The 71,068-nt window shown below is 34.6% G+C and overlaps 5 protein-coding genes and 2 long non-coding RNA genes across 18 annotated transcripts; 4 read left to right on the top strand and 3 right to left on the bottom strand.

Moving 5' to 3' along the window:
* The first annotated feature begins 12,875 nt into the window (after positions 1–12,875).
* Positions 12,876–14,462, top strand: LOC148201502 (aspartic proteinase CDR1-like). The gene is made up of 2 exons (XM_088109412.1): positions 12,876–13,473; positions 13,636–14,462. The coding sequence occupies exons 1-2, from the start codon at positions 12,876–12,878 to the stop codon at positions 14,370–14,372; spliced, it is 1,335 nt and encodes a 444-aa protein (XP_087965538.1). The 3' UTR covers positions 14,373–14,462.
* A 4,688-nt stretch (positions 14,463–19,150) lies between these two features.
* On the top strand, positions 19,151–23,439 carry LOC124837099 (ubiquitin carboxyl-terminal hydrolase mug105-like). 3 transcript variants are annotated; one of them, XM_088109394.1, is made up of 7 exons: positions 19,151–19,281; positions 19,367–19,466; positions 19,926–20,653; positions 20,747–20,858; positions 21,677–21,772; positions 21,852–21,984; positions 23,303–23,439. In XM_088109394.1, the coding sequence occupies exons 1-6, from the start codon at positions 19,214–19,216 to the stop codon at positions 21,933–21,935; spliced, it is 1,188 nt and encodes a 395-aa protein (XP_087965520.1). In that variant the 5' UTR covers positions 19,151–19,213; the 3' UTR covers positions 21,936–21,984; positions 23,303–23,439. The 3 variants fall into 3 exon arrangements, with proteins under 3 accessions (XP_087965520.1, XP_087965519.1, XP_087965518.1); XM_088109393.1 differs by lacking the exon at positions 23,303–23,439 and adding an exon at positions 22,955–23,081; XM_088109392.1 differs by lacking the exon at positions 23,303–23,439 and adding an exon at positions 22,084–22,219.
* LOC148201501 (ABC transporter B family member 19-like) lies at positions 22,044–27,973 on the bottom strand. The gene is made up of 5 exons (XM_088109395.1): positions 27,670–27,973; positions 25,297–25,520; positions 24,315–24,658; positions 23,781–24,220; positions 22,044–23,617 (listed from the first exon to the last, which is right to left on the bottom strand). The coding sequence occupies exons 1-5, from the start codon at positions 27,956–27,958 to the stop codon at positions 22,137–22,139; spliced, it is 2,778 nt and encodes a 925-aa protein (XP_087965521.1). The 5' UTR covers positions 27,959–27,973; the 3' UTR covers positions 22,044–22,136.
* A 5,519-nt stretch (positions 27,974–33,492) lies between these two features.
* LOC148201500 (uncharacterized) lies at positions 33,493–34,197 on the bottom strand. The gene is made up of 2 exons (XR_015784956.1): positions 34,059–34,197; positions 33,493–33,717 (listed from the first exon to the last, which is right to left on the bottom strand). It is a non-coding gene; the product is annotated as an uncharacterized LOC148201500 (long non-coding RNA).
* LOC148201499 (uncharacterized) lies at positions 33,909–44,918 on the top strand. 4 transcript variants are annotated; one of them, XM_088109381.1, is made up of 6 exons: positions 33,921–34,361; positions 34,592–34,759; positions 35,039–35,111; positions 35,661–35,805; positions 43,698–43,748; positions 43,885–44,918. In XM_088109381.1, the coding sequence occupies exons 2-6, from the start codon at positions 34,686–34,688 to the stop codon at positions 44,748–44,750; spliced, it is 1,209 nt and encodes a 402-aa protein (XP_087965507.1). In that variant the 5' UTR covers positions 33,921–34,361; positions 34,592–34,685; the 3' UTR covers positions 44,751–44,918. The 4 variants fall into 4 exon arrangements, with proteins under 4 accessions (XP_087965508.1, XP_087965507.1, XP_087965505.1 ...); XM_088109380.1 differs by having other exon boundaries at positions 33,923–34,329; XM_088109382.1 differs by having other exon boundaries at positions 33,909–34,759; positions 43,707–43,748.
* Positions 44,919–52,108: 7,190 nt separating this feature from the next.
* Positions 52,109–64,627, top strand: LOC124821440 (uncharacterized). 7 transcript variants are annotated; one of them, XR_015784904.1, is made up of 10 exons: positions 52,109–52,815; positions 54,060–54,251; positions 54,328–54,462; positions 56,077–56,163; positions 56,252–56,323; positions 56,804–57,008; positions 57,650–57,768; positions 61,662–61,923; positions 62,014–62,268; positions 63,843–63,980. XR_015784904.1 is itself a non-coding variant. In XM_088109076.1 (9 exons), the coding sequence occupies exons 2-9, from the start codon at positions 54,123–54,125 to the stop codon at positions 63,890–63,892; spliced, it is 1,059 nt and encodes a 352-aa protein (XP_087965202.1). In that variant the 5' UTR covers positions 52,113–52,815; positions 54,060–54,122; the 3' UTR covers positions 63,893–64,036. The 7 variants fall into 7 exon arrangements, 6 of the variants coding, with proteins under 6 accessions (XP_087965202.1, XP_087965200.1, XP_087965199.1 ...); XM_088109076.1 differs by lacking the exon at positions 62,014–62,268 and having other exon boundaries at positions 52,113–52,815; positions 63,843–64,036; XM_088109074.1 differs by lacking the exons at positions 61,662–61,923; positions 62,014–62,268 and adding an exon at positions 64,323–64,627 and having other exon boundaries at positions 52,161–52,815; positions 63,843–64,180.
* Positions 64,628–64,727: 100 nt separating this feature from the next.
* LOC148201498 (uncharacterized) lies at positions 64,728–66,480 on the bottom strand. Its single transcript, XR_015784905.1, has 2 exons — positions 65,816–66,480; positions 64,728–65,265 (listed from the first exon to the last, which is right to left on the bottom strand). It is a non-coding gene; the product is annotated as an uncharacterized LOC148201498 (long non-coding RNA).
* Positions 66,481–71,068: the final 4,588 nt, after the last annotated feature.

The raw sequence follows: 71,068 nt of genomic DNA, 5'->3' as shown, positions 1-71,068 counted from the left end.
TCAACATTATTACCACACAAAGAGCACATTAAGCATTAAACTATTGGTTTTTTTAACCTTCAAATCAATAGGTAACCAACCATACAATAACTTTCGAAGAACCAAACTTTTAGTTTGTGATAGCTATCCAACCAAATCAAGTTTTCCCAATCTACACATTCCATACCAGAAGTGTAACATTTTTTTTGCAACTTTTAGACAAAGAACACCATTATCATCCTAAATTCAATTAGGCACATCATCATCTTCATTAACCATTAAAGAAGAAAAATCACATAAAGTGACAAAAAAATAAAATTTCTAGTGAGTACCTGTCTAGGCTGAATGAACAACAAAATATAACTTTACTATGTCAATATAAGAAATTGTAGCCAATTTAGATATGCAAATGTTAGAACATCAATAATCATTCCAAAGATTAGTACAATCACTCTTACTTAATGTCCAAAACGTATTTTCAAGAACAACATCATATGTGTCTTTAATATCATGTCAAACTGATGACGACTTAAAGAACATATATTTCTAATACTTAGACTGAAGAAATCAAATACACATCAGTTTAGTTCAAGTCATTTTTCCTTAACCAAACTCTCAAGCTAAACATAGCAAATATGTTTTATTCTCCTATTGAATATTGGTAACCTACAAATCAACATTGACCTTAGAACCACCCAAGATAAACCATTTAACAGTGAGTGGTTCCCATTTTTTGTGTAAATTCAGTCTAAAAACAAAATTGAATCCATTGTTTCACCTCAAGAATAAACTTAATAGGTCCAACTTGAAAACTGTAAGACAATAAGCCAACAATTACCAAATTTGCTAGTTGAATTATTCATATCCTACTAAGAAACTTTCCTTTCCAAAAAACAAATTTATTACGAATCTTATCAACCAAAAGTTGAAAAAGTTGTATCTTAGGAACTCCTGATAAAAATTGACACATCCAAATACGTAAATAGAAGAAATCCTTAATTTAAAAAAAAAAACTATTGAGATATCTAACAAATGAATGTAAAGCATTAATAAGAGTGACTTTTAATGGTAAATATATAATTTAAGAAAAAAAAATATTTTAAAGATCTTGAATTATTTTTGAAAATATTAAATATTTAAATTATAATTACTAAGTGATTGTTTCTAGAATACAAATGATTTTGTTTTAATAATATAGATGGCTAACTAATGTCAATGTGACAGTACTTCAAAATTCATCAATTATAATTTATCAATTATTTTTCATCATATGAAATAAAATTTGAATTACTTTACGAATAAAATAAAAAAAATTATAAAAACGAAATAAAAATTTACAAATATTATCAGTAATAAAAGTACATTTAATCTTTTAGTTACGATCTTCTTATGTATTTTTTAATTGATAACACTAAATTAATATATATATATATATATATATATATATATATATGTATATATATCATAATTCTATTAAAGTTTTTAAGGCAATATATTGCAGTTTATGATACTTTAAATTTTCATTTCAGTGGGTTTATTTTTGATCAATAACGTATTTATATTTATATTTTTACTATGTTATTTAAAGCGACAACGTCGACGTTGTAATATAATACAAAATTAATAATTATCACTTAAATTTAAAAATATACTACCCAAAATATAACACATACTACATTAAATCTATTGATATTATTGAAGAAATATTTACAAGAATTGATCTCTATATACATTTCAATTAGCCACAGAAAACTTAATTAGAGTGGACTTATATTCAATTTTTAACGCTCACAAAAACTAATTCAGAAACTGATATTTTCAATAGCTATAACAGGTTCTATATAGTCTCTATTGCGAGTAATACCGTTTCTGTTTCCAAATCAATTCTTGTATTGGTTAAAAATATAACTTATTCGGTATTTTAAACACAAATTCGAATTAAAATGACACTATTTTTTAAAAAGAGATAAATTGTCATTTTACATTTAAAATAGATATAGAAATTGGAACTCTTTTCAGTTTTTGTTCTAATAGTCCATGCTTTCTTTTACATAGAAAAAATCATACTACTACCTTATATATTTATAGGACAATTTAAAAAAACGAATTAAATACTCCAAAATAAGTATTAACAACTATTTTTTTTATTGATGTATGAGTATGGAAATATCTTAATAAATTTAAGAAATTCTGAAGAAGTCAAATTTCACATTAAAATAAAAAGTTTCAACTAAGCATGTCCAGAATAAAAAAAAAAGAATTTGTTTAAAACACAAAGATACAAGTTAGAAATAAGAATAAACTGTAAAATGAAATAAAAAAAATTACCAAGAGCATGCCACTTTTGTCAAAGAATCACAAAGGGTAAGTGTAATAAAAGATTTATTATTTGAAAAAGCTTTGTAAGAATCAAAAGAAGATAATACACACTTTTAAAACTCTCAAAGGTCTCTTACAATAAAAATTTATGTGTATTAATGTTGAAAAATGATTTTAGAAGAAGCTTTGACCTTATTTATAGTTTATGTGACATGGTAAAAGAGGAAGAAAGAAGGTTACAAAGTTACTTAATATTAGTGTTAAATTAATGATTATAGTTATGTCTCACTAATTCTAAACATTTAACTTATAATTGAGAAGAAAAAAACAGTTACAAATTTTTCATGTTCTAAAGTAACATATAAGTAATTACGACTTTGAAAATAACATGAAAGTTAAAAACCTATTCATGTGTCTTAAACCATCTAAAACTGATTATTTTTGTCTTCCACCTTCTTTCAGTTTGTCTTTTCTTAATCTCTCTAATAAAAAGTAATGATTTTGTTTTTTTTTTCATACTTTTTATGTTTATTCCATTTTTTATATTTCTTTTCTCTATTTTCAATAGATTTCTAATTCTATTTACATAACTTAGTTTTCACATCTCACAAATAAAGAAACAGTACGACGAATAAAATTCTTTTATTAGATTTTTATAGAAGTGAAATAAGTTTCCCCATGTATAGAAACTAATTTCCTATGTCATGTTACTTGATTACTTTTAATGGTTATAATTTACTTATATTTTCACATAATATTAAGAGTTGTAATTAATTTGGAGTTTACGTTAGTGGTATGTTACATAATAAATGTTATTCCAACGAAAGGTTATGTTTTTTAATAATAAAACCGTGAAAAGGTTTTAGTTTTGAAAGAAAATAATATTATATATATATAGATACACGTGGGTTTATTAACTTACATAACTTCTTAAAATATACTAAAATTTAGTTGACAAAAATACTATGATATTTTAAAAAAAGGCATACTTCAGAGATATTTTAATAGTTTTTATTTTTAATTTAAAATAAAAAATGATATATATATATATATATATATATATATATATATATATTCACTCTAACTATATTACTGGATTTGAGATCAAAATAAAATTATGCAATTTAAAATAAGTAAATATAATTATTAATTAAATATTAACTATCTTGACATTTGTTTTCGCTTAATTAAAGTTCGTGAAAAAAAAAATTATTATCTACAAAAATATTAAATATTTTAAAATTAATTCTTTTAATTCAAAAAATATTGTTCTCTTGCGGCTACTTTTATTTTTATATGAATTTGAGAGATATAACTATATATTATAAATAAGTATTTGAACTATCCACAATAGAATGAAATGCTGAAACGACTTGATTATTAAAAATTAATTAACACAATTTGCTTCAAAATATTAGATAAGTAAAATAAAAATGATAAGTTATATTAATTTGAAAATTTTATCTAGCCTTCATATCTTCTAAACGTTCTTAAAAATATTTATTTGTTTGTGAGAGTGAAAACAATTGATTTGGACTGATTTTGTGAACGTGGATTTGAAGGAGAAGGGTTTAATCTCATCTTTGCATGCTAAGAAAATAAGAGGAAAAAGAGAGCTAAGAATATATATGATTTTATGGAAATGTCTTTCACTTTTATTTAAATTCCTTTAGGATCAATAATAATATTATTAATAATATAAATTATGAAATTAAAACTATAAGATCCCAATTTAGTAATATAAAATTACCAAAATGATCATTACATAGATAATGATATAACAAAAACTACAATTTTACAAAGAATAAAATTCTTCACCTGAAGAACCAAAAACACCACCAACACTGCAAGCTTCACTCCCAATCTTTTGCTGAGACAACTAAAGATTGTATCCCTAAGCTCACACCATTAAGGTGATCATTACAGAAACAACAAACAAACACAAACCACAGAAAAGAAAGGGTAAGCTAGTTTACAATTGAGAAACGATACATATATATACTCATTTAAAACTTGTTATATACAACCAACATATCACTACACAATCATCAAACAATTTATGCAAAACACTTATTATGAATAGACTGTCCGGACTTAGAATGATTGTCGAGCTATGGCGGGTTGTGCACTCGTGGTGGCTTCTACTGCTTTGCAAAGTCATTGCCAATGGGTTTCGCCCTACCACACTCACGAGGTTAGTCTGTTATCACTCACATTGGATCATACTGGAAGCACCCAAGACTGACCTCCTGATACTCCTCACGACATGGATCAATCCTTTATACTTGAGAATGAAAGACCATTGGAGTTTCAGGATAACCCCCAAGACTGAGCTCCTGCATTCATTCTAAACATACTTGAACCTCACCAAGAGCATTCACTTTGGAATATACTTTTACTTTGAAACACAACATAAGGCACCACCATGTAACCTATCCGTGAGGATCATGGAATTACGTCCATCAACCATACTTTAAAACCACATACTTTCATTCACTTTGAATCACCATTCAAACCTTTGAATCACATACTTTTATGTGTAGTTAACATCCATGTTTATCCTCTATTATATAATACAATACACTCTCAAACATACTTCACAAACCAAACAACACCCAACATAGTACAACACAAGATGATAGAAAAAGATAGTAAACTAAACTTAGAACTTTCGCACAGCGCACCCCATTCGCAAAGCGAGACAAGGAGTTCTCACACAGCGACACAACTCGTTGTGCGAATTAACTCACTGAGGTACCAGACTTTAAGCCCCTCGCATATCACACCCAAGTCGCTATGCGAAAGCCCAAACAGAGACCAAAACCCTCACTTATTCGCTATGCGCCCCCTTTCATTATTCGAATTAAACTAACGGTGATTCAAAACCATCATCAGTCGCACAACGCCCAGATTCGCTATGCGAATCATCAAACAGAGAACAACCATCTCCAGTCACTCGCACAAATTCGTTGTGCGAATGACTGAATAGAGAGCACCTCTCTATAAGGACTCGTTGTGCGAAACCATCCGCACAGCGAGTCTGCATAATCTGCAGAACGAAATTCTGCAGAATAATGCAACTCATACACCACTCACCAATTCTAACTATTTTTCCCAACTTCTAGCACCCCTAGATTGTGTTATATACCTAATTAGACTTGTCTAAGTGATTCTAAACCTTCCTACCTTCATTATAAAGTGTTTATGGATAAATTCCTACTTTAGAACATCAAATTCATCAACTTAGGGACCCAAATCACAATCTACCACTTGTGATACAATTATCAGCAACTTAGGAACTCCAGCAAGTCCCAAACAACTCATCTAGACCCTCTAAACTGATGAATTGCACACAGAACACCAAAATCAAGTTTTCACTAATTCACTTCCTCAAAATTGGGTTCTACACCCAAGAAATCTCTACCTCATTATCACAACACACTACTAAATCAATTCTCCAACATTTCCAAGTGTTAAAACAAACTCAACCAATTTATAAACCATCTCAAATACACCAAACCAGATCAACAAACCTTTCTCACCATTTCCCTACCTTAAACTTCCATTTTCTACTACCAACACAATAACAAAGGTTACTCTTTTCTTATAACAGTCCAATTTGTATAATTCAATTCATCAACATAAATTACAACATCACCAACATACATACAACATATTTTTGCACACGAACACCTCCATCAACATACCAAACATACATTTCACCCACTTACTACTAACACGACATCTTATTTTCCATATACCCAAATATCATGAATCTAGCTCAATTAGTTCAGAACTCATACAATACCAAACATACACAATTAATTACTAACTAAAGAAATTATAGCTTCCCTCACCTTAGAGAAATGCAGCACAGCTCACAGAAACCCCAACAGAAGCTTGTGTTGCAAGAAAACTCTACAAAAACCTAAAACTCACCAATTGGTGATAGGAAACCAACCTTATAACCTAAATTGAACTAGAAATTGAAGAGAAAACAACCAGATACATGCAAACAGGAATCGTTGCATGATCACAGTCCAAGAACGTACGGAAAAAGAGGAGGAATAACTTACCTGCTCAAAACAGGAAATTGATCGGTAAGAATTGTAGTCCTCAACACCAGGATCGTCCAGACACTTCCTGATCATTGAACAGACGACTTGAGATCAATAACTCTTAGAGAACAGGTAGAGAACTCTAGAAAAGTGGTTTCTAGACAGATGGTACGTTTTAAAATAATGAAACTCGCTTATAACAAAACTATTTGTAATAAAATCGTTTAGTATTAAAATAATCGAGTCTCACTATTTTTAGACTATCACCATTTCTAAAATACCATTTTCTGGAGTTTCACAAAAACTATTATTAATAATTATTATTATTAATTAATAATAATAACTATCCTTATTATTAAATATTAATAATAATACTAATAATAATATAACAACTATAATAATAATTAAATTTTATTTTATATTAATTTTAATCATAAGAGTAAAATTATAATCTAAAATTTTATCTATTAAAATAGTTTTTTATCTATCATTTTTATAAAATTATTTACATACTTTACTTATAAATCTATTCACTTTGACCTTTCTATCTTTCAAAAGAAAGAACCTGTCTTTCTGCTGAAATTTCTTGATCTCAAATATCTTAAAATAGTTCAGATAAATTTTCAAGAATGTTTTCAATTCAGTTCAGTTTTATTTATTAAAACCTTTTTCATTTATCATATATTAAGCTGAGGTCCAAGATGGTGTGCACTGAGATAAGGCCCAATACTGGGCGGCCCATGCGAAAACTAAAGCCATCAGATTGGATGGCTTCTGCAAACGTGTCCAGCACTTCGACACTGATCAGGAGAGAGAGCAGAGTGCTTCCAGAGAGTTCCGTCTCAGAGGATGAAGGTCCAGCGGAGCTCCGGCAGCCTTAGAGGCTTCAGACGGCAATGGTGCAGGCGGAGAAAATGCTCAGAGCAGAGAGACGCGTAAGTAAAATATATCCTTTTTCTATTCTGATTGGTTTCAAGTGTATCAAAATGATATTGCTTTCATTGATTGTAAAACAATAAACAGAGATCTATATATATGGATCTCTGGTAAACAGAAAACATTAAAGAGCTAAAACAGAAAACATTGAACAAAGCCCTAAACTGGACTACGGTTCAGTTTTTCATTATGAACCCCATAACTGATTCTTAATAGCCTCCCCTCAAACTGGATGGTGTATATTCACTAATCCAAGTTTGGGAACGATAGTTTTGTATTTGACGCGGTGAGGGAATTTAGTGAAGATGTCTGTGAGCTGCTCGTCAGATCGTATGGGAAGGAGAGTGAGTAGGTGTTCCTGGAGCTTTTCATGAACCACATGACAGTCAAGCTCAATATGCTTGGTGCGTTCGTGAAAGCTTTGATTGTGGGCTATATGCCTCGCAGATTTGTTGTCACAGTATAAAGCAGGGGTCCCTGCCTCCTTAACTTGAAAGTCCTGTAATAGATAGCAAAGCCACTGTATTTCACATACAGTGGCTGCCAGTGCTCTGTATTCAGCTTCTGTGGATGATCGAGATACGGTCTTCTGCTTCTTAGACTTCCAGGAGATAAGAGAGGATCCGAGGAAGACACAGAATCCCGTTGTAGATCTTCTAGTATTGGGGCAAGTTGCCCAGTCAGAGTCACTGAAGGCTTTTAGCTGTATAGGGGACTCAGCAGAGAAGAACAACCCTTCAGAGGGTTTAGCTTTAATGTACCTGAGGATGTGCTGAATAGCACGGTAGTGATGGTCAGTGGGTGCTTGCATGAACTGGCTAAGTAGATTAACTGTGAAACATAAATCAGGTCTAGTATTTGTAAGATAGAGTAACTTTCCTATTAGTCTTCTGTATGGTCCAGGGTCATCCAGATAACTGTCTTCTTTGTACAAGGAAGTGGTATCACTGAGAAAGGGAGTAGATGAAGGCTTGCAGCCTAACATCCCTGTCTCCTCCAGTATGTCCAAAGCATACTTCCTTTGGCACAAATGAATGCCTTTCTTTGACCTGGCTACCTCTAAACCGAGGAAATACTTGAGCTCACCAAGGTTCTTTATTCGAAACTTCTTGTGAAGAAGTTCTTTCATGTTGTTGATCTCCATCATAGAGTTCCCTGTCAAAACAATATCATCCACATATACAAGTAGAGCAGTGAAACTGGTGGGGGTTGTTCTAATGAACAAAGAGTGGTCAGACTTAGATTGAACATAATTAACTGATGTCAAGAAAGATGATAATTTTTCAAACCACTGTCGACTGGCCTGCTTTAAGCCATATAGGGATTTTCTCAACCTGCAAACAAGTCCTTTATTGTGGTCCACCAAACCTGGAGGTGGCTCCATGTATACCTCTTCATTTAGGTCCCCATGTAAGAAAGCATTGTCCACATCTAGTTGATGTAGAAACCAATTATTGGAAGCCGCCAGAGCAATAAGTAACCTAACTGTAGTTAGTTTGGCAACAGGGGAAAAGGTATCAAGATAGTCTATTCCCTCTTGTTGTGTGTACCCTTTGGCTACTAAGCGAGCCTTGAATCTCTCAATACTGCCATCAGCTTTGTACTTTGTCTTGTACACCCATTTACATCCTATAGCATTCTTTCCTGGAGGCAGCTGGGTTAGGACCCATGTATCATTATCTTGCAGGGCTTTAATCTCTCTCTGCATAGCCTCTACCCACTCATTCATGTGCCTTGCTTCATTATAGGTTTTGGGCTCCTTGCTTGCCGTGACTGCCATGGTATATTTTAGATGCCTTCCTGTAAGATTGTCACAACACAATTGATTGGTTATCGGATAAGGGGTTTTAAGGCCATTTTTCAGAGATAGGGATTGATTCACCTGATGGACATAATCTTTAAGGTAGTTAGGAGTTTTTCTGGGTCTGTTTGACCTTCTTTGTAGTTGGGTGTCCTGGTTGTCTTCTGCAGTTTCACTGCTGTCTTCACTAACATTGGGCTGTTGTGCTCTTTCCTGGGCAGCATTTTGTATGTCATCATCATTGTGATAGTTATCTCCTGAGAGATTGTCAATTGGTGCAGTGGTGTTCTCTCCAATAGTGTAATCTGTATTGCTGCCCTGCAATGTTTTGTAAGGAAAGGTGTCCTCATGAAAGACAACATTTCGGCTTACAAGTAGCTCTTTGGTGTTTATGTCAAGCACAAGGTATCCCTTGACACCAGATTTGTATCCTAGGAAAACCCCTTTTCTAGCTCTTGGGTCAAGTTTATTCCTGTTATGTTCAAGGGTAGAAGCAAAACACAAGCATCCAAAAACTTTGAGGTTTAAGAAGGAGGGGGGCATGTGATAAAGCAAATCATAAGGGGTTTTGTTGCTGAGAATGGGGGTAGGCAGCCTATTGATGAGGTAGACTGCATGGCTAACAGCATAAGACCAGTAAATATTAGGTATGTTAGCTTGGAAAAGCAGACCACGGGTAACATTCAAAATGTGTTGATGCTTCCTTTCAACAACAAAATTTTGTTCAGGAGTTTCAACACAACTCCTTTGATGATTAATGCCGTGTATCTTATAAAAATCCACACAGTTAAATTCAGGCCTATTGTCAGACCTAATGCTTTTAATTCCTTTGTTGAACTGGTTTTTAATTTTGATCACAAAATTCTGTAATAAGTCTCTGGTCTGCCCTTTATTATTCATTAGAAAAATCCAAGTATGTCTACTATAGTCATCAACTATGGTGAGAAAGTATTTATGGCCATGAATGGAAACAGTGCTAAAAGGGCCCCATATATCACAGTGAATAATATCAAAACAATCAGTAGTAGCAGTAGTACTTTGTAGAAAAGGCAATTTTCGTTGTTTGGCAAAATGGCAAGTATCACAAACAATATTGGTCCCTAGTTTGACATAAGGAAAAACATCACATATTTGTTTCATAACTCTGTCCCCTGGGTGGCCTAGTCTATAATGCCACATATTTACATTAGTCTTTTTAAAGGAAAAAATGGTCTTGGCAGTGTGTCTTTGGTCAGTTTTAGGCAGGTCTTGTAGGTAATAGAGGCCTCTCCAACAACTAGCATATCCAATCATCCTCAAAGTATGGTTCTCCTTTATCTGACAAGTCTTGGAAGAGAAAGTCAGAATACAATTTAGCTCTTTGGTAAGACTTTGAACAGAGATCAAATTGAAACTGAAATCAGGTATATATAGAACATTGAAAATGATAAGGTCCTTAGATAATTGTACTGTCCCAGCATAATCAGCAGTTAAGATAGTATTATTTGGCAATCTCACAGATATAGGTTTAATTCTATAAAAAGTAGTAAAATTCATTCTATCATGTGTCACATGGTCTGTGGCACCAGTATCAATTATCCAGGAAGAAATACCTGGTTTATCTGCACTTTCAGCTCTCCGAACTTGATTGATCTTGTGAGTTGGTTCATCATCTTTGTCTATCATTCTAAGTAGCTTCTGCATCTGTTCTGCAGTGAGAGAGTTAAGGATACTGTTGTTATTGGTAGTCTGTATTTTCTGATTATCATTAGGCTCAGCTGTGTTCTGACAAACATTGGCAGAACTCCATTCACCCCTTTTGTCTTGACTGCCTTCTGCTTTCTTGTACCAAGGTGGGTACCCGTGTTTAGAATAGCACTCATCAACAGTGTGGTTCATTTTGTTGCAAAATGAGCATTGTTTCCCATGGTTGGGGTTTCTACCTCTTCCTCTTCCTTGGCCACGCAATCCAGGTCCCCTTCCTTGGCCTTTCCACTGGCTGTTTTTGTCAGCAGTATTTACCATCACTTTGGCATCAGTAGACCCATGCTTTTCTTGTCTTTCTTGTTGCATGATAAGAGAGAAAACCCGATTGATGTTTGGAAGAGGATCCATTAGGAGAATTTGTGTCCTAACAGTGTTGTAAGAGTCATTCAAGCCCTTTAGAAAACATATTACGTGCTCCATTTCTCTATATTTCAAGAGAACCTTTGAAAGGGCACAACTACATGGTATCTTGCATGTGCAAATGGGTATGGGTCTCAAGAATTCTAATTCTTCCCACAGAATTTTTAGATCCGTAAAATATTGGCTAACTCCTCTTTCCCCTTGTCTAATGGAGTGTATATCTTGAAGGAGATCTGATATCTTGAAATGATCACCTTTGGAAAACCTTTCTTTTAATTCATCCCATAATTCTTTTGCTTCTTCCACGTATATAACACTCTCGGCAATTTGAGGGGAAAGAGTCTTGGTTATCCAAGATAGTATCATCATGTTGCATCTCTCCCAAGCATCATATAGGATATCATCTTTCTGGGGTCTCTTTATAGACCCATCAATGAATTTCACTTTGTTCTTGGAAAGCAAAGCTCTTCTCATGCTTCTGCTCCAAGAAGAGTAGTTATTTTCACTCAGAGTTTGTGTGATGAGGGTGAGTCCAGGATTCTCTCCTGGGTGTAGATAATAAGGGCTGGATGGGTTGTTGAATTCAACCTGTTCCATGAGGCCTAAAGTGGTACAGAACAGCCCAAGAACGTATCAAGAGTATCAGCAGGTGGAGCGGAAGCAGAGCAGGTACTAGACCTGCTCTGATACCATATTAAGCTGAGGCCCAAGATGGTGTGCACTGAGATAAGGCCCAATACTGGGCGGCCCATGCGAAAACTAAAGCCATCAGATTGGATGGCTTCTGCAAACGTGTCCAGCACTTCGACACTGATCAGGAGAGAGAGCAGAGTGCTTCCAGAGAGTTCCGTCTCAGAGGATGAAGGTCCAGCGGAGCTCCGGCAGCCTTAGAGGCTTCAGACGGCAATGGTGCAGGCGGAGAAAATGCTCAGAGCAGAGAGACGCGTAAGTAAAATATATCCTTTTTCTATTCTGATTGGTTTCAAGTGTATCAAAATGATATTGCTTTCATTGATTGTAAAACAATAAACAGAGATCTATATATATGGATCTCTGGTAAACAGAAAACATTAAAGAGCTAAAACAGAAAACATTGAACAAAGCCCTAAACTGGACTACGGTTCAGTTTTTCATTATGAACCCCATAACTGATTCTTAATATCCATCAAATTATTTAAGTATTTTACTTTTAAATATTTTTACTTCAACCTTTAAAACAAATAATTTAAGTTTCTTCTCCAATATCTTAAAACAGTTCAGTTTTAAGTTCAATTTAGTTCAGTTTTTTTCTTCCCAAACTAAATTATGAACTTAAAAGAAGTTGAGACGAAAATGAAGAATACAAAAGGATATCATGTGCATGTTAGTTTTTCAAACTCATTATAACCTAAAAAAGAATTAAATGACTTTCAAGTGAGTGAGCGGAGATGATTAAAGGGTAGTGTAAATTATTTCTCATATTATAAACTGTGATATGCAAATTTAACAATTGGACAAAAAATCTTCAATTATCATTTTGTAGCATCCATGCATTGAATAAAAATTATTGTTTTTATTAAATTATAACAGTTCAATGGAATTCAAAGGGATTTTCTTCTACAATCAATACTCTCCAGAACCTTTATATATACAGTGTTCTTCTGAATCTATCCATATAGTTGCATTCATCAAACAAGATGGCCCTTCATTCATACATTCTCTGCATCTTCTTTCTCTTGTTCAAATTCTCAACCACTTGCTTTTATGCAAGGTCTCTCACTGAACCAATCAAAGGAGGTTTCAGTGTTGAACTGATTCACAGAGACTCTCCAAAATCTCCATTCTACAACCCCACCAAAACCCTTTTTCAGAAACTCAACACCTCTTTCCACCGTTCTTTGGACCGTGTTAATCACTTCTACGCAAAACCAAAAGCTACCAAAAACACACCACAGTCTGTCATAATCTCCAACCAGGGAGAGTACCTTGTGAAGTACTCCATCGGAACACCACCGTTTGAACTGATGGGCATTGCTGACACCGGTAGTGATCTCGTTTGGTCACAGTGCAAGCCTTGTGAACAGTGTTACAACCAAACCAGTCCATTGTTTGACCCTTCCAAATCCAAAACATACGAACCTGTCTCTTGCTACTCCACGGTGTGTCAGACTCTGGGTCAAACTTATTGCTTATCTGATGCTCAACCCAATTGCCAGTATACCATATCCTACGGTGATGGATCTCATTCTCAAGGAAATCTTGCCTTTGACACACTCACTTTGGGTTCTAATACAGGTAATCAAAATGTACAATTTTAGGTCATTGTCTGATGACAAACCTTTTAGTTTGTCATCAGATAATGTTTTGAGAAGTTAAAGTTTGTAAGAGTTCATTTCTTTGTTATTGTTAATGTTTTCAGATAATTGTTGGTCATTTGTTTTTGATGTTTGTTATCAGATTCCTCAGTTGCATTTCCCAGTATTCCCGTTGGTTGTGGTGTGAACAATGCTGGTACATTTGACAGTGAAGGGTCTGGCATAGTTGGTTTAGGAGGTGGTCATGTCTCGCTTGTCTCCCAGATAGGTCCTTCAATTGATTTCAAATTCTCCTATTGCTTGGTGCCATTGTTTCATCCCAAAAGCTCAAGTAAATTAAATTTTGGAGAAAATGCTGTTGTGGGTGGCCCTGGAACAGTTTCTACACCAATCATACCTGGTTCTGTTGATACATTCTATTACCTTAGATTGGAGGGGATGAGTGTGGGGTCCAAAAGGATTGAGTTTGTGGATGATTCATTGTCAGATGATGAAAAGGGTAACATCATAATCGATTCAGGAACCACTCTCACAATTTTGCCAGAAAAATTTTATGCCAAATTGGAGTCAGAAGTTGCTGCTAACATCAACCTAGAACGAGTGAATATCACAGACCAAATTCTAAGCCTTTGTTACAACTCTGGAGGACATAATGCAGTTGAGGCTCCACCTATTGTTGCACATTTTAGTGGTGCGGATGTTGTGTTGGATTCTTTGAACACTTTTGTTAGTGTGTCTGATGATGTTTTGTGTTTTGCTTTTGCCCCAGTGGCAACTGGTTCCATCTTTGGTAACTTAGCACAGATGAACTACTTAGTTGGTTATGATTTGCTGAGGAAAACTGTCTCCTTTAAGCCCACTGATTGCACCAAGATGTAATGCCCTTAATGTCTCACATGTTCACTCCCACAAACTTCTACGTTGAATAAATGACTTTATATTTAATAAGTTAATCATACCCATGTGTGTTCTGATATTTTGCATTGAGTTTACTATTATAATTTGGTCGTATGCATGAGAAATTATATTTTGCTTATGATATGAAAATGTAGTAGTTAGTGGTCGAATAACATTTCCATATATAATTTTCATTTGAGTTCTGTTTATTTATTATTTATATTATTAACAATATCTTAAGTTTATATTTTTACGCTGTTATTTAAAATGATGATGTAAAGTACTAATATAATACAAAATTAATAATTATGACTTTTGAATCACTCTATAATTATATTTCATTTTTTAACGATCCTAAAAACTAATTTAAAAAACTGATATTTTCCATAACTTTTATATATTCTGTATCGCGAGTAACCATTTATGTATTAAATCATTTTTTGCAATTGTTGAAAATAGAACACATTTGGTATTTTAAACACAAATTCGAATTAAAATGATGCTATTTTATGAAACATTTTGAAAGAGATAAATATCCACTTTACATTTTAAAAAAGTTATAGAAAGTGGAACCTTCTTTATTAAATTTTGGTTCTAATAGGCTATGATTTCTTTTACATTGAAAAAGCATTATAAGACAATCTTAAAAAGAATCCAAATGAACACTAAGTCCACTAAAATAATTATTAACAATTATTTTCTTTAGGGATGTAAGTCTTATAGTATGAAGGTATTGAAGAAGTCAAACTCCATGAAAAAAAAGTTTGAATGATGGAAGCTTGTTATGATAAAAAAAAAACCATCTGACACATAAAAATATAAGGTAGAAACAAGAGTAAATTGCAAAAGAAAAAAGAAAAAGAATAGAAGAAGAAAGGATTAAGAGCAAGTCACCTTTGTGAAAGAATACCAAAAGATAAGTAATAAAGAAGATTTATTACTTAAAAAAGTTTTTAAAGAATAAAAAAAATAGAGTAAACACCTTCAAAACTCTCAAAGTTCTATTACAAAGTCTCTCTCTCTCTATATATATATTTAATGTTCAAAAATGATTTTTAAAGAAGCTCTAACCCTTATTTATAATCTATGTACACATGGAGAAAGATAGAAGGTTAGAAGTTAACATCTAATATGAATATCAAATAATTACATTTATGTCTCACTGATGATGAACATTTAAATTTTAATTTTCACAAATAGTTACATAAACATATGGACCGCGATATTCCAACAACGCATATTTAACACTGTTTTGACAACGCCACGTGTCGTTCTTTGATTGGTTTGTTTTAAAAATAAATTTTTTTTAAAACCTACGAAACGGAAGTCCGTAACCCTTATTTTTACTGAAATTCCGAAAATAGCTCTTTCTCTGTTCCATTGGAAACGAAGGTGCGTTCTCTTGGAAGGTCGAAGGTCGCGTTTCGTGGCGCTTCACTTTGTTCTGTGTGCGTTCGTCTTCGAAGCTTCCATCTTCGCTGTCGTTGTCTCGCTCTCTCGCTCTATCATTTTTACTTTGTCTGCAAGGGATTTGTTGACCAAAAAACCATACAAGTGAATTTAAGGGTCATTACTGGTTGGGAGGTTATGTTTGATGACCCCAAGAAGTGGGGAAGAAGTCATTCTTACTGAGGGGACCAAGTTGGACAAGTGCAGAGCTAATCTGCAGAAAAAACATTGTCGTAATCGTTTACAGTGGCCTCGTAAACGATTACACGAGAGAAATAACTGTTTTGTACAGAAAGTTGAACTGAAGTAGTCAGTTGTAGTGTCCTGGGTGATCATTGGCAAAAACTGTTAATTTAAAGCACAAGTCCACTTGTATTTACTTGGTGTTGGTGTTTGACTGGTGGTAGAGGGTGGTAGGTGATGGGAGGTGACCCCAAGAAGTGGGAAAGAAGTCATTCTTACTGAAGGGACCAAGTTGGACAAGTACAGACCCAATCTGCAGAAAAAACACTATGGTAATCGTTTACAGTATCCTTGTAATCGATTACAGTGTCAAAAAAGGTGTAAACTTGATTTCTAAGGCATAATTTGAAAGGTCTTTGAGTATAGATTCCAACAAAACAAGAATCAACTCATTTGGAGTTCGGTGGAGAAAGTTATGAGCAAAAGAACAAGCAAAGGTCAGAGTTGGCAAAAATATATGGAACGCTAACTTGAAAGAATAAACTGTACCAACTCAGATGTCCAAAAAATACAAATTAGTAGTCATTGGAAAGATTTTTGAGTCTAGTTTCTAATAAAAAAAGAATCACATCATTTGGAGGTCGGTGGGAAAAGTTATCAGTAAAATAGCCAGCAAAGGTCAAAGTTGACAGCATGTTATCTCACCCAAGTTGCTCATCTCATAAACATTGTTTTTTTCCTCCATCATGGGGTGCCAAAACATCACTTCCCACCATTGAAACACCAGGACCAGCCTAAGAAAAGTGCAAAAGTGCTTAAAACTCACCTTTTTGGCCAATGGTGACCCCAGTTCACCTGACTGAGTACCTGTGTTGGACTTTCTGTACAAAATCCAGTTTTGTCTCGGGTAATCGTTTACAGTGTCCTTGTAATCGATTACAGTGTCAAAAAAGGTGTAAACTTGATTTCTAAGGCATAATTTGAAAGGTCTTTGAGTATAGATTCCAACAAAACAAGAATCAACTCATTTGGAGTTCGGTGGAGAAAGTTATGAGCAAAAGAACAAGCAAAGGTCAGAGTTGGCAAAAATATATGGAACGCTAACTTGAAAGAATAAACTGTACCAACTCAGATGTCCAAAAAATACAAATTAGTAGTCATTGGAAAGATTTTTGAGTCTAGTTTCTAATAAAAAAAGAATCACATCATTTGGAGGTCGGTGGGAAAAGTTATCAGTAAAATAGCCAGCAAAGGTCAAAGTTGACAGCTTGTTATCTCATCCAAGTTGCTCATCTCATAAACATTGTTTTTTTTCTCCATCATGGGGTGCCAAAACATCACTTCCCACCATTGAAACACCAGGACCAGCCTTAGAAAAGTGCAAAAGTGCTTAAAACTCACCTTTTTGGCCAATGGTGACCCCAGTTCACCTGACTGAGTACCTGTGTTGGACTTTCTGTACAAAATCCAGTTTTGTCTCGGGTAATCGTTTACAGTGTCCTTGTAATCGATTACAGTGTCAAAAAAGGTGTAAACTTGATTTCTAAGGCATAATTTGAAAGGTCTTTGAGTATAGATTCCAACAAAACAAGAATCAACTCATTTGGAGTTAGGTGGAGAAAGTTATGAGCAAAAGAACAAGCAAAGGTCAGAGTTGGCAAAAATATATGAAACGCTGACTTGAAAGAATAAACTGTACCAACTCAGATGTCCAAAAAATACAAATTAGTAGTCATTGGAAAGATTTTTGAGTCTAGTTTCTAATAAAAAAAGAATCACATCATTGGAGGTCGGTGGGAAAAGTTATCAGTAAAATAGCCAGCAAAGGTCAAAGTTGACGGCATGTTATCTCACCCAAGTTGCTCATCTCATAAACATTGTTTTTTTCCTTCATCATGGGGTGCCCAAAACATCACTTCCCACCACTGAAACACCAGGACCAGCATAAGAAAAGTGCAAAAGTGCTTAAAACTCACATTTTTGGCTAATGGTGACCCCAGTTCACCTGACTGAGTACCTGTGTTGGACTTTCTGTATAAAATCCAGTTTTGTCTCGGGTAATCGTTTACAGGGATGCTGTAAACGATTACCAGACCCTTTTTTCAACACCCTCACTCATCCCTTGCAGAGGTTGCTCCTCCAACTGATGAGGGGTCACCCCACATTCCTTGGACACACATCACATCACCAACCACCCTCTCCCACCACTGAAACACCTGGACCAGCCTCAGACAGGTGCAGAACTGCCTAAAACTGAGCTTTTTTTCCAATGGTGACCCCTGTTCACCTGGCTGACTACCTGTGTTGGACTTTATGTACAAAATCCAATTTTCTCTCGGGTAATCGTTTACCAGGATTCTGTAAACGATTACCAGACCATTTTTTCAACACTCTGACTCATCCCTTGCACTACTTCGTCCCCCTACTCATCACGGGTCACTCCACACTTCTTGCGTTTACATCAATGACCAACACCCATCTCCCCACTCAGAATTTGATCAACTCCTTCCCATTAATTACCATTAATTTTACTGAAAATGGTCTCGTACTTTTCAAATTCTTATTATAATGTTGCGTTCATTTTTCAATCACTACTTTTGTCATTATAAGTGAGATTAACACAAAGTAAAAATGATAGAGCGAGAGAGCGAGACAACGACAGCGAAGATGGAAGCTTCGAAGACGAACGACAGAGCGAGAGAGCGAGACACAATATGGAAGGGTTGAACAAACTTCTTTCCCACCCGAAACCGCCCAAACCCAATTCTTTAAATTTTAACGAGAGAGCGAGAGAGCGAGAGAGCGAGAGAGCGACAAGGGTTGAACGAACGTCTTTCCCACCCTAAACCGCGAAACCCAATTCTTCAAATTTTAACCTCGAAATCCCAAAATACCCCTCGCCCCGTAACCCTTTCTCTGTTTTATTTTCAATTTATTTGGCCAATCAAGAGCTGACACGTGGCGTTGTTAAATCTGTGTCAAAATTTCGTTGTCCAAATAACATTTTCCTTTAATTGATTTTGTCGACATGCTTTATTTTATTTTTGTTTGAATACTCCAACAATGATGCAGCATTTTGTGGGAGAGAAATTATTCAAATTCTGACATAACTTGTTGCATAAGAAAAAGTGAAGCGCATTTGAATCTAACGTCAACGTTTGGTCACATCCCGTTTTGTGGTGGCAACGAACATGGATTCGGATCAATTCACCACTTGCCCCTTATGCGATTCATGTCTACCCTTATCTCAACTCACTGGGTATGTCTCTGTTCTGTGTATAATGCACATTCACATTCATTCGTTTCCTTTTGTTCGCCATTTGAATATGATTCTGCAAAAGCAGGCACGTCAATTTTCATTTTTGGGAACTCCAGCATGATTTTGACCTGCCCACAATAATTCAACGCTCTCCCAATGTTGATTCATCCCCTCAATCTCTTCCGGTAACACCTCCTTTGTTGCTGCTTTTAAGAGGTTTTCTTTGTCAGTGATTTTGAATGTAAATGTTTCAGGTGGGCTTAATTTTGATTTGTTGAATATGAGCACTAGCTATTTTCTATGCAACAATCTCCGTTGAGGAAAATATCAATGGTTATATTAAATTATTAGATACGTTATTATTTTTGAACTTAATCTATATTTTTTCTTTTATAATTACCCATTTATATGTATACTGAATAGTCCATGTGTTAATTTATATTTTTTCTATTATAATTACTCATTTATATGTATACTGAATAGTTCATGTGGGGTTGGTGGGAGGAAAATAGAGATAGAAGAAAAAAGAAGAGGTAGACAGAGAAAGTGGTACAAATAAGAGTAAATGAGGTAGAATGAGATCGAAGAGACATGTATAAGCTATTCAATATGTTCTGTACATTATCTTATGTCATGTTTTGCAGAGAGAGCAAGCAAGCACTGTTTCACTGTCTGGAGCAAAGTATTCGCGTGGTGGTGAGACTAGTAGCGAGAACGGGGAGTGCAAAGTGAATGACAGAATCTCTTGCTTGATTGTTTCTCAGACAAGGTGTGAATTTCACAAAGTTGAAGCGGGTTTGATGACATTGTTCAAAAATTGTTTAGAGTCTGAAATTGGAAATTCAATTAGCATTTTGTCGGGTTATGTTGATCATTTCCAGTGCCTTGAATCTGAGGATGCCGGATGGGGTTGTGGGTGGCGTAACATTCAAATGCTTAGTTCTCACTTGCTAGTGCAAAGACCTGAAGCAAGGAAAGCTTTGTTTGGTGGTTCGGGATTTGTTCCTGATATCTTGTCGCTGCAAAGGTGGCTCGAGATTGCTTGGGAGAAGGGTTTTGATCCGCTTGGATCAGCTCAATTCAATCATGCTATTTTTAGTTCTAAAAAATGGATAGGAACTACTGAATGTGCAGCTCTATTGCGTTCCTTTGGTCTTAGGGCAAGAGTAGTGGATTTTGGTCCTAAGGAATCCCAATCCATTCCAGGTTCTAGCGCTGACAATGCCAGGAATGAAACAAGTGTTCATTTGGTAAAAAAGAAAGATAAAGGGGGCAGGGGTTATCAAGTTCTCATGGATTTTGTGTGGAATTACTTTTTGGATGAAAACTCAATCCAATTTGGCCAAAAACATGTTGTGATCAGTGAGAAAACGTGAGTGAGGGCGCATTTTAGATACAATTTTTAAACCACACTAATAATTTTGTTTCGTAAATGTTTTTGATTTTGGAATGCTTTCTTGGATAGGCCTTTATACTTCCAACATGACGGTCACTCAAGAACAATTGTTGGAATTCAAGTCAATCATCAACAAAAAAGACATCTGCAATATAATCTCCTAATTTTGGACCCTGCTCAAGTAATTTATTTTCATTGCTAGCTTCATATCTTGTTATTCATAATTAGAATATAGATTTTTTGGGTTAATTTGCATATCTTATAAATGCCTTTCTGCCTCTATCGTTCTGAAGAAATTAAAGGGAAAAAGTATAGGATGTAATGAAATTTGACCGACAATTCAAAATTCATGCTAGATACACAAGGAAGCCGGAGTTCTTATTTTCATTCTTTTTGTCATGGAAAATAAGTGGATAAGAAAGTAAGAATAACAGAGAAAATCCAAGGCAGAGAAAGTTGTGAAATGCAAATATATTTCTTGAATTCAGTTTATTTTCTTATAGTATGTAAATTCAGTTAGAATAGAAAAATAATGGAAGAACTTGATTCTTCATTCTTTGCTTTATTGGCTTCTTCTCTTAATATGTTTATAATTACTATTACTAAATTGCAGATAAAAAAAGAAAAAAAAAAACTAATCTTTCCTAGAATTTTTCCCTCCCTTTGTATTGTTTCCTTGACAACTATTCCCCAACTTGTTGAAAGAAAATAGTACATTTTTTATTGACACTAAGGCCAAATTACATAGCAAAGTGTATCATCATTCTTAGGACATGCATATGATAATTCTGACACGTATCTATCCTTTCTCTGGTTGTATTATCTCGAACAATATGAGCTGTATAAGACAAGTCATTTATTTTTTAACTAGTTGGAAGTATTTTGTTTTGTTCTCTGATTAACACACGCACACACACATTAAAATGGATGTTTGAAAAATGCATGCTGTTTAATGATCATGCTCGATTTCTGGTTCAAGTTGTGATTTTACCATTATAGAGTACAGCCGCTCTTGAAAGATCCCTCAGGCAGAAAGTTGGGTGGGAGGAACTCATAAAAAGGGGAATGCATACACTAAAGAAGCCACAGTACCAGGTCTTACTTATTTTGACAACAAATTATAATTGCATTGCACCAATTCATGATTAGGATTGATGGTCTTGTTCTATTTCAGTTGTGTTATGTTGACCCTGGAATCGCTAGTGTGGGGGAGGTAGAAAAGCTGAAAACAATTGATAGCATCTTCCTTGAATTTTAAACAAGCCGACAAAGCACTTTCTACATCCAGGTCGTGTCTTCCAGTTCAGGTCATTAGATTATTTTTCTTGGCACTTATTCTGACTATAATTTTATTGCACTGGAGAAGAAATTGAAGAAAACCTTGGTTTTCTGAATTGATACAACAGGCTCTTTTCTTAGTTACAGAGTAAGGATCTGTACAAAAATGTCAAGTATAAACCTACGAAGTTTCTTCGAAGCTCTGTAACCTGAACATCCTTGAATAAAGTCCTGACTCTACTGTTATTAGGGTCGAGTGGGAACCCATCTGTACAACTTTACCTTTGTCCATGACAATTATAGTATCTGAGTTTATCACTGTGGAAAGCCTATGAGCTACTGTTATCTGGGTGGTCCTTGAACGCAATCCACGGTCTTCCTTCAGATGTATTGCGTTTAAGGCATTTACTATAATTCCTTCAGACTCAGCATCAAGAGCACTTGTTGCTTCGTCAAGGAGTAAAATTGCAGGCTTCTTTAGTATTGTTCTGGCAATGGCTATTCTTTGCTTTTGACCTCCGGAAAGCTGGCAACCTTTCTCTCCAACAACAGTGCTATATCCATTTGGTAAATTACTTACAAATTCATGTATGTTTGCTTCTTTAGCAGCCTCCACTATTTCACTTTCCGAAGCCCCATTATTGCCATAGCAAATGTTGTCTCTGATTGAGCAATTAAAAAGCAGTGGTTCTTGTTGTACTAGTCCTATTTGTGTCCTTAACCATCTTAGATTATATTTCCCTATGTCTTTTCCATCAATTAACACCTTTCCTCCCTGTGGATCATAAAATCGTAGTAAAAGGGCCAAAACAGAGGATTTTCCAGCTCCACTTGGTCCTACAAAAGCCACCTTCAATCCAGCTTCAATTTGTAAACTGAAATTATCAAGAACGGTGACTTCGGGTCTTGAAGGGTAGTTAAATTTTACATTTTCAAATTCTACATTTCCTTGGATCCTCTCTGGTTGTGAATCATCTGGTGTGTCTGGTTCAATTTCAGTTTTACGATCAAGGGTTTTGAATGCTGGGGTCAGTATATTGATAGCCGAGATGACAGTTGGGATCAGCGTGTATAATTCTGTGATAGAAGGAACTGTGAGAGAAAAAATTTGGTATGACCTTATTCCATTTTCAAAGCTGGCTTGACGTCTGTCAACCAGAATTGTTGTGTACCACAGAGCAACAGCATGTGCAATGTTCCATAAGCAAAGGGAGAAGCCTTGAATGATCCCATATTTGATACTTTCTTTCCTATACTTTTTCTTTGGAATTTCTAGGGATGTTTTGGCTTTCCTCAATACTTGTTCTTCATGACAAAATGAGGCAATAGTCCTTATGTTGGTTGTAGACTCGGATGCAAGAGCAACAAGCTCAGAATGTGCTGCAGAGTAGTCACCAGAAAATCCTTTGGCAGACTTGGCTTGAATAAGACCACCTATGAAGTGGCAGGGCATCACAGACCAAGCTACCAAACTCATTCTCCAGTTGACAACCATGCTGACAACTGTTGCTATCAGTATGGAGGAAACACATTGCAGGATTACAGACATTCGATCAGCAATGATTACTTTGACCATGGCAGTGTCACTGATAACGCGTGAAGTCAATGAACCAACAGTATTCTCTGATTTGTCAAACCAACCTACTTCATTACGTAGCAGACCTGTAAAAGTTATAATAATTATTGACTGATATTTGTCAAATCATTCTGGAATTTTATGCATGTGATGTATCATGTAGGATTTTGAGCCCTTGCCTCAGTTTTTTTTTCCAGGAAAGAGAAATGAGGTTCATTTATGAAAATTCTAATAGGGGATATCTGATACCTGAATACAGAGCACGTCTGAGATTTGCCATGGCCTTTTCTCCAACCACTCCAAAGAAGTAATGCTGGACGGTGTGGCTGAATAATGAAAGCATCCCTACTGCAGTGAAGATGGCTGAATAAAGTCCAACTTTCGTTTTTGCATCTTCCTTAAAGTATGCTACTCCTATGGTGATGATGAAAAACCCAAAAAATGGCTTTGAGATACCAGAGAAAGCTGCTGCAATTGAGCCAATAGAAACCTTCACTAGCTCCCTCTTTCTAAGACGAAACCAAATTCTGAAAAATATGTTTCTTTTTCCGCTGTCCATTTTGTTGTGTTCCTTTAGCACAGAGTGCTCGTTAATATTCTTTTGGACCTCTCCCTGCACTTCTACTGGTGGTCTAGTTTCAGTAGGAAAATCTTCTTGGCGGGCACTTTTAGTCTTTGAAATCGTAGCTCTATCCAGTTAACATTTAAAGCCTATTAGAGTGCTTCTTTCTTACTCTTTGATTCACAGTATATGTAAAAAATGTACATTATATTGTCAATTACCTGGGTTCAGCAACTAGTTCAAGGTTCTGCATGCTAAATAATGTACTATAGAATCTGCTTGTGTCTAACAAACTCTGATGTGTTCCTGTCTCCGCAACTTGTCCATTCTCGACTACAACAATGATATCTGCATTTACAACTGTTGAGAGCCTGTGTGCGATCAATATGACAGTCCTTCCCTGCGTAGCTGTCTCAAGTGCTTCTTGAACCAGCTTTTCAGACTCTGAATCGAGGGCGCTAGTGGCTTCATCAAGCAAAAGGATAGGAGGATTTTTAAGAATGGCTCTGGCTATTGCAATTCTCTGTTTTTGGCCTCCTGATAATTGGACGCCCCTTTCTCCAACCTGGCAATCATCACAGCTGACATATGAGCCCATAAATGTTATGAGGGGAAGGAATATATGTTGCAGAAGACATGTTGGGTTGACTCCCGTTTGTGCATCGACTTATGCAGAAGATATCATGAGTGCATCAACTTATCCCCATCTACAATAGGCCAGCTTAAAACCGGGCAGGTTGGATTGACTCCCGTTTGTTTTGTGGCTTGGAGAGACCATGCCACTTATTTTATGGTGGGTTAGGTTAGAAGATCATCTCATGTTATTGCGATTCTCTTATGAAGCTTTTTGTAGATAGTAAAATTAATATTAAAAGAGTCTATTTATGAAGAACTGAAGTTAAATTGGTTTATTTTTATTTGATAATGATATGTTGGAAGTGGATGATTGGTGGATTTGTGTTTGGACAGTGAAGATGTAGTCTAATCTGCCAAGCCCCATAATTGGAGGAATTTCGATCTAAATCAACTTTTGCTACCTTATTGTCCTCTTTTCTTCCTTATTACAAGTCAAATGGCGTTAAATAGAAAAAAGGAACAGAATATGTTTAATATATGCAAATGATGTAAATTAATACAATGAAAGGAAGATCAAACAAGAGATAATCAAGCTACAAGAATGATATACTAGATTTAATAACTTACCTCGGTCAGGTACTGATTAGGCAGCTGAGATATGAAAGAGTGTGCATTTGACATTACAGCTGCCTTCTGAATCTCTTGATCATCTGCGTCCATTTTCCCCACTTTCAAGTTATCCTCGATGGTGCCTGCAAAGAGTGATGGCTCTTGGGAAACGGCCCCTATGTTTCGTCGAAGGAACTTCAGATTAAGATCCTTGATATTCTGACCATCAATAAAGATAACTCCTGGAATATTTCAACAAAGTCAGGCTTGCAACATTCATTTGTGTTGGGTTCCTTTGACGGTAACAAGAAAAAACAAAAGAAGGAAACCAAACAACTCGAGTGTGGCAGAAGGTTATGACACTATATTAGATTATCCCTTATATATAGGGCTGGGCAAAAATAACTTAACTATACTAAACTATAGTTAACTGTACTATTTTATACTAAAAAAACTAATCTATTTTAACTAAAAACTAATTATACTATTGTCTAGTTCAGTTTAGAAAAACTGAACTTATTATATTTCTAGTGCAGTTAACTAAAAACTGAACTATGTTTAGTGAGTTCCTATCACTTCTACCTTCATTTTGTTCTAAAACTGTAAGTTAGATGAATAACTCTATGAAAAACTCAACCTAGTTACGTGTAGTATTAATCTTATCTCACTTTTAAATACTTATTTTTTCATTTTTTTATTTCTTATGCTATGTTTAATTATATTTTAATTTGATTTCTTTTACATTTTTAATTTTTATTTATATTTTTAATATTTTTTATATTATTTGATATTTATTTATACTATTAAATTTTTTTAAAAATATATGTTCGAAATATTTTTATAACATTTTATATTTATTTTTGTATATATTTTATGATATTTGTATCTATTATTTGTATGTTATGTTTTACGGTTAAATATTATTTATTATGTATTTATTTATGGTTTTTTTATACTTTTGAATTTATTTCTTAAAGTTTTATTAATTTTTAATTTTTTTAATATTTGATATTTTTCAATTTGAAATTTTATTTATTTTTTTCGTATTTTGTAATTTGTTTAAATAGTTTTTGTTTATTTCAAAATTTACATTTGTTTGTTTTTTTTAATCTCTAATTACTTATTGATAGGGCTGGGCATGATTAACTAAATTATACTAAACTATGGATTATCTATACTATTTTGCACTATAAAAACTAAACTACTTTTTATAAAAACTGAATTATATATATATCTCTAATTACTTTTTACGTCACTTTTATATATATATATATAATAAAATCTAAATTATATATATATATATATATATGTATATATATATATATATAAATGTTCTTTTTCAAGTCTCTTAAAAAGTTAACTATTATTATAATAATTATTAAAATAAAATGATATTATTAAATTTATACTAAAATAATTATATATTTTAAAAAAACTAAATTTTATTATATTGTAATTATATTTCAAAAACTCGTAATTATTTTTATAACTTAATAAAATTAACTATAATTGTAAAAATAAAAAGATAAAAGTACTTATGTAAATAATTATAAAATATAATATTATATATATATATATATATATATATATATATATATATATATATGAGAATTCAGAAAAAGGTGAGAAGAGAAGAAATATGAGAGTTTTTATATTAAACTAGATAATTGTCAAAATAAAAATATTTCGAATAACGCAAAACAGAGATAAACAGAAATATTTTTTAGAGATTAAGTTTTTAATCTATATAAAATAATATATAAACAAATTTATATTATTAAATTAAACTATATTTAATATGAGAATCAAATTTTAGACATTTTATATTTTTAAATTAATAATAAATAGTAATGATAAATAATTATAGTTATTAATTTAATTTTAATAATATGATAAAATAGTACCAATAATATTTCATTAATTTTTTTAAATTTTTTATTATAATTATTTACTAATTCTAATTATATAGATTTATAATTTAATTTTTTTAAATGCTGTGATGTTATTGAATATTAATTTATTTGTTTGTAATTATTAAAAAAAAATCAAATTGAACTAATTCTTTTAACTCTATCGATGATTAGCCATTGACAGTTGTACTAGTGCAAAACCACATTTATTTATTAGAAAAAGGTGCATTGTAGTTAACTGAATTGTTTTGTAGTTAACTGAACTAAAAAATAGTTTAGTTCAGTTTTATTGAACTATTTTCTAGTGCAGTTCAGTTTTTTTAAACTATTTTATAGTTAATTGTAATAGATTTATAGTGCAGTGCAAATAGTGCAGTTTGTCCACCCCTACTTATATAAACGTAGAACTAAGAAAATAAAATAACAGAAATTATTGAGATAGTTAGAATAAAAGAGATAGTGGAAGATTATTTAAACTGACCTCTTGAGGGATCATAAAATCTGTTAACCAGGGAAATAACAGTGCTCTTTCCACAGCCACTGCTACCAACCAATGCTACTGTTTTTCCAGCTGGAATGGACAAGGACAGTCCTTGAAGGATTGGTTTGTCTGGGCGTGATGGGTAGGAAAAGTGAACATCTTGAAAATCAATGTCACCTTTGATTCTGCTAGGCATCTTCCCTTCTGATTCATTACTTATCATAGGCTTTCTTTGGATCACTTGGAAAACTTCATATCCTGCAGCTTTTGCCTGATTGAATACTTGCATGTCTGGTGCTGCATAAGTGAGTGATCTGCAATACACAAGGAGTGTTCAGTTCTAGCACTTCATCAATACTTACTAATAATTTTCTCCATTCTAAACAAGCCTGAAGGTAGTTTCTTTCTTCCTTACATGGCACCAAAGAGAATACTCATCACTGCAGCTATTATGTCTCCTCCTGTTGCTCTTCCTGCTCTGACCACAACAGCTCCAACCCATACAATGAAAGCCCAAGAACAGAAACTCACTGTTTGCAACATCCCTGTTCCAACTCCTTTCACAAGTGCCTCCCCTTTGCTTATAATATATTGCTTATCCATGTTCTCTGTAAAGGATTTGATTTCGGAGCTCTCTCCAACAAAAGCATAAACTGTTTTTATTTGTGATATTGTCTGCAATATCCACATCAGAGCTTGTTCAAACAAAATTGTATTAACTTATGTAAATGTGAATTATGTGTGCATATATACCTGCTCTATCATAGATGTAGCTTCAGAATGGAAAAGCATTTTGGTGGTTGATATGTTGTTCATTTTCTTGGTGTAAGTTGCCCCAATTATAAGAATAAGTGGGACAACCACTAAACATAAAAGCGCCACTTCCCAACAGCATATTGCAGCAATCACAATTCCAGCAAAGAAAGTTGCACAGCTAGAGGTGAAGTGACCCAACTGATAGAAATAAATTCAGTTATTATACTCAGGTCTTCAAGAAAAAAAAAACTCAAGAAATTTTTTTAGTATTAATTATTTTAAACGGGAAAGAAAACAATGTCTCAAAAAGTTTAAAAAATAAAATTTTAAATAAAATTATAATAAAAAAAACTCATTATTAGGTTTACTTTAAGTTTTTCAGGAGAAAGGTGAAAAGCTGTGAGCAGTATTGGTTTTCTGACCTTCTCACCAATGGCATCTTGTATGACACTCATGTGGTTGCTTATTCCACTGATGACTTTCCCAGTTGTTAGCTCTGTATCAAAAGCTCCTATCTCTTGGTTAAGAACTGCTCTCAGATATGCTAATCTTAGCCGCAATAACTGTCTTTCACTTGCATACATCCAACAACCAATTTCTGCGCATGTTTCAACGTCTCAGGATTATGATTCATGATGTTTGCTTATGAAAAATAAAACCACTATATATGCATGTCATGCCTTCTGGTCAACCATGCTTTGTTTTGGTTTTATAAGTAATAAAATAGTATAATATGTAAATATATATATATATATATATATATATAATATATAGAATATGATCATTTTTGCCCTGACTTATTTAGAGCACCGATTAAATAGAAACAACCTATTTCATAAAATAATAATTATATTTAAAAGGAAAATAAAAATTATTATAGTAAAAATATTGAAAAAAGTATTTTATTGAAATAATTACATACATATATTATAATTTGTATATTAAATTATAGTATCTAAAATTAAAATTAATTTCAAAATGGCCTAAATTTTAAAAATATATTTTCTTAAAAGAGGCTGAAATGTCTTGTTTTTTAACATATAAGATTAGATCATATCAAATTTGCATTATATTTAAAAAATAAGCTAAATCGGATCAATCTAAATTTATTAGGTAGACCATCTGGTTTGATAGTTTTCATGTGAAAAATACATTTCTTGCAAATATAGTTTACAATTTCTAGAAAAATAGTTTTTGACGTTTTAGATCGTATATGGCATACTTTGTTCCAATTATAGCCGTTAAGATATGTCCTAATATCTGGTCAATAAATTCAGACGTATGTTATAGAATAAAATGTAAACATTTAATTGGCTGGTGTTAAATAAAAAATAAACTATTTTATGTTTCCAAAAACAATAAAAGAAAACTAATTTTATAGTAGTGTTTTTTAAAAAAATAATTATACTTTTAAAAGTAATATCTCTTTTTACTTTTCAAAAAGAAAAATCAGAATTTTAAGTTCCTTTGTTTTTACTACTTTAACTTTTCATTGTTTAAATTTCAGTTTTAGTGTCTCAATCTTCATTACCACCAATTAACACAAAACTTCCCACTGTCTAAAAAATGAATTTTTGAAAGGACGTCGGTACTTTATTTCAAAATTTCATTTATATTTATTAGTATTGATTAAATATTTTATTAATAAAAGGAACAGTGAGATCAGTATATAAGAAAAGTTGAGTGTGAAAATACAAATTTCCTTTTTGAAAGGTGTTTCATGAAAGACTTTCTAAATTTAACAGAAAAAAAAACAGCCTAAACTTACCTTAATTTTTTTTTTCATTAAAATAAGAATTATGATGTACTCTTTAAAACAAGGAAAATTGGCAAATTTAAAGGATAAAAGAAAATAAACATCACATAATTGTCTACGTAGAAGAAACCTAAATAGTGGCTAAATAATTGACACATACTCTAAAAATATTATAATTATAAAAAAAAAATAAGTTTTATATTTGTAAAAAAATAATAAAAAATAATGTAAAAAAATATAAAATATTTGTGTTTGTGAAAGTATATTGTTATTCTGGGATAAGGAAGAAAAGATAAACTTTACCAAGTACCCCAGCAGGAAATGTGGCTATGGCCATATACCAGACAATATGGAACAATCTGAACATAACAAGAAGAAACACACTATCAGTTTATTCAGCTCAAATAACAACACTCTCTTTTCTTCATATATATGAAAAACAGCAACCTTTTTAAGAGCCTTAACCATGGCATCTATGTCTTCAATATTGTTTCCGAAAGCATCAAGAGCTTTTCCCAACAACAGATACCCCACAGGAAGTGCCATGCCATGCACAATGGAACCAACACTTCCCAAACCCATCAGAATCCAATCCACCATGTCAGCATAGCTCAACAGTTTCAAGAATGCCAGACTCTTAACCTCCTTCTTCTTCTTATGCTCATCATCACCAACACTTTCCACCATTTGTACTACCTTGGGAGTCATCAATGGAAACACTAATATCACTGCATCAACTTTTTACATACTGATGATATATATACACTCACGTAATCTATTTATTTAATCTGCATGTGTGCACCATATTTTTTATTCAAATATGCAAGATACGGATATGATATAGAATATGCCCTAGTGAGGTCACTGTAACCTTGCACGAAAACAGCAATATCATGTCTTTGTCATTGGCTAAATTCGATGTTCACAATGGTGCTGACGATTTGATATATGTTCGACAGAAACTGACATGCACTAAGTCACCATAGCGATGTTCCTACAATTGTTTTCTTATTCAAACTCTTCTCATAAGAAGGATATATATTCTTGTTAGGTAAAGTGATTCAGCAAACTCTTCTCTCTCGTTTCTCTTTCTTTATTTCTTTCCTTTTGTTTCTTTCCTTTTGTAAATGGAACTTTTCAGCCACATCCTTCTTCATTCGTGAATGTATTATGCTTTATAGGATGTAATCTAACTATAAGAAAAATTAATGTACATTCGAAGATGTCTAGGATTTTCACTTAATTTTTTTTTTCTGGATATGGTAAAATACACTTGATTCCTGAAGATGGAGACATATTATATATCAAATAATAGTGAGTGTCAAACTTAGTAACATGATAAAGAGAAATTGTAAAAAATGTTATTTTTTATTCAACTTTTAAATCAAGTGATATGTTATTGTGATAATCTTTTTTTTACATAATTTAAATTTGTACTTACTTAATCTAATGATAGCTTTTGAACATGTATTATGTATATTTTAAATGGCGTGTAATACATTAAAATAGTGTCAAGATAACTCACTTTTAATTTTTTTAATTTTATAAACTAACTATACGTGAGTGAGAAGGTTTAAATTTGTTTTCAAGCATCTGAAATGTAATTAAGTTTTGTTTTTTAGTTTTATCAAATATTATTTTTCTCTTTTTCGTTAATAAAATATTAATGTCAATAATGATTTAGCATGTCATATAATCCTTAATAAATGATTTGGTTCCCCAAGATAGTAATCATGTACATGTCATTTTTTGTTTTTTTTTTTATATAATTGCATATGAAGAGAAATAAACAAAATTCACAAGAGGATTGAATAATAAAGAAGTTTGAAATGGGAATAATAACCAGAGAATGGATCAATGAAGACGATGGAGTGAGATGTATCGAGAGAACACACAGATGAAATCATGAAGACATTTTGGCAGAGCATTAAATCTCAGGATGAGAATGAGAATGTGAGGGGAAGAAGATATAAAAAAAATGAGGAGAAAACAACTTGAATATAAATATTTAGTTAAATTTAAAATAATAAAAATTTTATGACGGTTAAAAATATTAACAAAAATAAAATTCTTTTTAGCAATTTATTAAACTGATATAACACAATGACTAATAAAAAATATGTTTTTTTAGTGTCTATGTATATAACATATTTGACACCGCTACTATATAAAATTTTAATATATATATATATATATATATATATATATATATATATATATATATATAACTTAACTCTCTTAATTTTATACAACTTTTAACTTATAATTAGGATACATAAAACAGCTAATGAACTTCAATAAGTTATAGAATTTGTTGGGTTATAGAAACATTTGTTGACTCGTTAGATTGCATGACAGTTATAAATGTTGACAGAGCATGCCATAAAATTATTGATGTTAGTAATATTGTTAAATTACTTAGCCTTTATTGTACCAATATGAAAAAACAAAATTTAAATCAAACATGTTTGTAAATATCCAACAGTATTTTAACAGAGAGAAAAACAGATTAAATAAAACCTCGAAACTTACTCTCCCTAAAACCTAAAAGTGTAACACAAATTCATCTTTTTTTTTTATCAGCAATAAGTAATGCTTATTACGTACCCAAAGATTTGACTCGGAAATATCACCCTCGCTTATGGACTTGTTTATTCAAAACACAAGTTCCATCTTCCCCGGTTTAATTATTGGTTTAAAATAGTGAAATATTATATTTAACTTCGTATAATATGTTTCATATTTAAAAAAAAGACTTTGAAAATTCAGTGAATTTTTTAAATTAGTGAAAGCGTATTGGTTTTATTTTTTAAATAATTATAGCTTATACATCAATACGCTTCGGTTATTATTATTTTAAAAATTAAATTTTGTATCTTAGTGTCAGAGGTATCACTACAAAAATATTGAATCTGAAAAATAAATTTTTCACGATTACAAAAATCACTGGAAAAAACAATGTCACTAACTGTTATCGGAGGTGTCACTAACTGTTATCGGCGGGTTTTCTATAAACTGCCGTAATTTTGAGAGTTTTGATAAAACTGCCGTAATTTTGAGAGTTTTGATAAAACGGCCGCTATTTTCAGAGTTATAAAACTACTGCGATTTTCGGAAATTTTGATTAAACCGCAGTTATTTTCAGAGTTTTAATAAAATCGTCGGTATTTTAAGAAGGTTGCAAAAATTGCTGGAACTAACTGCGGTGCAAAACCGTTCAGAATGCAAAATAATTTTTTTTTTGTTATATTTATAATTTATTTGATTATGATGAAAATGCTTTATATATGAAAAACAATCAAATAATTGGATACAAAAATTAAATATTATAAACTAATAGTAAACATGCTTTAATACAACAAATTGTTCAGCATGAAAAAATAATATTATTCAATGTTAAATATTAAAGAAAAAAGACATCATTGTACATTGGTAAAAAGAACTACTTCCAGCAAAATTCCAACCCATTTGGTTACTGCACCATGTTGAAGACTTCAAGCCCCCTTTGATCCACGTTCTATCACTCCAAAACCAGCCTTCCAAACCAAAAGTTTTTTATGTAAAACTTTTTAAATTAAAAATATTTTTTAACCAAACTAAATAATGCATATGTAGTTAATAATGGAACCTAAAAATAATTTTTTAATCATTAATAATTATTTAAGTTTAAAAATAGTAATTAAGAAGATAAAATTAAAAATTAAAAATGTATATTTCTTTGTATATCTTTATAATATAAATATATAATTATATATGAAATTTTATTTTTAATATTAAAAAACGACTGCGTTTGATACAAGAGAGGAGAGGGAAAGAAAGAAAACAGAAGCCAAGAAGAGGTTGTTTGTTAATACCACATCGTAAATTTCAGACTTACTCTCTGCCTCCCTGCAATTCCCATCCAGCACTTTTCTGTTATTCACCTTGCTCTGCTACTACCACCGCGGCCGCTCAGTCAACCACCACCGGAGCCACAACTCTCTCCGAAAACCACGCGCCTCCCGCCACAGCGCCAAGCCCTCGCCTCTGCCTTCTCTGTTATTCACCTTGCACTTGTACTCTCAATTCCCTTTATGTTTCCATCGCGCCGCTCCCACACGGACAGCCATCCCCGGAACTACAAATGCCTCTCAACTCACGCCACACAGGCAAACCCTCGTAGCACCCTGCAATACTCACCGTCTCTTCTATTCTCACATCTCTTTCTTTCTTTTCTGTTTCCCTAAATTAAAGTATCTCTCTTACTCAACATGCCACCTCACAAATTCACCTTTTTTATTTTCATTCTAAATTCTTGTTTTTTACACGTAATGTTGTAGCTTTGGTGTTTAGCCACGGAAGGGTCTACGTCTATTACCTTATTCTAGAAACCAACTTTTGGCTTTAGTGTTCTTTTACTTCTGCTTGCAGATTCTGATCATAACCGAGTGAAACCTATGCGTTCGATTTCAATTGAGTCCAACATTTCCTGAATATTCTGAAACATCAAAACACCCTTCCGGACATGGCTGATAATATAGTTACCTCTGCCAAATCTTCTACTCCTTCGCCGAACCCTATTCGGATAATCTGCCACGTGTATGTTCTTCTTCAACTTATTATAAGTTTTCTTCTACATATATGTTTTTTTATCATTATACTAAGATGAAGATCAAGAAGCGTTTTTTGCTGTTTTTTTAATTTATTTTCCGATTCTTACTTTGTTTGGAAACACGCTTAGTTCTATCAGTTGATATTTGTGTGCATAAAAATTATAATTTTCAGTTCTAGTTTATTCTGCAGGTTGAATATGACTAGATATTTTCAATTTCTTTTAGATCAAGCTGTCCTCATTTATTCCATTTCATACTGCAACAGATGCCAGAAGCAGTTTTCTCAGTACACGTGTCCTCGATGCAATTCGCGATACTGCTCCCTCCAATGTTACAAAGTATGTACAGTAGTTGTCTGTAAGTTTATTTGAGCTGGTTAAGTAAGAGTTTGAATTCATTCTTTGCATAGAAGCTGCATGTGTGTAACCTTACATCATTGATTAAGTTTTAGATTCCCATAATTTTATGCGCACTAGCATGGTAATTCTCAATAGCTAAAGAATATATATGACAGATTACTTTTGAATTTGGAGCAGAATATTTTCTGCATGGCAGTAGTATGCATATTCCAGTTTAGGTGCAAGTTGTCTTAATATTTTTTTGAGATTTACAACTTTTACAGACATTCAGAGGATAAATGTTACTTCTGTTTACCATTTTTATTCTCCCCTTATGCTTTTGTATCTCTGTATCTCCTTTTGCATTTATTGTGCCTGCTTTACTATGGTGAGTGTTCTGACTATTCTGAGAACGCTTTATTTTAGAAATCTGTTATGCTTTTATTGGGTTTAAATGATTTTGCAAATTGGATGCTACTACATACTTTCTCTATAGATACGTTGAGTCTTGATCCTTGTTTGTTTGCAAACTGTTGTGAATTTTGACAGTCTCATAGTCTCCGTTGCACTGAATCTTTCATGAAAGAAAATGTAGTTCAAGAGCTTCAGCAAATGCAGCCTGATGAAAAGACCAAAAACAAGATGTTGGACATACTGAAAAGATTTCATTCAGAAGAGGAAATGGATGAGGATTGTAAGTCATCCATATTTTCCCCTTGCTTTTAGATGTTCCAGAGTTTATTTGTTGCAGTTTTTCTTGTTTGATATCTATCTTTGCATGGAAGCTTACTCTTGTTTTTATTTATTTCTTGAAGCGTATTCATATATTTTTTGTTTTATGTTGTAATTACATATAAACAGCAGCCTAGATTTATCCCGATAGATACAGGGTAAGCTTCAATTAAAGCCATTGGGATCTTTTGAAAATTAATTTTCAGTGGAACATGTGACTGAACGAAATTTTTCCCTGAAAGATTAAGTTCGTGTCATGTTTGTCCTGGAGACTCGGCTTAGATAGAGAATCCCTCTTGAGGTGCTTAAGAGATGTTAATGCAAGCACTTTAGTCCAGGCAGTAAGAATGCTTTACCTGAATTTAGAGATGGCCAAAAATCAGTGAGTTTTATCTCAGCTGGTGTGTGTGTGTCTACAAGTATAAGTTTATCTCATAAAGAGGAAGGTTACAACCTATGCCCCTTAATCTAAAGCTAGGTACACCATAAAATCAACTTTTATAAAAGCTGTTCAGGAAAATAATACCACATAATTTAATAATCTCCCTTAAGCTGGAGCATATAAATTGTAAGCACTAAAATTGAAACATATAAACTGAATTGTAGACTCTTTTAAAGATATAGTTAGAATGTTTGCAAGTTGGTCATTAGTGTTGATGAATCCAGTACTAAGTTCCTTGGACAACAATTTCTCCATGACAAATGACAATCAATTTTCATGTGTTTATTTCACTCATAAAACACTAGATTGGAGGCAATATGGTTTCATTTTCCTAACTTCGCAGAATTTCCACTCTAGAAGTATTAGCTTAATTCACACAAGTTCATAGGTGGCCAAAGTCAGATCTGTGTTTAGCTTCTGCATTGGATCAGGCAACAACACTTTATTTCTTGTTCTTCTAAGAAATAATATTCCCTCCAATGATTACACAATATCCTATGGTGAACCTCTTGACAATGAGAGAATCAACCTAATCAGCATCACAATACACTCAGATTTGAGTATTTTTCACTGTCCTCATACAATAATCCTTTTCCTGTAACTTCTTTATTATATCTGAGAATGCAAATCACAACACTGTCATGATAAAGATCAGGACCATGTATAATTATTAAGTTTTTGTTGGCATCCTACAATGAGTCAGCCACAAGGGATCTTTTCAGTTCTTCTACAGCAGCTCGACCTTTTCCTACATATGAGAGCATAATATGATTGGTCTGTTTACGGGAGGCTGCTCTTAGAGTTGTATCAAGGAAACGATTATCATTAGCAAAGATATATTGGGCCATTTCCAAAATAAAGAGAATGTCTTGAAGGATTTGAGTATTTCTAACACATTGGGCTCAATTGATTACCATAAAACAACACATAGATAGAAGTCAAGCTTTGTCCCTAAGTTTATCTTGAGTGAAAATAGTTCTAGCTTTCATCTCCAAATGGTCATGGTATCTGTTAGAATTATTGGTTATTGTGTATGAGTTATGTGTGTATGAGTTGTGTTCAAGTGTGTTCCAACTAAGAGTGAGTTGGAAAGGAGTGTGGTTAGTTACTTTGTTTTCTATAAATGTAAGTGTAGAGGTGTTTAAGCCCTCAAGAGAGAACATATTTTTATCTCAAGTTGGTATCAGAGCAGGATCCTGCTCTGGTTTCTGTCCTAAAGTGGTCCACCAGCATTGTCATTGTTGTTTGCATCTGTCCGGTGCCCATTGCCGCCGTCTGCAGTTGTCTTGCCATTGTCTGCAGCTGTCAACTGCAGTTTGAAGCTCTTTAACTTGGTTCTCTGCCATCTCGCATCTGTCCGCCACCGTCCGCCGCTGTCCGCCTTCACTGTTCCGTCCGGCGACCACTGGATCTGGTTCGCCTCTTCATGCAACGACCAACCCCACAGGTGTCGACGTTTGATTCTTCTCCACGCTCCGCCACGCGCCGCTTCTTTGTGCGCTCTGCGAACAGGTGCGTGCAACTCACGTGCCACCCTCTGGCCGCCGGAAAGTCACCGCGACACCTCCATAGCCGTCGCCTAGACCTCCTCTCTCTGCTCTGCCCCTCAAAACCCTGCTTCAGTGAGGTCCAGAAGCTCCCCTTGAAGAAAACCCTAAGAAACCCCTAGGGTTTTCTAGTTCCTCTCGGTTTTCTGGCTCCTTTCTGGTTCCTCTCCTATTTTTATCAACAATGGCGTCTGGAAGTGTTCTTTCTTTCTCTGGAAGTCCCTCAATTACTTCCGAAAAGCTAAATGGAAATAATTACCTCTCTTGGTCTGCTGCCATGGAAATGTGGTTTCTCGGTCAAGGACATTATGACCACCTTGAGCAGGATGGAAGCCAAGTACCTTCTGAAAAAGCTGAACAATGGAAACATGCAGATTTCCAATTGTGTGCCCTATTGTGGCAATCTGTGGAACCCCGACCTTTGATATCTATTAGAGCCTTCAAAACATGTCACTCTTTTTGGAAGAAAGCTCAAAGCATTTATGCTAATGATATTCAATGTCTCTATGATACAGCAAACAAGCTTGCATGTCTCAAAATGACAGACCATGATATGGTCTCCTTCATGACTGAAGCCCAAGCAGCTGTGGAAGAGTTAAGAATGTTCTTGGAAGTGGAATCTTCGGAAGACATCAAGAAGAAGCTTGACAAGTATTATATGGTGATGATCCTCTGAGCTTTACACCCTGATTTGAATCATATCAGAGATCAACTTCTGACAAGTCATGAGGTCCCTTCCTTGGAAGCCTTGACCACACGTCTTCTTCGTGTTCCAGTGCCTCAATATCAGGAAGCTCCTGAAACAATGGAACCATCTGTCATGGTTGCTACGCGGGGAAGAGGAGGACGGGGCACTAGAGGAGAGGACGTAGAGGTAGGAGACGTCTACAGTACACTTATTGTAAGAAGATGGGTCACACCCAAGAAAACTGCTACTCCTTGCATGGTTTTCCTTCAAAAACAGCCAATATCTCTAAGGCTGAAACTCCCACTTCCAACTCCAAGTTCACTGAGGAAGAGTATCAAGAGTATCTGCGATTAAAGTCTAACAGCTTAGCGCAATCATCTCAATCCCCAAGTACATCCACAGCTTGCATTTCTCAATCCATGGAAGGTCAAAATTCATGAGTAATTGACTCGGGTGCTTCTGATCACATCTCTGGTAATACCTCATTGTTCTCAACCCTTTCCCTCCAAGAAAAACCCCATTTCATTACTCTTGCAAATGGCTCTAAAACTTGTTCAAAGGGAGTCGATCAAGTCTCCCTGTCTCCCTCTCTAACTCTGAAATTTGTTCTTTTTGTCCCTAATTGTCCATTCAATTTAATTTCCTTAAGTCAGTTAACCAAAATGTTACATTGTTCAATAACTTTCAATTCAAAATCTTTTGTTATACAGGAGCATGGCTCGGGGAGACAGATTGGAGAAGGATATGAAGCTGCAGGTTTATACCATTTTGGATCTCGTCCACGGGTATCATGTGTTGCAGCTCTTCCCCCTAAAGTGTTACATGACCGATTTGACCACCCTTACTTGTCAAAGTTAAAAAAGATGTGTCCTGAACTTAGTGGTCTTCAGACTTTAGAATGTGAGTCTTGTCAACTAGGAAAACATGTTAGATCCGTCTTTCCTAAAAAGTCTCAATCAATGAGTAATTCTAGTTTTTCTATTATTCATTATGATGTCTGGGGACCTAGTCGCGTCTCTTCTTTCGTTTTAGGTACTTTGTTACCTTTATTGATGAGTATTCTAGATGTACTTGGGTTTATCTAATGAAAGTTCGCTCTGAATTGTTACCCATCTTCACATCCTTTTTGAATGAAATCAAGAACCAATTTGGTCAAGTGATTAAAATCTTAAGAAGTGATAATGCTAAAGAGTATTTCTCATCCAATTTTTCTGCAATCCTTAGCTCCCATGGTATTTTGCATCAGTCCACTTGTCCTTATACACCCCAGCAAAATGATATAGCCGAAAGAAAAAATAGACACTTAGTTGAAACTGCTCGTACCCTTTTGCTTGGTGCCCATATACATGTCCATCACTGGGGGATGTCATCTTAACCGCCTGTTTTCTTATTAATAGGATGCCCTCCTCTCTCAATAATAAAGTCCCTTTCTCCATTCTCTTTCCCAATGATCCTCTCTTTCACACCCCTCCTCGGGTTTTTGGTTGTGTATGTTTTGTTCACGACATGTCTCCGGGGCTAGACAAGCTCTCCGCTCGTGCGATCAAATGTGTCTTTTTGGGCTATTCTCGGCTTCAAGAAGAGTACCAGTGTTACTCTCCTGAAACCAAGAAGTACTACATGTCTGCCAATGTTACATTCTTTGAACAAACACCTTTCTTCTCTCCATATGTTCGAGATGTCCATATCCTCCAACAGGTCCTTCCTCTTCTAGTAGTTGAGTCCAATATCTCTAATGTCAATGTCAATCCAAGTCATGCTCAAGGTCCTCCCGAACCTTCCTCTCGACATATTGATATCTTCCAACATAGTACCCCGATGGGTAGTCCTCTTCTAGAAAATGGTGGATCTCCTCCTTCAGATTCTTCTCCCTCATCGCCTCCTGCCACGCCTCCTGGTGAAGATGATTCTGGTTGGCCCATTGCTCTCAGAAAAGGTACTCGTTCCACTCGAAACCCTCATCCCATTTATAATTTTCTTAGCTATCACAGATTGTCGCCCTCCTTTTATCCTCAATGTCCTCTGTGATTATACCCAAAAATGTGAAAGAAGCACTTGATCATCCTGGATGGCGACAAGCCATGATTGTTGAAATGACCACAGTAATACTTGGGAGCTTGTGCCACTTCCCCCGGGCAAAAAGGCTGTTGGTTGTCGATGGGCCTTTGCAATTAAAGTTGGCCCTAATGGTGACATTAATCGGCTCAAAGCCCAGCTAGTTGCAAAAGGGTACACTCAGGTGTATGGCCTTGATTATTGTGACACATTTTCTCCCGTGGTCAAGATGACTACCATTCGTCTGTTCTTTGCAATAGCAGCAATTCGTCATTGGCCACTTCATCAATTGGATATCAAGAATACCTTTCTCCATGGTGATCTTGAGGAGGAAGTTTATATGGAGCAACCTCCTAGGTTTGTTGCTCAGGGGAGTCTGGTATGGTTTGCAAATTGCACTGATCTCTATATGGGCTCAAGCAATCACCACGTGCTTGGTTTGGAAAATTCTGCTCCATTGTTCAGAAATTTGGGCTAAAACGCAGTGAAGCAGATCATTCAGTCTTTTATTATCACTCGTTTCTCAGGAAATGTGTTTACTTAATTGTATATGTTGATGATATCGTTATTACAAAGAATGATACTGCTGGAATATCTCAATTGAAGGAGTACTTGTGTAGACATTTCCAAACCAAGGATCTTGGAAGCCTCAAATACTTCTTAGGCATTGAAGTAGCTCAGTCAAAAGATGGAGTTGTAATCTCCCAAAGGAAGTATGCTCTGGATATTTTGCAAGAAACAGACATGATTGATTGTAGACCGGTTGAGAGTCCCATGGACCCAAATCAAAAATTAACAACAGAAGGTGAGTTATTCTCCGACCCGGAGAGATATAGGAGGCTAGTTGGAAAACTAATCTATCTCACTATTACAAGGCCAGATCTATCTTTTGTTGTTGGGGTGGTTGGTCAATTCATGCAAGCTCCATGTGTTGGCCATTGGAATGCTATCATTTGCATTCTAAGGTATCTGAAAAAAGCTCCCAGGCAATGGCTGTTATATGAAGAAAAAGGAAGCCTTCAAGTATCAGGATATTGTGATGTCGATTGGACAGGTTCTCCTATTGATAGACGATCTACTATTGGATATTGTGTTTTCCTTGGAGGAAACATTATCTCATGGAAAAGTAAGAAACAAAATGTAGTGGCTCGATCAACAACGGAAGCTGAATATAGGGCAATGACGTCACTAACATGTGAACTTATATGGGTGAAACAGTTCCTTCAAGAGCTTAGCTATTGTGACATCCAGAGTATGAAGATGTATTGTGATAACCAAGCTGCTCTTCACATTGCATCAAATCCAGTGTTTCACGAGAGGACTAAGCATATAGAAATTGATTGTCATTTTGTCCGATAAAGTTATTGTCAAAAGAAATATGTACCGAGTTTGTTAGATCAAATGACCAACTCGCAGATATGTTGACTAAGTCATTAAGGGAACCTCGGATCGAGTTTATTTGTTCCAAGTTTGGTACATACAATCTGTATGCTCCAGCTTGAGGGGGAATGTTAGAATTATTGGTTATTGTGTATGAGTTATGTGTGTATGAGTTGTGTTCAAGTTGTTCCAACTAACAGTGAGTTGGAAAGAAGTGTAGTTAGTTACTTTGTTTTCTATAAATGTAAGTGTAGAGGTGTTTAAGCCCTCAAGAGAGAACATATTTTTATCTCAAGTGTATCCCTGAATTGAGAAATACAACTCTATTGAAGCAACCAAGATAAGTAATTCTTCCAATTGAGTTTTGTAGTTGCATTAGTAAGAGTACCATAAAATGAAAAAAACATGACCAGCTCCTATCAACTTGAACTTAGAGATAGCAAACAATCACAGGGTTTCAACTCAACTGATGTATATGTATATATTAAAAAGATGAGTACTAGTATATCTCAAAGAGGAAGGCTACAGCCTATGCTCCCTAACCTAAAGCTAGATACACCAAAAAACGGCTTTTATAAAAGTACAACAAAACAGTTACAGCTTTATCTGACTGAATGGACAAGGATGATTTTTTTCAGATGAATACTTGTTGGAAAGCTCCACTGATGGATCTAATTTCTTGCTACATAGTCCTTCTTTATTCAATTCTCTCTTTGACCAGCCCTTTTTTCTCTTGGCCTTCCTTGAAGACTAAACATGAATCATGGGAAGTTCTTTGGCACCCAACCAATTGGCCAGGACATAATTGATGTTACTGGTTGTTGTAATCAGCTGTATTAGTCTGAGATGCAGTCAATTGAAGATACTTCAAAATTGGTTGGAAGGTGGATCTTCTGCAATTATTTAACCTGAAGAGTTTTTTGGCAATGATTATCCAACTTTATCCTGGATGCGTTTATTCCTGTTCTTATGTTTGTGTACTGTCTTTTTATTGGTAAAATATTGCTAGAAGAGATGGTTTAGAATATGTCTGTGAACTATTCTTCGTTATGTTCTAAAATTTCATATAATTACTAGAGTAGATGAATTTACCTTTTGCTTCCTACACGTGACTGATTGCTCAAATTCATTAATAGAGATCAGAAAATATCAAAATGTTGACTTTTGATTGCTTGTTAGAGAAGAGTAATTAATTGTCATAACCTATTGAAATTTTATTGCCTAATTGGAGGAATTTGTTTTCTCTCTAAAATATATATTAAGTAATTTTTATTAAGAAAAAAACCCAATAATAGTTAGGGATGAAAAGAATCTTCAATAGTGGAGTCTTGCTGCCTCTTTATCTATAGAAGATAGAATGAGACAATTGACTAGGAAAAGAAGGAACAACTGTATAGAGAGGGTTAGAATTCCGCAAGTCGCTAAGGAAACAGGAAGATGCTGATCTATTATCCCGTTGCTACCGAGGTCACCTGCTATGTAGCCAAAACATCAGAAAAGGAAAGAAACAAGAACGTGCAAAATTGATGGACAGTCTATGGAGCATTCAGTTAGTAGGATTCTATAATTAATGAAGCTCAGACTGGCTAGTCATCTACTGAACGTGAATAAATTATAAAAAGTGCACTCTTATTATTTTTTGTTGATTGCTTTAGAAGATCTGTTAGATGTAGTAATTAATTCATGAGCTATCTTTTCTACTGCTTGAGAAGGGAGCTAAATTTGTACCCTTATTTCCTTAGCTTTTGCAGATTCAACTTTATCCGAGCAGACAATGGAAAAACTTTTGTCTGGTAAGTTCCTATTTAATGCTGCTTATTATCTGCTGTAACTTGAACGTGTATTCTAATTGCTCCGTCTGTAGCAGTTAAACTGATTTATGTCCATGTCATCATAATGTAAGGCTGATATATTTTCATATTCTTACAGGACAAGAAATCAGCTTTGATGATTTATCTCTTGAAGAAAAGAAACAGTTTCATAGAGCAATTGCTTATGGGGAATTGAGCAAGATGATTAAACCATGGGATCCATGGTGGTCAAAGCCTTCTGCCAGAAAAATCCGTCTCAGTAGTGAAGGAACTCAGCTCGTTCAACTACTTCCTGAGAAGGAATTGCCAGATGATATTGGAGGTGAAGAATTCGGCGAAGTTCCTACCGGTCCTGAAACCCCGCTTCCTCCTCTAAGCAGTCTTAGTTCTAGGGAGCCATCACCCCTTTTGACTGTTCACCTAGTTGATATTCTATACAGCTACTGTTTCACCCTTCGTCTCTACAATGGAGATTGGAGGTCAGATGCCCTTGGGTCTGTCACAGTTGTATTGAGTCTGTCCTCGGTGTTGGGTCAAGGTGCTCAGCCAGAGACAGTGCTAGAAGCCCTTTCTCATTTCTTGGAGCAGGTATGCTGTCCAGCTTACAGACACGTGGGAGGATTGCAATTTGGTTTGAGTGTCATTGATGATGTAATCAGTCTACTTAGTTTGGGAACTTCTGCTTTGGTGTGTGCCCTTTGTGATATGCATCGGTTGATTCAAGAAGGGGAAAAAGAGGCCAGATCAGAAAGGCCAAGAAAGTCACGGAGGGATGGGATTCGAAGGGCTATAAAGCTAGCAGAAAGGAAGATATATTTCATCATGTGTTGGGTTCATGAGCAGCCAGAGGAAGCCTGGTCTTCTTTAGCTGCCATTGTAAGAGCAGAAAAGACATCAGCCATGGAATTTCAGTCGAGCAATAAAGCTGAAAAATTGAACAATAAAGCCGAGGCCAAAGGCAAACGTTTAATTGAGGAGATTTAATGATTTTCGTTCTCTCTTTGTAAGATTAATCTTTTATATTATGATAATTACGGGCTTCAATGATTTTCCTATTCCAAATCAAATGGGTTAATTGAAACCTGTCTTGTCCAGTTCCAGATGCTGGGACAGCTGAATTATTCTTTGAAGGCAATGATGACTTATGTAAAATGAGGTTAATCTAGTACTATGACAAGGGAGGAATCCAATGGTTAAATACTTTGAAATAATGTTCATCAACACTTCTAGAAAGCAAATCAAATAGCTGAGGGTGATTATAGAAATTTTTCTGTATCTGCTTGCGCCTCTCACTCGATAGAAAGAGCATGTATAGGGGAAATGAGAAACATTGCCTTCATAACATTAGAATCGAATCTAGTAGGATGAATTTAGTGTTGAAGAGTATAAATGTTTTTTTATAGGTTTTAATTCAAATGTTATTGGACCCTTTGTCTCTTTCATGAAGTGAATTTAGTGTTGAAGAGTATAAATGTTTTTGATAGGTTTTAATTCAAATGTTATTGGACCCTTTATCTCTTTCATGAAGTGACAGATAGTGTTTATTATTAGGCAGTTTCTTCCTGCACGTTCCTTTCCTTTTCCTTTTGTTCTTTTTTTTTTTCTTCCTGCATCCCATAAAATAAAAATTGATGAATATGGGTTGGGTATCTTTTCTTATTAAATGCAACTTAATTTAAATATATTTAAAAATAACTCACTAAAATATCAAATTTTCTGATTATAGCAGCTTAGCTAAAAAAATAGAAAATAATTAACCAACTAACGCTCATTGGCTAATTTAAAAAAAGAACAAATATAAAATCCTCTTAAAATCATGCAACTAACAAGACACTTTTTAACAATCCTCTTTGTCTTAGAGGTTGCAAACTTCTAGTTCATTCCTTAAGAATTAAAATATGTTTAGTGAAAAAATTTGGTAAATATGTCAGCAGTTTGATTTTCTATGTGACAATAAACTAAACATGCTTTACCACTTTCTTGAACTTCTCTTAACGAAACAACTGTATATTAAAATGTTTGGTCTTCCCATGAAATATAGGATTATATGAGATTGAAATTGCTATTTTATTATCAACAAAAACTTATGTGCATTTATCTTGCTTCATACTCAAATTTGTTAAAATATTTCTTAATCAAATAACTTGATTCATAGCTGCTATAGTTGAAATAAACTCAGCTTCTGCTGTTGACTGAGCTACAACATCTTGTTTCTTAAAGCACCAAGAGAAAACACCTGAACATATATTAAAACAGTATCTTAAAGTACTCTTCATATCATCCACTGTCAGAGAAACCAGATAATTTAAAGTTTTGTACCTTGCAGTACTTAACTCCATAATTGACAGTTCCTTTGATGTATCTTACAACTTCTTTCCTGCCTTCAAGTGCAGTTCAATAGCACAATGCATAAATCTTGATAGCAAGCTAACTGGAAATAAGATGTCAGGCCTTGTGGATGTAAGATGCACTAGACACCTAATCAAACTTCTAAAATAAGCTTCATCAAGTTTATTAGTTCCATCCTCCTTGATAAGTTTCTTTTTTTTATTCATCGGAGTGTTCATTGGTTTGCATTCACCAAGGTGAAATTTCTTAAGAATCTCCTTTGCATATTTTTTTGTTTTGGCATATAAAAATCTCGTTCTTCTTTTGAGTGATCTTCATGCCTAGAAAATAAGTCATAAGGCCAAGATTTGTCATTACAAAGACCTTCTTCATGTCTTTCTTAAATTCTTCAATTAGTGCTAGGTTGCTTCCTGTCATCAAGACATCATCAACATATAATGAAATAATTAAAGTATTAACACCGGCATGTTTGACATAAAGTGTAGTTTCAGATTCACTCTTTTGAAAGCCTAAGTGTAATAAATGATAATTAATTCTAGTGTACTACACTCTTGGGGCTTGCTTTAAATTACATAAAGTCTTTTTTAGCAAGTAGACTTTATCTTCTTGTCCTTTGATCAGAAAACCATCTGGTTGTTCAACATAAATTTCCCTCTGCAGAAAACCATTAAGGAAAGCCGACTTGACATCCATATGAAACACTTGAAACCCCTTTAGTTCTATAATGGCAAATAGTAGCTTAATTGTATCATGTCTTGCTACTAGAGCAAAAGTATGTGAATAATTTATCCTAAATATTTGAGAATAACCTTTTACAACAAGCCTTGATGTGTGCTTGTTTACAGAACCATCACGGTTGACATTTTAACCTAATGACATTTTTGTCATAAGATCTCGAAACTAGCTCTCAGGTTTGATTTTTCTCAATCGTAGATAACTTCTCTTCCATTGCAGCTAACCATTTCTCCTTCATAGAAACTTCTTCAAAATTGACAAGCTCACAAATAGATATACATTGTATTTTTGATAGATATCAAAGAGTAACCTTATTCCTCGAACAGGTGGATCATCTATAGTGTCTTCAACCTCCAATTCAGTGTTCTGACTTTTCTTTGAATCACTCCAACACAAGTTTTCATCTTCCATGAAATTCACATCTCTACTTATTAGAAATTTTCTAGTTTGAGGTTGAAAAATCCTATAAGCTTTAGAAATTGTGTTGTAGTCAATAAATATTCCTGCTTCAACCCTTTTATCAAGCTTATCACGCTTAATCTGAGGTATATTTGAGTAACACAAGCAACCAAATACTTTAAGAAAGTCCAAAGAAGGTTTAAAACCAAACCAGACTTAAAAAGGATTTTGATTTTGCAAGGCTCGTGTCGGAAGCCTATTTTGTATGAACACAACTGTATTTGTAGCTTCGACTCAAAACTTCTTTGGTAATTCCTTTTAATGAAGCATGCACCTGACCATCTCAATGGTTGATCTATTTTTCCTTTCATTCACTCCATTTTGTTGAGGAGTGTAAGGAGTCGCAAATTGATGCTCAATCTCAGCTTCATCACAAAATTATTAAAATTGATTTGCTATGTACTCTTTTGCATTGTCCGACCTTAGGATTTGAATATGACAATTGCATTGATTTTCAAATAATGCTTTGAATTTCCAGAACACTGCAGTTACTTTTGATTTGTATTTAAGAAAGAAAATCAGCACATTCTTGTTAGGTCATCAATAAAAACAATATAATAAAGAGTTCCTTTTATGGATGAAGTTCTTTGTGGTCCAACAACATCAGTATGAACTAGATGCAATTTTTGACTAGCCCTTCAACTACTTTTAGGAAATGGTTTCCTTATTTTCTTCTCAAATCTACAAGCCTCACATTCAGTTGGTTTCTCTGTTAAGGAAGGAACTCCACAAATGAATTGATTTGTTAGCATGTAGTTCATTCCAAATGATGGAAATGACCCAACCTTTTATGCCAAAGATTGACTAAGCTTGTTGTTATTGGAAATAAAATCTTCTCCTCCTTCATTGAATTAAATGAGAAACTATTGATCCTCATCTTGACTTTAAACATTTCAAGGCCTATTGGATCTTTAATTGTGCAAACTTTATCTTCAAAGATAACTTTGAACCTTTTTTCTAGTAATTGTCCAACACTAAGCAAGTTTTGGTTAATTTTAGGTACATAAGAGACATCATAAAGGGTTTTTGTACCTATGCGAGTTGTTATAGCTATTGAACCCTTTCCTTTTACTGAAATTTGTTCATCGTTTCCAATTATGACGCATTCAACTTCGTTCATGTCCAAACACTTGAACAATTCTTTGTCATAGGTCATGTGGTTTGTGCATCCGCTTTCAATCAACCAAGATTCAATTGAACTGTTGCTAGAGAAACAAGTAGCAGCAAAGAGTTGGTCTTCATTTTCTTGCGCATTTTGTGCATCACCTTTAGCTTGTTGGACATTTGCTTTGCAGATTACAGCTTCATGAACGATTCGATTGCACTTACTTCATGACCCATTTTTTCGCAATGTTGACAAGGTGGATTCTCCGACAATGGTTTAACAAAGTAATCCTCTTCCACAGCTTCCCATAAATCCAGTCCCTCTAGATAAAACTACATTTTTACAACCCACATATCATAGTCTTCAATGTTAAAGATGGGAAGTGTTACTGGAAAAGAAGTTGACTCTCCTTCCATTCTAGGTCCTTTAAGAAAAAAGGACTATAGATACCAATTGTTGGTATTAGAGAATTAAAACAAATAAATATTGATTAGGAGTATCTTTTCTTATTAAATGCAACTTAATTTAAATACATTCAGAAATAACTAACTAAAAGATTTTATTCTAGCATTACTAATGACTTAGCTAAAAAATAGGAAATAACGAACCCAATTGACTAATTTAAAAAAAAATGAAAATTTTCTAAAATCATGCCACTAATAAGAAAATTTTCAACATACCCTTAATTAAATTATATTAAAAACCCTAATTGTCTAATCTCCATCATTCTTCCGCTTTCTTCTTTCACAAATATATCATTGCACCTCCCCTATCTTTAATATTGTGCGGGCTAGGTTTTGGGTTGTTTTTGATTGGTGGTTGTGGAGGTATTATGTGGAGCTGGGATTTGGATTGTTTCTGATTGATGGTTGTACGGGGTTGGGTTTAGATTGTCTTTGATTGGTGACTTTGGTGTTGTGTGGTGTTGGGGTTTGGATTGTATCTAGAGGTGGTTGTAGAGGTGTTGTTCTTGGAGGTAATGTTGTCTAAGATACCAAAGTTATGATCCATGGTTCAAGTGAGAATGATGTAATCAACAAAGAGCGTGTGATTTCAGAAATTTGATTTGTTAGATTTTGCAATGCTTGATGAATTAATTAGTTTGTGATTTGTAAAGAAGTGCAATACAAGATGGAAGAGTCATTCTTGATTTTGGCTTAGGTGTTCCCTTTAAGCACCTTTCCTCTTCTTCCATTTTTTCCAAATTTGTTTTCCAGAAAAAAAAAGATATAAATAATTCTTCTTTTTAATGAATTTAATATATATTTTTAATTTAAAAAAAGTTATAAAAAATAAAAACAAGAATAAGAAGAAGTAAGTCCAAGTCATGTATTTATAAAAAAAATTATAAATACATCTAGAAAACCTAATTCATAAGGTATTTTTTTGAGCTGTGAAAATGGGTCACAACCCGAGGGCCAACCCGGCCCATCACGGGTTTGAACCGGGTTGGGTTTGAAAAAATTATATTTTTTTTATGCAGGTTCGATTTCAACCTGGCTCATTTAAACCCGGCTTATGCAGGTTGAACCTGTGGTAGGCCAGGTTGGCTCATCAACCCACCTACCTAATTTTATTTTATTAAAATTTAATTTTAATTTTATAAAAAAATATTTATTATTTTATTTTTGTTTGAAAAAATTATTTAAGTTTCTTATTTTCAAAATGAATTAAACACCCATGTTGGGAGTGAAATTTGGGAGTAAAATTTGTTTATATTTGAATTATAGAAAGTTTGTAATTTTTTTTATTTAAATAAAATTGTAATTAAGTGAGTTAGTGAGCCAACTTGTTTACCCACCAACCCGTGGTGGGTTAGGCCGGGTTCGAATTTTTATGGCTCGCTAATAAATGAGCTGGATTGGGTTGGCTCACTAAGTGACCAACCCGTGGTGGGCCGAGTCGGGTGAAGCCGGGTGGCCCGTTTTGACAGCTCTAATATTTTTGATTTGAAAATTCATGTTGGACATTGTTTCGGAATTTATTTTTATATTTTAGAATATTATTTTGGAAAGTATTTTCGACAAAAATATCTTTTGAAAGAAAAAAAATTCAAGTAGTATTTTGATTTTTTCTTTTATATTTTGGAATATGTATTTTGAAAAGCATATATGTGCAACTAAAGCTTTATCTGCTTACAAGCATATAGTGAAGGAGAATTTATCTCCACTATGTTTGAAGAATTTTGTAGAAATTAAGGTAAGATAATAAGCAAAATGGAGTTATTGAAAGAAAAATCAAAACCATAGTTCATTATATATTGATTGAAAGACATGTTTCCAAAATATTTTGGTCTGAATCAACAAAATGGTATTTTCATGTTCTCAATAGAAATCCTATAATAACGGTGTAGGACAAAACTTCTAATGAATGGAGTGAAACCATGTGTTGATTATTGTTGGGTATTTAGATGTCTAGTTGATGTTCATACGCCAGACTAGTAGCAGATCAAGTTGGACGACAAGAGTAAGATATGTGTTCTTCTTAGGGTTAATGATGTATTAAAGACATACAAATTATTTGATCTAGTTAATAAAAATTATAATCATCATAGATGTAATATTTGAAGAATAGAAAATTTGGAATTTGAAGTAGAATGAAGAAGAAAATTAATAAGATATTTTATATTGGGGAAAACGAAGACTATTGAGTGACACCAACGAACAACCTAAAGAGAATGAAGTAGAAAATGCGAAGCAACAATAAATAAAGATGCCAAATGCAAAAAATGTTGGAACAAACTTCAAACAATTTGAAGCCTACATTAAGTCTTATATTCCAACACTTGAGATTCCAATTGAAGGAAGAGCTCGGAGGTGCAAGATAGAACCAATTTGGATGGTCGGTTATGAAAAAGGATAAGGCTTATATGATGATGATAACGTAAATGTAATGCTAGTAATTGAAGATGATATAATAACATTCAAAGAGGCTGGCAAAAGTAAGAAGTGGAAAGATGTAGTAATGAAATAAATGAAGTCAATAGAAAAGAACAAAACATGGGAGTTAATTGGCTTGCCAACAAGAGTAAAGCTGATAAGAGTAAAAAGGATATTCAAAACTAAACTTAAAGAAAATGGAAAAATCGACAAATTTAAAGCAAGACTAGTAGCAAAAAGATATGTACAACAACATAAAGTGGACTACATAGAAGTATTTGAATCAGTTGCCAAAATTGATACCATGGGCACAATACTTTCAATGGTTGCACAATATGGTTGGAGTATTTTCTAGTCAGATGTGAATAGTTTCTTTTTGCATCGAAAACTCAAAGATGAAATACATGTGCAACAACAAGTTGGTATTGTGAAGATAAATAAATAAGAGAAGGTGTACAGGTAGAAATGCATTGTATGTGATAGACGGGCCCAAGCCCAATTATCTTAATGTAGTATTTCTTTTATTTTTATTAAAGCATGTGTAAAAGGTGTTAGGTATGTGATAGATAGGAGGGACTGTTAGTCTTATATATAGACATGCTACCACCTCTTGTAAGACACTTTTGAGAATATCGAATTACATTTCTGTAGAGATGACTCCATAACCAATTCACCCTTAAAAGTCAAGGATAAAGAATCCAAGGGATTCTCCCCGGCCACCTTTCATTTACCACCTTACCATTATATTTCATTTCCCATCAGATTTCACTTCTACACACAACCATTATTCTCACTAATCCGCTTGTGGCACATCCCGCTTCAGCCACATCTTCACGTCGTCCTCACAACACGTCTTCATTCACACTCAGTCTCGAAACCTCTTTCGAGCGTCACATTTCATTCGCGTAGCACCACATCTTGTGATCTCCCTTGACCCAAACCCTATTTCCACTCTCTCTCCCCGACGACCGCCATTTTTGGTTTCACCCTCACTAAATCTCGACTCCATCTCGAATCCAAACCAAGGACAACCTCTTCCATCAGGTTTGTCTTCCACGAGAGAGCCTCCTCCATCAACCATTTTCCTCACAGATCCACCATCACAGCATCAAACTGTACGCCTTTCTTCTACCTTTTAAACTCACTCGCGTAGACCTAACCCTCATCTGCTAGGGTTTACTCAAACCTTTACCTTCTATGCCTCTTGACCGATTGAATCTTTGTTTACCTTCATCTCTACTGGTTAAATGCCTCGTCTCAGTGATTTCATCGATTGAAACTTTATTCGAGCACCATTTCACCTTCGATCTATGTTCTCCACCGATTAAACCCTCTCCTACCTCCATCCCTAAAGTTTCCATCGAACAAACCTCCAAACCTAGGGTTCTTAGTTCTTCAACTGTTTCCACTACCTCATTTGCTTCCTCTGCTTCTTTCCGCTATGCATCAATGTTAAGGATGCCTCGAGGAGTCGAAATCGCTCAAGTTCCATCTTCTCCTCGGAGCGTCGTCCATCAGTATGGTAAGTATTCAGTAACTTATATTGATGGATGAGTCAACTATTAAACCTACTTCGAATGTTGGTGTCAATGACAAAGAGGACTACGTAACTCAGAATGAAGTTGAAGATGATAAGGAAAATGTTCAACTTAATAACAAAAAGGATAAGTCAACAACTTCTGATTCTTTGGAAATATTTTCATAGGATTGAGGGTTGGTGATGATGGAAAGAGAGGACAAGTTTTAATGGGTAAACCAAAAATACATAATGGGTAGTAAAAAATATATGGCATTCCCATTTGAAACTTCACTTTAAAAATGTAGTAAACCTAAATGTGAAGCTGTGAGGTAAATGATTCTGGACGAGTACGAAAAGTTGAAAGCCAGAAAATAAGTTAAACGGTTTCCTATAAGATATCTGTAACTTTAATTATTTAGCCCGACAACTAGAGCCATAGACTATTTCAGTCAATTTCAGTTTGTTTTCATGTAAATTTCCATGCATATTTGATTTTATGACAGAATAAAAGAATCAAAACTTATGGACCAACTCATCAGTCCGACAATCCACAGTCAAGTTGCAAATTTTAATCCATTTTCAATTGACAGGTTAGTTCGACTCAACCCATTTTAAGTGGGTTTATATCGATTCAAATTTAAACAAGTCCGATTAACTCATTTTGTCTCCCTAATTCATGCCCAAACCTATAGAATCTCAATGGTATTAGCTAAAAGAATATTTAGATACTTGAAAAGGACCACTCACTTGACATATATTACAATAAAGGGGAAACAAACACAAATATAATTGTTTATACAGGCAATAGGTTTGTTGGAGAGAGGAAAAATTCTTATGAATGTTTATTTTTCTTAGGGTCTTGAACACTTTCATAATCCTCTAAGAAGCACCTAATGATAACATTGAAGTTGAGCATATAATTACTGTATTCTGTGCATGTCAATGCATTTAGATTGAAAAGGGAATAAAGAATCTTGATTTTAAAGAATAAAAAAATACTGTGGTTTTATGTGATAATTATTTAACCATCGAATTATCTAAAAATTCAACGTATCATAGAAGAACTAAATACACTGATGTTAAATTTTATTGTTTTAGGATACCTTGTTAAGGATGAAAACATTAAATTGAGGTACTGCAACATTCAAAATTAAGTGACTGATATAATAATAAGTTGTCTATATTTCATGTCATTTAATTTTTTTTATTATCAATTTAATATAATCTTCTCATAAATGGGCACATAGACAGATGGAGTAAGAAACATAACAGTGTAAGACAGCGGAACTCTTGTCCGTGAGTAGCAGAAGATGGAGTCTCTGAAAGCAGCTATTCCAGAAAGCCTGAAGCGAGCGATAGGGGATAGCAATGTTGAAGATCTTCAAAGCACGTGCACTTTTCTTCATCGCTTCTTTCTCCACTTCGACCCATTTCACAAGGTAAACCACCTAAATCTTCTCTATTCCCAACCAATAATCCCTAATTTCTTGTTCCCACGTATTGCTGTGATTCCAGATTATCGCTCAACTGGCTGATCCAAAGTATGGTCTGTGCGGTAAGAGTAAGGAAGATGCCTTGAAATCCAAGCAGCTTGGTAATGAATGCTTCTCCAACGCAGATTATGCCAAGGCCTTGGACTGCTATACTCAGGTTTCCTCGTCTTTTGAAATTTATATTTTCCTTCAACTGTTCTCTCTCATGTAGGTGATTGGAACGTGCCGTTCTTTCATAGTCAAACACCTTTAATGAATTGGACTGCTTTAATGAATCAGTTCTTTACTTGACCCCTTTAGTAAACAAGTTCAGAACAGTTCGAAACTAGTGTGGATATTTTTGTTAGTTTGTAAAATCCGCTTCTGAAGTGCATTATGCAGTTGTTCTTTACTTCTACTTTTCAAAACATACACCTGTACATGATAGCATACACACATACCGGACTTGGGCAACTATAGGAGCTTTTGCTACCGCACATTGTTCATGGCAGCATCTCAAATAGCATTGTCAGAGATGATAACGGAACTACTAGTACCTGCAAGCAAGTTATTGTCCCGAAGTCATAAATTAAAAAACAAAAAGCATAAATTGAGGGTAGCAAATTTGGTAACATGACATATGAGGTTTGGACACTTTACACTTTATAAGCTATTTGCTTCCAAGTTCCAACATTCAAGTTACTTTAACAATGTTATCCATAGATCAAATTGTGGATTGAATTTTACATGACTGTCATGTGTGTACATAGGGTAGAGGTTTTGTGTAAATGTATTTCCATACTAATAAGTATTTTGTTGTAAGTTCTTTTCTTTCTAAGATGTAAAATAGAATAACTCAATCGAAGATTAATGATCATTCGATGGAATGCATTGTATGCCCCATAATAGGCTGCTCTCTTCTCTTTACTTGGAGTTAATGACCATTAATAGTTATTAATTTGACATCAAAGAAGAGTTCGACCCAATGTTTTCTGTCCCAGTGATACAGGGTTGAACTTAGAAATATAAATGAAGATTGGGAATGATAAGCTTTCTGTTCTAGAAACAAAGGGCTCTACAATTCATATAAGTATATACATTAGGAAAAATGGGTGAAACTGTTATGATGTCTTTGATGCTTCCTTCAATTTGTGAAGTTAATCTTGTTAATGTATGTACACTCTCTGTATTAGTAAGGTCCACAAGAAATTTACTTGACGTTAGAGTGTGTTAGAAAGGTTTGTATAAAATGTGTTGATAGCATTCTTCATGTTATAACTGATTAAAAATATACATGAAAAGTTAATTTATGAAATTTAGGGTTAGATAGGCTTGGCTGGCCTGAATAATAGGAAACAATTTTTTTGGGTTGTCTTGGAATGAAATGGGATTCCATCATTCTTCTGATCAAATTTCGGTTCCCTTAGGACTGCTCGTTCTAGTGTAGATTACCTATCCGAGATTGGGAAGGTTACAATCCGTTTCCATCCCATCCAACAAAACATTTCTTAAAATAGTCACATTTTTTTTCCTTAATATTTTATCCTGATATAAAACATTTTTAAATCAGCCAAAGTGTAAGTCTATTATATGACATTGGGAACCAATTTTTTTATTCTTGTTTTATTGTGTTTAAGTGAAGAAAACTTATTAATCATGCTCTATCAAAATAAAAGTAATAGAACAGATTTATAGTTTTTTTTTTTTGTTTTTTTTTTTTAAGTTTGTTTGAACATACTGTCACTCATTCTTTATAAATATTCCTTACTTGCTCTTCTAATATGATGGATAGGCATTGCGCAAGGCTCCATTAGATGTTGGTGATATGAAAAGTAATCTTGTTGCAACATTATATATCAATCGAGCTTCTGTATTGTATGTAAGTTCCATTTTAAATTTAGCCCTTAGTCCTTAACCATAATCACTAAAAATGAAAGACTTGACAATGCAGAGTATGTTTCCTGCAGAGAATGAGTCTTTTAGTAGAATGCTTGCGGGATTGCACTCATGCTCTTCAAATTTGTCCAAGCTACGCAAAGGTGAAAATCAGCTGCAGCAGTTACCTGTTTTTTCTGTGTTTAACTTTTATATGTAGTTATCCATCTTTATTGAACATGTTGAGTTCTTGCATTTGTACTAGGTTTGTTGTAATATGTGCAATAATGTTTGTAGATCAAGTCATTCATGAGTGGTTAAAAAGAAATTTCAATATCTTTTTACTCATTACTTTGTAGTGTTGTGGAAGTGTACATAAATGAGTTTAGTAGCAAAAAGAGCATTTTCATTTCACTTTGTCTCATTGCGGTATCTGAAACTTTATTGGAGTTGTCATAGAATTTCTGTTATTAACGTGATATTTTTACATGATTTGTTTCTTCATCCTAAATAATCAATATTTGTTGTGGTGCAAATGATCTTTTTGAAATGTGAGATGTAGGTTGCTGTGGCAAAAAATATGGATGCGAACTTAAATTCTAGTTTCAGTTATTCTTTTATTAATTTACTATTTTTTCCAAAAGGCATGGTACAGGAGAGGTAAGGCAAATGCTTCATTAGGAAATTATAGAAATGCAATTTGCGACCTAAATGTGGCCAAGATTCTGGAACCTTCAATGGGTGGAAAGAGACAAATAGAAGGTGAACTGAAAATTCTTTTAGACCAATGCAAGAGCACAAGTGCGATGGTACAGATACAACATAAGGAGAACAGCTGCAATACTGTGGGTAAGAAGCTTTCCTTGTTTAGAACTTGAGCTGTAGACGCTAGTAAGTAACTATCTAGTTGGTCAGGCGTTGTTGACTGCAGTTTCATTATGCTTATAGCATTGAACTATGTTTAAAGTGACATCTTGCATTCTAAATTGTTAGATCATAAGCACACAGGGTTTATTGTATAACTGTGTGAGTAACTTCTGTAGGAAGATTCTAGTATTCTCTAGCCAAGGTGTCTATTATAGGCTTTCTGTTATAGACTAACTTACTTGTGGAGTCAACACCTACGTACCCTAGATTCTTGATATGGGTATGATACAATAAACAGGGATACGGGATGTTCTTTAACAATCAAGATACTATGCGACTTACTTATGCCAACTAAAAATGCATGCATGTAGAACCAAATGAGGGGAAGCACCCTATGCAACAAAACTAGAATTAGCACATGAATAACAAAACTAGAATTAACGCATGAATAACAACTAAATTAACGCATGATATGGGTATGATCTTCTACTCTATCTATTTTAACTTCTTTCCTTTCTGTCATGTTCATGGGTCCCTTCTGTCACCTATCCTTGTATACACTGAAAAGACCTTGTTTTTCACACTTCCTGGATATACTAAGATGGTAAAGTGCATTGTGGCAGGTGAGATGCCTCAAGTAAAGCTACACTGTATCTCCATTCCTGATAAAGGAAGAGGCATGGTCTCATCATGTGTCATTTCACCGGGTTCTTTAGTTCACTCTGAAGAACCTTATGCTATGGTAATAAACAACTATATTCTCTGTATATTATCATTAAATTTATTATTATGTCCAATTTTAGTGATGTTAATGGCTTCATTTTTTTGGGTAGTGCTCAATTAGTTCTTTTAATTAATTTTTGGTTTAATACCTCTTTTGGTCCCTCGAAAGGGGGCAAATGTTCAATTGTGTCCTACGTTTTTTAAGAAGTTCAATATGGTCCCAACTTGTGTAAAAAATGTGTAATTAAATCCTTTTTGGTCACGGCGTTAAATATTTAACGATGAAACTGCTCCTCTGGACTAAACTTGATGAGCTGTTCATTTTTTCTCTTATGTGGCATGGTGACGGGTCAATTTTGAATTTTAAAAAAAAATTGCTTGACACATCATCTTCTTCTTCCACCTCCACCAATCCTGAATTTAGGGTTTCTTCTCTCACATCCTTGGAGAGGTACCTGAGGTCCTCTGGCAAATCATTTGCAGTGAGGATTTTCTTCTTGCCAATTCTGTCAGGACCCACAAACAGTACCTGATTTTCTTCTTGCCTCTGATTTGAGTTCAATATCCGATTTCTCAATTTCTTTCAACATTTGTGCTACTTCTCGCTCGCAGTTCTGCATACATTGCGGGCAACAAATTGATACAGCATCAGGATCTACGTTCTCAGAGCCACGCCTCAATGGAGAGATCGTTGTAGTTGGCAAGGTCTTTAATGGGGATAAAGACCGTGAAACAAAATCGAAAAAAGAACAGAAACAAAATAGAGTTAACATATCAGATAAGATTCATTTACCAACTACAATCCCAAGTTTAATCAATTCCATGAAAGAAAATGCTTTATCTCCATTCCATTAAACACGAAACACTAATCTTTATCATTTAATCTGATCTTGCTATGGAATAACCAGGGAAATAAGATTTTGGAGAGAGATCATCGGAGTTGGAGTGGAAATGGAGGTGGGAGCCGGCGGAATCGGAGTGGGAGGGAGAGACGTGCTTGGAAAGCTGGTGGGTTTTGTGGGGAGGAGAGGGAGAGGGGGAGGAAGAAGGAGACGACAACACATGACTTTGAGTAGCTCATCAAGTTTAGTCCAGAGGAGTAGTTTCATCGTTAAATATTTAACGCCGTGACCAAAAAGGATTTAATTGCACATTTTTTACACAAGTTGGGACCACATTGAACTTCTTAAAAAACGTAGGACACGATTGAACATTTTCCCCCTTTCGAGGGACCAAAAGAGGTATTAAACCTTAATTTTTTTAATGAATCGGGTAGTGCTCAATATGTTTATTTAATGAAAGAGAAATCTGAAATTTTGGCAATATTTGTGTCTTTTATTAATGAAATTAAGAACCAATTGGGAAGACAATTAAAATCCTCAGAAGTGATAAAGCTAAGGAATACTTTTCTGCAACATTTTCTTCATTCTTATCTTCCCAAGGAATTTTACACCAGTCAACATGCCCCCACACTCCACAACAAAATGGCATTGCAGAGAGAAATAATAGGCATCTCATTGAAACTGCACGCTCCTTGATGTTGAATACTAATGTTCTTGTTCATCATTGGGGTGATACAGTTCTTACTGCCTGTTTTCTAATCAATAGGATGCCTTCTTCCTCTCTTGAGAATAAAGTTCCTCACTCTATCATTTTTCCAAATGACCCTCTTTACCATGTCTCTCCTCTTGGGTGCACTTGTTTCATTCATAATGTTTCTCCAGGTCTTGATAAACTCTCTGCAAAAGCTATTAAGTGTGTCTTTTTGAGATACTTTCGCCTTCAGAAAGGGTATAAATGTTATTCTCCCTCAACCAAGAGGTATTATATGTCTGTTGATGTCACATTCTTTGAAGATACACCTTTTTTCTTGTCCTCCATGGAGGATCGCTCATTTGTTCAACAAATGTTTCCTCTTCCATCATGTGATCCCTTGGTTACTCTTGCTTCTTTACCTCAAACTCAAAATGCAAATGACATTGTTCCTCCACCTCTTCTTACATATCAGCGTCGGCCACAATCTCAAACTCCAAACACTGAAGATCCTCGAGACTCAGATCCTCCTTCATCAGATTCCCAAACCATGGATCCTTCATCCTCTTCACCCTCTCTTGACTCAGATAATAATTGGCCTATTGCCCTTCGGAAAGGTATTCGCTCTACTCGTAATCCTTATCCTGTTTATTATTTTTTGAGTTATCATCGTTTGTCTCCTCCATATTTCTCCTTTGTTTCTTCCTTATCTTCCATTAAGGTTCCTAATAATGTTCATGAGGCACTTGGTCATTCTGGATGGCGACAAGCCATGATTGATGAAATGCAGAGACTTGAACACAATGGCACTTGGGACCTTGTTCCTCTTCCTCTTGGTAAGAAGCCTGTTGGTTGTAGGTGGGTCTATGCTATTAAGGTTGGTCCTACTGGTGCAATTGGTCATCTCAAAGCTCGTCTGGTAGCTAAGGGATATACTCAAAGTCTATGGCCTCGACTATTGTGATACCTTTTCTCCTGTGGCTAAACCCAATACTATTCGTATTTTGCTTGCTATGGCTGCCATTCGCCATTGGCCCCTTTACCAGTTGGACATTAAAAATGCCTTTCTTTATGGTGATTTAGAAGAAGAGATATACATGGAGCAACCTCCTGGGTTTGTTGCTCAGGGGGAGTCTGGGTTAGTTTGTAAATTACATGGTTCCCTTTATGGTTTGAAGCAATCACCTCGAGCTTGGTTTGGTAAATTTAGTCGGGTTGTGCAGAATTTTGGATTGAAACGATGTGAGGCGGATCATTCAGTATTTTATAGTCACTCTTCTCCTGATAAATGTGTTTATCTTATGGTCTATGTTGATGACATTGTCATTACAGGAAATGACGTCATTGGAATTGCTCAATTAAAGAATCATTTGGTCAACCACTTTCAAACCAAAGATCTGGGTCAGCTAAAATATTTCCTTGGTATTGAAGTGGCACAATCAAAGGAAGATGTCATCATTTCATAAAGAAAATATACTCTTGATATTTTGGAGGAAACATGCCTGACAAATTGCAAGCCCATTGATAGTCCTATGGACTCAAATCAAAAGTTAATGAAAGACCAAGGTGAACTTTTCTCAGACCCAGAGAGATATAGAAGGCTTGTTGGAAAACTCATTTATCTTACCATAACAAGACCTTATCTTTCTTATCCGGTGGGAGTTGTGAGTCAATTTATGCAAAATCCACATGTTGATCATTGGAATGCAGGGATTCGCATTCTCAGATATGTAAAAAGGAACCCAGGACACGAATTGTTGTATGAGGACAAGGGAAGCACTCGTGTTGAGGGATATTGTGATGCAGATTGGGCTGGTTGTCCAATTGACAGAAGATCTACCTCAGGATATTGTGTTTTACTTGGAGGGAACCTTGTATCTTGGAAAAATAAGAAACAAAGTGTTGTTGCTCGATCTAGTGCTGAAGCTGAGTATCGATCTATGGCTCTAACTACATGTGAACTTGTGTGGATTAGACAACTCCTTCAAGAGTTGAAATTTTGTGAAAATGAGCAGATGAAGTTGTACTGTGACAATCAAGCCGCCCTTCACATTGCCTCCAATCCAGTGTTCCATGAAAGAACAAAACACATAGAGATTGATTGTCATTTTATCAGATAGAAGTTATTGTCAAAGGATCTTGTTTAATGAGTTTGTCAACTCTAATGAACAACTCGCAAACATTCTGACCAAATCTCTAAGGGGGCCTAGAATTCAATTTATATGTTCCAAGCTTGGTGCATATGATCTATATGCTCCAGCTTGAGGGGGAGTGTTGAAGTATAATGTTATTATTTTATATATGTCATTATATTAAAACTAAGAAGTATTACATGTCTGCCAATGTCACTTTCTTTGATACTTCTCTCCATTTGTTCAGGATGTTTCTATCCTCCAGCAGGTCCTTCCTATTCGAATGGCTGAGTCAAATAGCTCCACTGTCTCTGTCATTCCAAGTCTTGATCATAATCCTCCTGCACCCATTTCTCCACATACTGAGATCATCCCACACAGGGCCCCAATGGATACTCCACCTCCCCAAGGCAATGGTGAATCTTCTATTTCAGATTCTTCTCCCTCGTCACCTCCTCTCATGCCTCCTGGTGAAAATGATTCAACATGGCCTATTGCCCTCAGAAAAGGTATTCGTTCTACTCGAAACCCTCATTCCATTTATAATTTTCTTAGATATCATCGATTGTCGCCCTCCTTTTTTTCTCTTTTATCCTCAGTGTCATCTGTTGTTATACCCAAGAATGTGAAAGAAGCACTTGATCATCCTGGATGGCGACAAACTATGATTGCAAAAATGCTAGGCTCTTGACCATAGTAATACTTGGGAGTTGGTGCCCCTTCCCCTGAGAAAAAAGTGGTTGGTTGCCGATTGGTGTATGCAGTTAAAGTTGGCTCTGACTTTGAAATTGATCGGCTCAGACTGTGAAATTGATCGGCTCAAAGCTCGGCTTGTTGCAAAAGGTTACACTTAGGTATATGGTCTTGATTATTGTGACACTTTCTCTCTTGTAGCCAAGATGACTACTATTCGCCTCTTTTTTGCTATGGCAACCATTCGTCACTAGCCACTTCATCAATTGGATATCAAGAATGCCTTCCTACATGGTGATCTTAAGGAAGAAGTTTATATGGAGCAACCTCCTGGATTTGTTGCTTAGGGGAGTCTGGTATGGTATGCAAATTGCATCGATCTCTATATGGCCTCAAGTAATCACCACGTGCTTGGTTTTTTACTGTCATTATTCTCTTTGGAAATGTGTTTACTTAGTAGTATATGTTGATTATATTGTCATTACAAGAAATTATGTTGTTGGAATATCTCAACTGAAAGAGTACTGTGTGTAGACATATTCAAACCAAGGATCTTGGAAGTCTCAAATACTTCTTAGCATTGAAGTAGCGCAATCAAAAGATGGAGTTGTAATCTTTCAAAGGAAGTATGCTCTTGATATATTACAAGAAACATGCATGATTGATTGTAAACCGGTAGACAGTCCCATAGACCCAAATCAGTAATTAAGGACAGAAGAAGGTGAATTATTCTCCGATCGAAAGAGGTATAGGAGGCTGGTTGACAAACTGATTTATCTCACTATTACAAGGCCAGAGATCTATCCTTTGCAGTTGGAGTGATTAGTAAGTTCATGTAGGCTCCATGTGTTGACCATTGGAATGCTCTCATTCGCATTCTAAGGTATGTCAAAAAGGCTCTCGAGCAAGGATTGTTATATGAAGATAAAGGACGCATTTAAGTCTCTAGGTATTGTGATGCAGATTGGACAAGTTCGTCTATCGATAGACGGTTTACTACAAGATATTGTGTTTTTCTAGGAGGAAACATTATTTCATAGAAAAGTAAGAAACAAAATGTAGTAGCTCAATCAACAGCTGAAACCGAGTATAGGGCAATGGCGTCACTATCATGTGAACTTATATTGGTAAAACAATTCCTTCAAGATCCATATTATGAAAATGTATTGCGATAATCAAGCTGCTCTCCAGATTGCATCAAATCCAATGTTTCACGAGAGGACTAAACATATAGAAATTGATTGTCATTTTGTTCGTGAAAAGTTGTTGACTAAAGAAATATGTACTGAGTTTATTGGGTCAAATGATCAACTTGCGGATGTTTTGACCATGTCATTAAGGGTTCCTCGGATTGAGTTTATTTGTTCCAAGCTTGGTACATACAATTTGTATGGTCTAGCTTGAGGGGATTGTTAGGATATTTATCCTATTTATCATTATTATATTGTGTCAAGGGTTATCCTATTTATCTTGATTATATTATGTCTAGGGTTACTTATTTATTAAGATTATATTTGTCTAGAGTTACCTTACTTATCATGTACTCTTTGTATCAATTTATCCTTATAAATAGAAGATTATGAGAGGGATCAATCAAGCTCTCTAGACTTATTTTGCAATTTAATTCTCAAGTAGGTTAACAAATAAATTATCTCCCAATTCTTTATATATTTGTGTTTTGCTAGGAAAACAAACCTATTCTAGGAAGTTAACTTGATATTTTTTTATATTGCAGATAATTTTAAAGCAATGTCGGCAAACCCATTGCCATTATTGCCTGAATGATCTACCTGCTGATAGAGTTCCTTGTTTATCATGTTCAATACCATTGTATTGCTCCCACCAATGCCAGATACGAGCTGGTGGGCAAATGTTCAGGATGTACCCAGAAAAAAATGACACTTTTAAAAAATTGCCCAGTGATCTTGGAGAATATGCTTCTGAAGTTATCCAAAGCAATGATTCTGAACAAGAAATTGAGGATATTACTGAACATAAACATGAATGCCGAGGTGTACATTGGCCTGTGGTACTGCCATCTGAGATAGTTTTGGCTGGCCGAATACTAGCAAGGTTTTTGCTGAATAGCACGTCTGATAGTATTATAAACTTTGTGGAAAGGCTGGTATATTTTAAATGCATGTAGTTTTTGAGTTCAGTTCATTTTGTTGTGATTATATTATGACTAGCTGCATGCTTATGGCTTCTTATGCAGGAGCTTTCTCATTGTTACAAACATATGTCATCTGAAAGCAAATTGGATTCACACATATATGCCATTGTATTGTTGTATTGTCTTCAACACTCATGTGGAACCATGTTTTCCATAGACGGAGTCTCCATATCACAGGTTCTTTTGTTACTCCTCTGTGTACATGCATGCACATGTGGATATGTCTATTTGTTCTTTGATTAATAACAAAAGTTACAAAACCATCATATGCCATGTGTTGGGCATCATTTTCCCAATACGTTGAAGCATTTGTTGAAAAATGTAATTCATGTTGTTGCTTTCTTGTATTTGAATTATTAAAATAATCATATTCCGGTTCCATAAACGAAAGGGAAATGACAGATTGGAATTATGGGAATAAGATACCATGATAATAGTACACATTACTGATTATAAAAAACAGGTATGATTGTTCTAAACCCATCTCATTAGCAATACTCGTGATTAAAAGAATGTACAAGAATAAGAAACCATTCTATGGTAACTCTAACCTTTAGCTGTAAACAAGAATCAAAAACAGGTTGCAAGTTCACCAAGAAAGTGTATGATAAATCAAGAACAATAAAATTTGGAAGACAAAATAAAGATCGAAGATCGTCTGAACCAGTTGATGGGCATGACATCAGTATCAATGACTCAATTAGTGGGCATGAGACAGTTGTAGCAGACAAGCAGTCATCAGTTAGTTGGCTAGAATTCCAAACAGTAAAAAGTCAATCAGCATTGCAGAAGAAAGAGTCTAGCGATGTTCAGAGAAAACCATTAACAAATATTTTAGAAAGGATATATACGAAAAGGAAAATGATGTATAGATGACCTGCATAAGGAAGCATCGAGAGATGTTAAGAGTGGACAATTAATGAATGCTTCAGATAGTACACCACATCCTTTCAACTCAAGTGAAACCATATAAGGTGCTTCAATGCTAACAAGTGAGGCATGAAAAGAAAATACTTAGCCTACAACTTATGTAAATCAGATTAACAGAAGTTCATCTCATGCAAAACAGAAATGTTTTCTATGGGGAGTAAAACCTAGATATCTTACAAGCTTTATAGCTTGAAGAACGCAGTCAGGAAAACAAACAAGCAGAAAACTTCATATTTTGTAGTTCATATCAATCTTCAGTAGTCGTGATTATTGATTTAGCAGTATGTCAAATATTCAAGCATGCATTATGGTCATACTGATAAAAAAATATCCCTAATTCCAATTCCATAAACAAAATCAAATCACACAAATCCACAAACGCAACACCAGATCAACAAAACTTCAATCCTTCACCACAACGTCATTGAAATTAAGCGACTAAATCAAGCAACCAAAACAGTGAATTAAAGCGGTATCCGCCATCAAAATCCGAATAATCAAAAACAGTAATAAGAAATAACAGCAACAGCAAAGAAAGCAGTCCCAACGAAAAATGACAGATCAAAGTTTGTAAAAAGAGTAATTGAATGGAAAAGAAAAGAGACCTTTCCTGGCCAGCGATGTCCCAAATCTGAGCCTTGATGACCTTGGAATCAATACTCAAACTCTTGGTGGCGAACTCAACTCCTATGGTAGACTTGGCTACAAATTGAACTCGTTCCGCGTGAAGCGCGAGAGAAGGTTGGACTTTCCCTCGCCGGAATCGCCGATCAGAACCAGCTTGAAAAGGTAATCGTGGATTAGAACCCTAGGAGTTGTTATCGAGAAGCTGCTTCACTCCCAACAGCACAGACAACTTATTGTGGCTGCCACAAGAGAGGCGCGACGACAGAGGCAGCAGTGCTACGAGTGAGGCAGAGGCGGAGGCGATTGCACAGCGACAGAGATGTTGGCAGCAGCGACGAGGCAGAGGCGAGAGGCGGCAACAATAGCCCACGAGGAAGACGAAGCAACAATGGCCTCAAGGAAGATGAAGAACGACTTTTGCAAAAGGAAGAAGAAGGAGAACGCAAGAAAGAAGAAGAACGCAAGGCTAAGAGAATGAAGAGCGTAGGTTAAAATTTATGAAGTTAACCAAATAATACTACCTTAGTTATCAGAGCACCGATGCCTAAAGTACTCAGAGAAAAAACAAATATGACAATTAATTCAAATGCCTCAGTCAACATTATAACCGAAGCATGTGAATCTTTTGACACCATAGGACAACATTTAGTCATTTATGTTTTTTTAATACTTTTACTATCAATTTTGATTATATAAACATATTAACATTTAACATTTAGTTTATTAAATAACCTATATATACGTTATTTTTTCTTAATTTGGTTTCATTTGAAATTTTTTTCTTCCTCTACATAACTTTCCATTTTTTTCATTCAAATTCAATCAATGTTATGAAATTTACTTAAATTATTTTTCCTCTCAATAATTTTAAAAAATAACTAGTATTATATATAGAGATATTTTACATTCGATATTTTTTATTAGGTAATACTCCAATATGTAGTGAGAAAATAAATTTACTTCAGACTTAAACTCTGATGTAAATTTAGAATGTTAGATGATCCTGAAATAAATTATATTGAATCTAGACAATCTTAATGTAAATTTATGTCAGAATTAGATAACATCGGTGTAAATTTATGTTACACATAGACAATATCAACATAACTTTACTCATTCTGCCAAGCAATGTTTTACTCTTTATATGTTGAGAATCATGTAATAAAAAAATAATCTCTGTAAGTGGAAACACACTCATAAATAAGAGTAAACAATATAGTTCAACCTTTCAAGACCTACATCCACGAATAATCAACAAAAAAAAAACACTTTATCACATAACATGTAATTTTTCAAAACTATAAACCTTGTGATTTTTTTAGACCAAAACTACAAACTCTTCGTAGAGCAATTTTTCTAACAAAAATTACAAACTTTCAATGACACATAACTACCTAAGTCTTTCATATAAACCTATTGAGTTACAGTGATAATTTAAAAAATAACTCTTTATTTTTACAATGTTTTTCTACTGCTTTCTTCTTCATATTATTTCATATAGGACTTTGTGAATATTTACTTGAAAATCAACAATAAAAATGGTGCTACGACTCTATGAGAAATTACAATACTAGTTTCTAAAGGCATTTGTGTTACAAGTCTTTAGAAAACACACACTCTACAACATTCATGAATCACTTTTTTCATTTCTTGTATATTTAGACATTTTGATGAGCTACTAAAATTATCTAGTGCAACATTGATTTGGTGTTGTCAATGAAATTCGAGTTTGCATTTCAGTTCTATGTATGAAGGACTCATAATACCACTAACCTTAATGAATGTTTAAATCATTAACCTCTAAAAATAATCACAATATAATTTTAAAAGAAAAAATCACAATAAAAAACACGGCTCGAGAAATAAAGTAAAACACCTTAATTGCGAAGAAAAAAATGAGGAAGAAGCTGCGTCCAAAAACTATAAAGAAATTTATATTGAAACTTTGTAAATTTCAAAATTTATGTGAAAATTAAAATATAATTCAACATAAATTTTAAATTTTACATTGGATATAAGATGTTTAACGAAATCATTGCTGTGAATGACTTTTTTTCACTAAGAAATAATAAATGTTATAGGTGTTGTGAAATTTTAATTGTGTAATTGTAAGAACCTAAATAAATAAATAAATATATATATATATATATATATATATATATATATATATATTAAAAGAATATGGGTGAAAACATTATTAAGAAAAAGGGGTCATTCATTTTCTAAATTTTTTAAGAAGCACAATTATTTGTTTGGAAGCACCAGTCATTCTATAGGAAGAAGTTGAGTATTTTTATTTGACAAAATGGAGAGCAGCACAATTGATGTTTTTGTCTTCTTTTGAAAAACAAATGATGGTGCATTCATTCTGCTGAAGATGCAACTTTAGGATATTCATTTTCCTTAGCCTTTTTAGAAAAGCACACGAAGGGCCCCTTACTTTCATTTTGCATCGTCCAGGGAGCACAACACGTAGGGAAGCAAGACTTGGCTTTAAAAATGCTGCACGAAGGAGATAAAAGGAGGAAGTTTTGGTCTTCAAAAGAAGAAGAGAGTCCAACACAAAAGGAAAGTGGAAGGAGGAATTATTACCTTTATTTCTTTGAGAATGAAGAGGTGATGGAATGTGAGTTGGTGTGCAGGTCATGACTAAAGAGGAATTATTGAAGCACCTTCTAATCCATTTTCTTTTGAAGTGATGGCTAGATTCCCAGCACCTTGAACCATAGGAATCCGATTTTGGTGCTACCCAAGCGTCTGCGGTGTAGAGGGCTTCATTTCTACCGAACCTCTTCTTCTTTCTGATCGAGGCAGGTTGAGTTTTGTGCTGTCAAGGGTACTGCTAGGGCAGTTTCAGTAGTGCTTGGAGAAACCCATGTAAGGGGAGCTAGATTCTTTTCTATGGATAATATGAACTATACATATGCTGAAATCTGTAATATTCTGTTGTTTGATGAACAATTTTTGTGTTTAGAGAGACCTTTTTTGTATAGATCCGTATGAGTGATTGTAGAACTATGTTGTGTAAATGGATCTCGAGAAAATGACTAGAAATGATACTCTTGAGTCTGGTTGCAATTCTGCAAAATTCTACAAAGCGCAATAGGTACCATTTAGTCAAATGTTTAGTTTTTACCGTTCGGTCAGGATTGATTTGATTCCGATCAGTTAAGCCTTGATTTAGTACCGTTTGGTTAGGTGTTGATTTTTACCGTTCGGTCAGAGTTGATTTGATACCGTTCGGATAGACCTTGATTTGGTACCGTTCGGTTAAGTATTAATCTGGTACCGCTCGGTCAATTTGGTAACGTTCATTCAAGAGTTCAATTGATACCGTTCGGTTAGGTGTTGATTTGATATCATTCGGTTGAGTGCTGATTTGGTACCGTTCGGTCAGTTATTACCGTTTGGTCAGGTGTTAATTGGGTACCGTTTGGTCAAGTGTTAATTGGGTACCGTTCGGTCATGTGTTGAGTTGTTATCGTTCGGTCAGGTGTGGATTTGGTAGCATTCGGCCTTGATAGTGCTCGGTCTTGATACTGCTCGGTCTTAGTGATACGTGGTTTAAGTAGCGTTCGGCCAAGGTTCTAGGTGTTCAGCCAAGACTCTAAGCGTTCGTCTGAGGCTCACAGCGTTTGGCCTAATAGTGTTCGATCTCATAGCGTTCGGCCTAATAATGTTCGGTCTAATAGTGTTCGGCCTAATAATGTTCGATCTCATAACGTTCGGCCTAATAGTGTTCGACCTAATAGTGTTTGACCTCATAGCATTCGGCCTAATAAGGTTCGGCCTAATAGTGTTCGATCCCATCGCGTTCGGCCTAATAGTGTTCGGCCTAATAGTGTTCGACCTCATAGCGTTCGGCCTAATAGTGTTCGATGCGTTCGACCTAATGACGTTCAACCTCATAGAGTTCGGCCGAAGGTCTTACTGTTCAGCCAAAGTCATACCGTTCGGCCAAAGCCCTAAGCACTCGACCAAAGCTCTTAGTGTTCGGTTCCAAGTTCATTTGCTCTTGTTTTGGTTTGAATTAAGTGTGCGGAATGATTGAAATGCATAGTATGATTGTCGAAATGTTATTATACTGAAAGTATGTGAATGTATGATACATGTTTGGTGGTTGAATGTAACAAGTATGTGTAATGGACGTAATTCCATGGATCTCAAGGGAGGTCACATGGCGGTGCTCTATGTGTAATGGACGTAATTCCATGGCCTCAAGGTGAGGATTCATGGTGGTGCCCTTAGTGTTTGGAATGAATGCATGGTAGCTCAGTCTTGGGGGTTTTCCTGACGCTCAAATGGTCTTTCATTCTCAAGTAAAGAGGATTGATCCATGTGGTGAGGAGTAGCAAGAGGTCTTAGTCTTGGGTGCTTCCAGTATGGCCCAAGGTGAGTGATAACGGACTAACCTCGTGAGTGTGGTAGGGTGCAACCCATTGGCAATGGCTTTGCAAAGCGTAGAAGCCATCACGAGTGCATAACCCGCCATAGCTCGGCAATCATTCTAGTCCGGACAAGTCAGTTTATAAAGTAACAAGTCTTGTGATGTCATTTTACCATGTTTAGGTGACTTTTGCATGTCGTGTGAGTTCATAAAGTAACAAATCTATTGAAGATGTTTGTTGCATCATTAGGAAAATTAGGATAAGATATTGTCTTTGAAGAAATTTTCAAAAAAAAACATTTATGATGTAGGTATCAAGATGACACCATATAAGACACCATACGGTTCTTTGGTAGTGTTAAGAAACGAACTTTAAACTTAGTTTAATCTTTGAGATGAAGTTTGCACCCATTAGCGTGCTGTAAAATTTGATACTATGAGGATGCTATCAAACCACCCATTAAATGTCTAGTCCCTCGTTTAAAACATGTATGCCTCAATGTAGGGGTGTGTGTTGGAGATCTCACATCGACTAAAGATATAACGAGATTACATGATATATATAAGTAGGTACAAATCTCATCTTATAAACCAATTTTATAAGGTTGAGTTAACCTTGAAATTCACTTCTTAACAAAGTGAATTTTAAGCTTAATATCCCTTACAAATTTTGTTTGTAAGCTGAAGTTTTACACCAATTTATATTGTAAATTGGTTTTATCTCTAGCTAGTCAATGAGAAACTTCCAATTGGTTGTATCAAGATAATAAAAATAGAATAATGGTACCATGACACACTTTTACATTCATTTTACACAGAATACAAGGGTAAACTGGTTATAAAA

This window comes from Vigna umbellata, chromosome 3, assembly GCF_029865625.1.
Source record: "Vigna umbellata cultivar VRB3 chromosome 3, Vumbellata_1.0, whole genome shotgun sequence".
Classification (NCBI taxonomy): Eukaryota; Viridiplantae; Streptophyta; class Magnoliopsida; order Fabales; family Fabaceae; genus Vigna; species Vigna umbellata.
The sequence above is the reverse complement of the archived record's forward strand: the minus strand, read 5'-3'. Positions and strand labels throughout refer to the sequence as shown.

What these genes read in the sequence shown, in the direction of transcription:
- LOC148201502 (XM_088109412.1), top strand. Translation starts at nt 12,876, where the DNA reads ATGGCCCTTCATTCATACATTCTCTGCATCTTCTTTCTCTTGTTCAAA. An exon ending in CACTTTGGGTTCTAATACAG is followed by an intron (nt 13,474 to 13,635) that starts GTAATCAAAATG and finishes GTTTGTTATCAG; the next exon opens with ATTCCTCAGTTGCATTTCCC.
- LOC124837099 (XM_088109394.1), top strand. Translation starts at nt 19,214, where the DNA reads ATGGATTCGGATCAATTCACCACTTGCCCCTTATGCGATTCATGTCTA. An exon ending in CCCTTATCTCAACTCACTGG is followed by an intron (nt 19,282 to 19,366) that starts GTATGTCTCTGT and finishes CTGCAAAAGCAG; the next exon opens with GCACGTCAATTTTCATTTTT. An exon ending in CATCCCCTCAATCTCTTCCG is followed by an intron (nt 19,467 to 19,925) that starts GTAACACCTCCT and finishes CATGTTTTGCAG; the next exon opens with AGAGAGCAAGCAAGCACTGT.
- LOC148201501 (XM_088109395.1), bottom strand. Translation starts at nt 27,958, where the DNA reads ATGCAAGTATTCAATCAGGCAAAAGCTGCAGGATATGAAGTTTTCCAA. An exon ending in GAACTAGTTGCTGAACCCAG is followed by an intron (nt 24,221 to 24,314) that starts GTAATTGACAAT and finishes TTAACTGGATAG; the next exon opens with AGCTACGATTTCAAAGACTA. An exon ending in CAGACGTGCTCTGTATTCAG is followed by an intron (nt 23,618 to 23,780) that starts GTATCAGATATC and finishes TAACTTTTACAG; the next exon opens with GTCTGCTACGTAATGAAGTA.
- LOC148201499 (XM_088109381.1), top strand. Translation starts at nt 34,686, where the DNA reads ATGGCTGATAATATAGTTACCTCTGCCAAATCTTCTACTCCTTCGCCG. An exon ending in AGAGGAAATGGATGAGGATT is followed by an intron (nt 35,806 to 43,697) that starts GTAAGTCATCCA and finishes TTATTTCCTTAG; the next exon opens with CTTTTGCAGATTCAACTTTA. An exon ending in AATGGAAAAACTTTTGTCTG is followed by an intron (nt 43,749 to 43,884) that starts GTAAGTTCCTAT and finishes ATATTCTTACAG; the next exon opens with GACAAGAAATCAGCTTTGAT.
- LOC124821440 (XM_088109071.1), top strand. Translation starts at nt 54,123, where the DNA reads ATGGAGTCTCTGAAAGCAGCTATTCCAGAAAGCCTGAAGCGAGCGATA. An exon ending in ATCGAGCTTCTGTATTGTAT is followed by an intron (nt 56,164 to 56,251) that starts GTAAGTTCCATT and finishes TGTTTCCTGCAG; the next exon opens with AGAATGAGTCTTTTAGTAGA. An exon ending in TAAACTTTGTGGAAAGGCTG is followed by an intron (nt 64,233 to 64,322) that starts GTATATTTTAAA and finishes CTTCTTATGCAG; the next exon opens with GAGCTTTCTCATTGTTACAA.